Raw genomic sequence first — 61,063 nt, 5'->3', positions numbered from 1 at the left:
TCCTCGCTGCTCTGCTTCTGCCCCTAACTCTGCATACCTGAGCTTTTTCCTTTCATATGCTTCTTCAACTAAGGCCTCCCACGGAACAGTCAGCTCTATGAAATATACTTTCATTCTACTCCTAGACCACAAGACTATATCAGGCCTTAGCTTTGTAATGGCTATTTCCTGGGGAACAACAAGCTTTCCTCCTAAATCTACCTGCATCATACTGTATCGTAATACTATTTTTTATGATCTAGAAAACGTGAACAATACTCTTTTTGCAAAAATACTGCACACCAAAAAGGACACGAATGCATAAAAAACTATACTTTATATTGCAAAGAAACACTAATGTCTGGTTTTGTCATTGTTACTAACGATTATGTTCACATTCTATTTGCAGGTCACCCTTTTGACAGTTAAGTCTTGCCAAAATGTGGAAAAGGGCGAAGAACTCAGGTCCCACTGTGAGACAAAGTACAGTATTGCAATTCCTCCTTCCTCTTCAAAAATATCTTTTATTCTGTGTATTCCTGTTCATTTTTTACCGATTTAAACAATATTTGATTGGCTTTGTGTCCATCAATTGCAGATGTTGGGGCAGAGATTAAGATTACAAGATTTTCTGAATGTTAAAACTGATTCATTTTAAAAGAGCTTGCTATCTTTTCTGTCTTTTTATTTACATTTGTGTTATTTCTTCCAGGGCCTCTATTGGGTTTGAATTGAATGGAAAAGGGTTATACAAACTGCTGTAACCTTATATATTTGCTGCAAGGCTAGAGGTCACGTGTTACCATGATTCAGAGCTTTAATAGTTTAAACCTAAATACCAAAACAAAAAAAGATAATAGTAAGTTATATGCCTTCACTGTGATCCAAAAACACTATAGAAGAAAAAAAATCCTGCAATGACTGAAATTATTACACTTGAAAATAATCATAACAATGAACATTTTGAACTAAAAAACAACACTGACAACATAGTTCACATAGATCACCGAAAGTAGTGGTAAATGAGCTGCCATTACATAATATATTTCTGGAGTCAAAAAACACATTAGAGGGTAGAAAAAGCACTCAATTTTTTAAAGTGCTTTATAGTCACTGTCTTGATGTACGAGTCTTTCAATACAACATGGAGTGTTCTATTGTATCAGCAAACCGAGCAATGCTCAGGGTTCAAAACTACTCCATATATCAACTGGAGAAATATTACCTTCTTTAAAATGGAAAATTCAAATATATATATAAAAAATTAAAAGTTCTGGTCTTTTTCTGTTGATTGTTAATACCTAGTGAATGCCTGACTACTATCTTATAAAGAATACCCTCCCCAAAACTACTGTATTGCCATATAATAGTGCTAAATATGACTGAACTAAAATAAAAAAGGTATTAAAGATTTTCTTCTTTTACTGTTAAAAATGTTAGTTATTTAGTTACTGCAGTTCCCCTCGGCTTCAAATAAATGTTTAGCTGTCCAGCCCACAACTTCACTGTTATGGTTTACTTTCACTGCTCTCACTGTTCTGTTTTTGGACAAAGGAGGCAGCTGTTTTCAGTGAAAAAGCTCTAAAAGCCCACTGTACATTACCTGCTTAGCATCAAAGGGCAGACAAACAGTTAGTGACTAGCTGGTGAACATAGTGGCGCTAAAGAGCAAGATATTTCTAGATTATTAGATATTTCCGGAGTCAGTAGAGATCAAAATTGATATTATGAAAAACATCACATATGGCTGGAAATGCTGTGATATTATCGAATATCAGCCCAAGCCTACTGGGCCCACTTCAGCTTTTTCAACACTCAAGGTACAAACAACATCGATTATGCTACATTAATCCTCCACAAACACACACACACACACCGGCAGACTAGGGACACTGTTCTGCACACAAATACACAGGCACACACTTTAACAACTCAGCGCTGTGTCAGCAAGTAGGCTCTATTTCGTCCAATGGAGAGAGCTGCTCTTTCAGTCTCACACAAACACTTACACACTGGGCATTTCTCTGTCATCTGAATTATAGCTGGAAGGGGACCGAGATGGAGATTGCAGTCTGCAAATTTGAATACTGATATGTGATGGAAATGTGTCTAGGTTAACAAGTTGGGTAACAAGTTCATTATACTTGTTAAGCACTGAATGTGTATTTTTGTAATGTATACTTATTTTTTGAGAGAGAAATGTGTATATTTTGCATTAATTTATTTTAAACATTTTAAAAATTTTAACTCCAGAACTGTTATGCTTTCTAGAAGTTCAACCTTTTGTCACTTTATGGCCATTTTACACTGGAGTGATGGCAGACATGGACGAGTTGCAGTCATTGTATTGTGAAACCATCGTTATTATTCAGACAGTGTAACGTGGTATTAATGTATGAGCTACTCTGTAATCCCACTATTCCCCCTGTTAAAAAGGTATCTTACTGCATTTATTAAAATTGAGGCTCAAAACTTGGTGCTCCTGTGTGCACAAAGCATGAACATAGGAATAAGACTCAAAGCATTTATTTATCTAAAGAAACAAATATAGTACAACAGTTAAAACTGCATCTGTATAAGGCAATGAAACATGAAAAAATTCACTTATGTTTAACTTATAAAATCCATGAGAACTATGCCAGTTCACGTTTGACAACTGACAGGCGCTTCAACAGCCAGTTGACTAAAGGTCTTCTCTCAAGCTTCAGTGATAAACTGAGGATAGGAAGAAAATATCCCTGGATTAAGGTTCCCTGCCTGCTGCCCTTTACTGTGACCCTCTCAGTGCTTCAGTTTATTCAGGCCACTATGAGCTTTCCTTTTCCACATTATGCCTGACTGGGTCTTAACTCCCCGCCTCTCCACCAACTGTTTATTTAAATCTCACTCAATTACTTCTGCGTCTCTCTCTATCCATCAAATACACTTAAAAGTAAAAAGGGAATAAATGCTTCTCCTGGCTTGGATAATTATCAATGTTTCCGTAAATATAAGGAAATGCCTGCAGGACATACCCTGCAATTTCAAAGAGGCAACTAATAATGAATAGTTTCTGTTGGACACGTATTGTATAAAGAAAATATATGCCACTTAATATCCTACAGCCATAGCACAGCATTGACTCATGTATGTCTAATTGATCTATTGCAATCTCTTTTTGCCCAGATTTCTCCCTGGTTCATCAATATATTCAACGTTTTAATGAGGTGTCTGGTAACAAGTCAGGTGAGATGAAAGAGCTGTATTATTTTGTGGTAGACAAACATAAAATGTTTTTGGGGTTTCCATGCTGAACTGTACTATATGAACACAATGCTAAGCTATATCCATTATTATGAATAATGGAATAAATATTGAATAATACATTATGTATTATTGAATACTGAGTCTGCTTGTGACCTGTCCTGTCTTTGTGTTGATAACCTGAATTATCTGCTTACTACCTTGTCAAATCAGTCACCCTCAGTTACACATCTGACAGGGTGGCGGTTTTCCTATATCTGTCCTTGTCATAATAATCATTAATCCCTGGATTAATGTTGTTCTTCATCGACTCCTGTGTGATCCTCTATCTTTCCGTGTCAAATGCCTGATAACAAAATGCTCAGCAGCAAAGCAGGTAAGCAGAGGATGACAGAGATTTCATGCACTGCTGTTTGAAGTGTATTAGTGTATAGTAGTCTATTCATTTGACTTGACATTTGACTTTGGCAGTGTATATGTATTAGAGCTGAAACGATTAGAAGATTAATTGATTGACAGAAAAATCTATTATTTTTAATAATGTATAAAGTCATTGAGGGCCAAGCAGCAAAGCTGCAAAGTTTTAAAGTATTTTTTCGATACTCCTCAAACAAACTGTCCAATATTCACTAAAATTGCCACGATGATCCATAGACTAAGCCTCGCCTCTAGGGGGCGCTGCATTATGAGAATGAGCATTTTGCCTTGTAACTGTTGACGTGTTTGATCTTTACAAAAATTGACAGACGTCCAAGCCTGAAAAAACTTAGTTGTTGGCTTTTTGCTTTGCCAGTCTTTAACCAACTGACATGAAACTTCCTGTGAGTGATACAACCATACCCTTGACATAGTGGCATCATTTTTCATCATTTTCATGGCAACTCTGGCCTGTTTGGCCCCCACGTCACTGCTTGCATCTGTATTTTTGGAATAAATTTGCCAAAAAATCCATACTTCTACAATGTGAACATTTGCGGCTTTTCTCTGTTTTATATTTATTTTGCAGCCCCTAATGTGTACATCTATACATGAGCTACCATATAGTATCAGAACACACCTAATCATCAACTTCTATGTGATGATTAGAGCACTTTTTGAAATTGCTCTCATACTAAATCTCTGCAGTAATAGGTTGTGTAATTAAGACGGTGCATCCTAACATATTTATAAAGGTTGATGAATGGAAAATTGAATTCTCTTTATCACTACATATATACAGTACATGCTCTGCAGTAGTATAAGAAGCACAGAACAACTTCTGCCTCATAACTTTTAGTTCATTTTAGCTGATGTGGGCATTGAATTTTTGGGCATTTCACAGGCGACAATTGCGAAGCAAAAAAACAATTATTTAAGATTCCATTGCTGGGGGCTATATTGGGCTCATTGAAAATAGTTACTTTTTCATATTTTTTCAGTGTATCTGAGATATGTGTGCTGCACTTCCCATTAGCAGTCAAAAAGCAAATGTTTCTGTCAACAGAAACAAAGCATCTCTAGGGAATACTTTGACACTCCTGACATCTGCTGGTAGAAAAAAAGAAATCTGTTTAATTCCAACAAAAGCATCATTCCCCACTTGGTCTGAATATTTATTTCAAATCCTACTGCACTGAAGTGATTTTTGTTTTATTTGTTTTCAAATTTATTAGTTTTCAAATTTGTTTTTTCAAATTGTAAAGTACTTTGCTCATAATTATCTGTTACTTCTTATCATTTTTTGCCGGCTTTCTTTAGCCGTCATCCGTAGGATATCTAAGACGACTGGAGTGATGATCACACAGTATGTGGTAAACCTGCCAGAGGGAAAAACAACCCCAGATTTCCAGTGTATACCAGCTCCAGTAAGCATCCAGGAAGGTGGGATTCCATTTATTATAACACAGCACTAAAACTGACGGATTTAAGCAAGCACCCAAAAGCAATGCATAACGATAAAAGATTCTAATCAATGAAAGTTCAAATTGAATTTAATAGCTCTGTACAATTATGAATTTTGAAAAATAAATATGTAATATTTCCACATATCCCATAGGAAAATTAGCTGTTTTTAAGGCGGTGGTAAAGGGGGATCCAAAACCAGAGGTGTCATGGAGAAGAGCTAAAGGCCATACTTTTGACAAAGACAAATTTCAAAGTAAATATGATGAATCAACTGGGGAGCACATATTAGAGGTGAGTGACTAAATGATTTCACATGCACTAGAGACCCTGTGAGTAGTTGCTGCTCATACTTTGTTTTTAACAGCAAAGTAAAACACATCCTTCATGTATTAGTACATATGTTCTATTTGTTGCATGATTTCAATCTGTTATTTGTATTTCTAGATTCGCAGAGTGTGTGCTGATGACACTGACACATTCAAATGCTATGCTGTGAACGAATATGGTAAAGCTGTCTGCACGACAACATTAACTGTGCATGATGGTAAGAGTTATACATTTCGAAACTGGACACAGAATATTTGTTTTGACTGTGCATGTGAGCAACTCACGTCCTCACCTTTAAGTTGTTTATGTGTTTTTAATTACTTGATAAATGTGTATGCCAATGTGCTAAGTATCTTTGAGAACCTTGAAAAGTGCTATATAGATAAAAGGTTTTATTACTATTATAACAACAACAACAACAACATGTAGATTCCAAATAGTCAAATCTATGGTGTAACTGGAAAACAGAGAAACCTGAACTTAATGTGCCATTTTCAGCTTCAACAAATCCATCAGATTTCAGAAAATTGCTGAGGAAAAGGTAAGAAAAACAGATAAAGACTGTATGATATTAAAATACCTAACCAGACATGTCTTTACGCGTGTGTATTTTGTCATTGAGCCTTTTTTAAAAATATTTGTCTAATGTCTCTAGTAAAGTGGAGAGAGCAGATGGGGAAACTGATGAAAGATTCTGGGAAGCCATGCTGAAAGCTGACAGGAAAGACTATGAGCGCATCTGTAGTGAGTTTGGTGTAGACTTGCATTTGATTCTCAAAAAACTGGACGAGAAGAAGAAGGAGAGAATGCAAAATAAGTGTAAGGTATGAAATCTCTCAGCTCCCACACTAAATACATGATCTCTCGCTAGATCATTAGTATAGTTTTTTTAAAAAGCCATTCCATGACCGATTTGTTATTTCAGTGAAGACAAAGTCATGTTCATTCTGAATAGTGTGTGCTATGATAATAGCCTGATAGTTTGAAGGCAGTTCATCATTTAAAATTAACTGAACTGCATTTGAAATATTGACTCATGAGCAATTAACATCAATTTTTAATGCTCATTTTACATGATTAACTCATCTCTGACTCATCTCAATCAGATGTTTCCATCTCTTGTCACTATCAGACAGGTATAATTGTGTTACAAAAGATGCAAATGCTTCGTCAGAGCTGCAAATTGAGCATAAAGATGCACAATGAGACAGAATAAGTTGTTTCTTTTCATTACATGTACCCTCCACCATTTTATTGGAGTGTCTGAATTCTGAGTGTCAAATTTATGCTCTAAGCAGTGCTCTCAAACAGTCCCACGGTGATATGAAAACACAAGTACACAACAAGTACAGTGCTTTGCACTAGATGCAAAAATTACACATGTACAACTCTCCACCTGACAGTAGTGATGCAAAACGGTGTTAATAAGCATGTCAGTTGACAAGGGGGTAATGTCACACACCACTGTGTATGTCTAAAACTTATTTACTGACTTCAGAAGTGTTTACACATATATATATATATATATATATATATATATATTTTTTTTTTTTTTTTTATAAAATCAGAGCTATTCCTTGACATTTTAAAATCATCCACAATACACAAAATACCATTTTTTACCCATAGTCTGAATATGAACTTTTCATTTTGTCTGTAACTCCTCTGTATACATGGCAGGATGGTGTGATTCCCTATCATGAAGACACAACAGAGAAACACAGTTTTAAAAGTGTTGAGAGGATGAAGGATTTCAGTATTAAGGGCCAGATTCAAAAGGACACAGAGCTGAATCAGATGGATGTCGAAAGGGTCCACCTCCTCCACACAGGGCTGAATGAGACAGATGATGAAGAAGTCAACCTCCTCCCTACAGAGATTAAATGTAGGTTCATTGAAAGAAAATGGGATTTAAAGTAAAAAAAAAAAAAAAAATCTGAATTACCCATCAAGTGTGTCCAATCTCTGACAATACTCATCACAGTTCCTTTACAGTAAATATCAAATGAGAAAGATGTCTGAAGATTGTTTTAAATTGTAGATTTATCTGATCCAAGGTGATACACACACTGTGTGGTGGGTTTAACAATGCACAATATACCTAATATTTAACTTTTTTGTACATGACTTTCTTTGTTTTGTTTTTTTTCTACAGTGTCAAATGTGGACTTTGTTATCAAAATTCAGGAGATTAAAGCACAAGAAAGAGAGGACGCCCTCTTTGAGTGTGTCTTGACACACCCACTACCCAGGATCACATGGATGGGCAAGGGCAGCACTCTGGAGGATGGAGAAAAATACAGCATAACCGTGTCAGACCATAAACTAATCCATAGACTGTTGATCAGAAACTGCAAGCAGTTGGACAAAGGCATCTATTCAGCTGTGGCTGGCATTACATCCTGCAGTGCCTGGTTGGTTGTGGAAGGTACACTTTACAGTTCCACAATTTCCATAATCATTATTTTCACAAATAAATGTATGTAATGAGTCATGCATCTTGTATTTCATAAACTATAAGATGAGGGTGACCCCACATCTGCTGGTAAGAAGAAGCCTCGTAAAACTACTTCGGCCAGTGGAGCACAGATCGAACTTGAGAAAGTGGCCAAACAGCAACAAATAAAATACCGAGAGGAGATGGAGATGATTTTAGCAGTCGTAAAAACAAAGCACGAAGCAGGAGAACTCAAAGGAGAAAAGACATTAACCACTGGTGGAAGAGCTGGTGAAATAACTGCAGTCACCGGACTGGGTGAAAATGCTGGAGCAGTGAAGGATGAGCCTGATGCCAGTGTCCTGTCTAAGCCAACAGAGAGCAAAGAGAAAGCAAAGCTTAAAAACTCAAGAGGAGATGGCACAGTTTCAAAATTAGATGTTTCAGGGTGTGTAACAAAAACAGAAGTGCAAGTGATAGCAGATGACTCCAAGAACAAGAAACACACCAAATCTGGACAAGTGGATTTTGACAAGGTAACAGGTAAAGTCGATCTATGCCTAACAATGCATTTCAACCATCAGCACTTCAGTGAGTAGTCAGTGGTGGTTAAAATATGTGTTTATGATCAAAACATGAGTCAAAACAGACTTGCTGCTTCTTAACATCAGTTAATATTTAGTTATTTCAAAAGAGGAAGAAAGTGGATTGCCTTTCACTTCCCTGGATGTCAGCTATAAAGCACTAAAGTTCTTTGACCTTTAGTGCTTGGATTACATTGTAATCACCTAATGTGACGCCTTTAATGGCTTAAATGTAGAACTTTTAACATTAAAACATAACAACATAATATTGAATATAACCATTAAAATTACAGAGCAATGATGATAATCTAGTGTCACACTTAAATCGTTTCATTTTATTGTGGTGGATATGCAGAGAAAATGTCAGACCCACCAAGTAATGTGGACATAAATATATTATTTACAGAAGTGGTGGAGGTAGATGACATTGGTGTGAGCTGGGGCTGTCACTTTCTAACTTTTTAAGTCAAGACTGAACAAATTTGTACCGGCTTGCAATTTGTTTTAACTAATTTGAATGCTATCCACATAACACATATTCCACAACAAACCTGATCTACATTTCTCAGTGATAATTAACAGTACCGAGTATCTCCAGCCAAAATAAGTCCACCGGTGGATATAATGCAATATATTTCAAGCTGAAGTCTTTTTTTTATTGTAACGGACATACGATAGATGCAAATTCAGGAGGACATTCTGAGGAAAATGAGGACTTGAGTGGATCAGCCAATAATTCCAGATACATAAAGCATGATCAAAAGACAGAGGACGGCGTAATTGGTAAGACACAACATGTAGAAAATGTACTGCTCTTAATATCCATATTGATGTAAATGGTCCATTTCTTTGTGATTGACACCACTTTTTGAAATGTGTTGTTGCTCAGTTAAGATCCATACTTAGTTTCTGAACAGTATTTAATCTTTCTATTGTGTGTCTGTGCAGATTCCGATGGCAAAAGTATTGATGTAGAGTTAAACCACATTCAAATATTTGCCCCAAGTCAAAATGAAGTGACTGATGGTGATGGAAATAAAAATTTCACCGGGTCTGTCAGGCGCTCAAGGCACACAAGGAACGTCCAAAGGAAAGATAATACATCTGGTAAGAAACAACAGGGATTATTAGTGTATTTTCTGCATGGAAGAGATTACAGTAGTAGATTTGACAACTGATTAGTCATGCCTGTATCAGATATCCTGCATAGTACTGACAGAAGAAACAAAAGAAACGTTTTTATTGCTGCAGTGATTTTCCCATTTCTGTGCAATGTACAACAATGACAATTACATACAGTATGTCTGTCTAAAGACAGCATATGTTAAAAAAAAAAAAAAAAACCAATAGGCTATTTTACTGGCTCAAACCAAGAAAATAAGAGAAATAAACTATTTACTTTGCTGGTTCTCAAAAACATTCAAGGTGCAATAGGCTGAGTGACCATCTGGAACACAACTAATGGCACTATTTTCTCTTTCATTAGCATAATATTGTTTTAAAGGCTGGAAAAATTCACCCCACTGGTGAAGAAAGTCTGCTTTGTTTTAATAATAAATGAGTAAAGTACCATGACAAAATAAAAAGAGCTGGCAAAGCTGTATATGAATCTTAGTTTGGGTGAGAACTAAGCTAGACTGAAATAGTGTTTGGAATTTACTGAAACTCCACTGTGTAAATCAAAGTGTGCATTACCTAAATTTCTGTGGCTCTAACACAGATCCAAATGAATCAGCAAGTAACAATGAAGCAAGGGACCGTGAAGCAAGGGACAGTGAAGGAAATGAGGACTCTACTGTCCAGGTCACAAGTTGTTCAAAGCAAAGCCAGCAGCCACAGGAAGCAGTCAATGGTAAGAGACCACAAATTACTGCATGGTGATGTAATATGGATTAATGACCGGAAGGATCCTTTGCTACCACAACTTGTTATTTTATGTGTGGGAAGCAAGGTAGTCAGTTCTAAACTTATTTATTACTCTAAACTATATACTTGCTGTGTATCAGCAGAAATAGTTGTTCGTCTGCTTTCAAGAATGTTTTTATTTCATGTTGGATAAGTGATCTAATTTTAGATTAATTAGTACAACATATTGTATAGCCCTTAATATAAATATGGCTTGTGTTGAAACAAAATTTTAATAACTGTGTGTGTGAAGCTATGGGTTGATATTTTTATTTTTAAAAAAGGTGAAAGCACATGTCCTAAAGACTGCAGTGACTGTAACGAGACTGAAGGTGCCACTGGCTCTGCCACACATACAAGGCATAAAAGGCAAGACCCACCGATAGAAGATTTGGTGGTGATTGGTAAGTAAAGTGTCTCAACTGAATGACAGCAACACACTGGCCAATCCTTTCAGTGCCACTTGAAAAATACTAAATGATGGTGCTATAGTAATCCCAAACTGCTGTGTTGCAGTTGTTTGTAAGCTCCTGTCGATTTCTAAGTAACTGATGTTACTGTTGTCACTAAATATACATTATATGCAAATGTAGCTTCTTATTCCTAACTGATCATTACAATTTTTAACATGCAGTCTTAGAACAGTGACTTCAACTCCATATTCATAGGAACAGTACATTTTTATACAACATATACTTTTATATAATGCAGGGGTGGGTGAAAATAAAAATTCATATTCACTTCCTTACGTCCTACAATAATGAATCGATTCACAAATGGCAAAAATCAATGTGTGTAATAATATTAGGTAATAACATTACAAAACAAACAAAACAAGAAAAGCGGAGCTCAACTGCTAGGGCACAGCACCCAGATGGGGTGCAGTGCAAAAACATTGAAGAAATCTTGTTGTTCATCTTCAAAAAAGGCAAGCATTTGGGTGCATTATGGATCTAATGACCTAATAATTAGCTTTTCAAGACAAAGGTCAAGTATTTTCTCAGCACGCAATACCCCATCATCTACAGACCGATGTAATCAGAGCACTTTACAAAACTCTAACCAACTCTGGTGAGGCCAAGAAAATAACTCGGTCCATAGTCTGTTTCACTTCAAAATCCCTGCGCCCATGGAGCGTTTCGGATAATGATAGCTTTCTCCGGTAACATGGCAGTAGAGAGGCTGTTCCTCACTGCTTGTTTAGCACACAGTCCACTGGAGTCAAATTGTGCCTCTCTTTCTTGTTACTGAATCAAGAATTGTTTTGAATTAAGCATGAATTCTGAATCGAACCATGACACACACCAAGCACCACAACAGAACTGAATCATGCTGCATGTTGAACATAAACTTACTTTGGCAATTTCTATACTTTCCTCGATGAATGAGAAGGAATCTGGGAGAAAGACTGTTCAACATTATTATAATAATTCAAATGATCAAGTTAGCAGCATTACAACAAAGCAATAATGATTCCATTTAGTGATAGGTCACAAAAAACATCCCCTCCACTGCAATCAATTCCACATTTAGTAATGATATTTTTCATCAGTCAACACCTATTTATTCACAACTATCCCTGCATGTTGTTTATCAAGTTGCTCTGCATGCCATGTTGCTATGCTATTTTGTCACGACAGGGAGGTTCTCCGGGAGCTGAACTACACTGAAAGCCAAATTGTTTTGTCATTTTCATTTGCTATTTGAAATGAGTGTTCCTGACAGGTCTGCAATTGGCCAGAGAGGGAGAGTCAATTTTCTGTTAACAAAACAATACACATTGAATAAGAAAACCTTGGAGGTATAAAACCTAATAAAAAGGCAAGGCATCAACATAAAATGTTTGGAAAATATCTCAGCACATGTAAGAGCTGAAGGGAATGGAAAAAAATTCCTTCGAGACAGAAACTATCTGGAAAAAAACCACCAAAAAAAAAAAAAAAAACATGAATTGTGAAGAATTTTAGAAAACACCACAAAAATGATAAGCTCAACCATTAGCTATTTCTATTCTTATCAATCTGTTATAGTGCCTAACAGTTCACTGTTGTCTCTGTTAGATCCAGAAGTCCAATTCATATGTGGATTGTGTGATGTCAATGCTATCATCAATGAGACAGCTGAATTAACATGCAAGCTCAGCAGGGAAGACTGTGAAGGAGCTTGGTTCAGAGACGGCAAAAAGGTTAGTCATACTAGACAAACTCATCATTACTGTGTCAGTATCCATCAAGAAAGCATGGCCTAGGGGTCTAAAGTCACTTTGGTTCATTGCTTTAAATTAAATTGTTTAGTCCACACTAAAGTTTGATTGACAGCTGTCACACCAAACAAAACGAATGAAGTAAAATGCAAAAAACACACTAGTGTTTGTTTGAACTGAACCAAAAAGGTTACATGTGACAGCACCTTAAGACATACCTTTCACCATGTAGTAGCAATGTCCCTGGTTTGAATCCAGAATATCAGTCCCCACTGTCCCTGCTCACATTTCTTGTCCACCTCTCTCCTGTCCACTCTCAGAAATAAAAAAGGCAAATAACCCAAAAAGTTATTTAAAAAAAAAAAAAAAAAAAAAAAAAAAAAAAAATACACAAAGTGCTTCATTTTCTTGAAGAGAAATCTGTTGCCAGGGGAAATAACCACAGGTTTTATACAGAATGTGCTCATCCGTGATGTACCTCAAATATCTGGCAGATGTGTAGATACTCTGGGTCTGTGGGACAACACAGCTGGACACAAAGCCCTTTGGATGATGCAGTGTTTCTGACTTGAATGACTAATTAACTCGCAAATACCATTGCTCGATTTGCTTATTTGCATCTGCCTGCTCCCTTTCCTATCAGATATCGCCAGATGACAATTTCACTATCACTAAAGATGGTGCAATCCATAGATTAGCCATAATAAGGTGCACTGAAGAGCACTCTGGGAAATATCGTTTTGAAGCAGATGGTCGTAAAACAGAGGCGATGATCAACGTCAAAGGTTTGAAAGTTCATGATAAGAATAATATTTGATACAGTATTAAGTGTAAAATGAAATTTCTGTATTATATTCTCTACTATACTTACAGCCACAGGTCAGAAAATGTTAGCATGTAATCAGATAACGGCTAAATACCATTTCAATACCTTTTTTTTTAAGATCCCCCTAGGTTTGACCCTGAAGATCTCAGTGCATTCACTGAACCTGTTACAGTTAAAGTTGGGCACAACGCCATCTTTAAACTGCATTTTGTTGGCCATGAACCCATAAAGATTCAGTGGTACAGAGAGGGAGAAGAACTCCACGATGACAGCAACACACGGATAGAGAAATCTGCAAATCACAGCCGCTTGCTCCTTAGCAGGTGCCAGAGGAAGGACACAGGAGAGATCAAGATCAAGCTCAAGAATGAACACGGATTCACTGAGGCAATTTCACAGCTAATTGTGCTTGGTGAGTGAATGAACGACAATGCAGAATTTAACAGTAAGATATTTCTCGCCCAGAGATTTTTTTTTCCTCAAGCTCTACAGCTACAAAAAATATTACTATATAAACACAGCAATAAAAATGCCAGACCATTTCAAATGAAATCATTTACTCTCCATCCAACTCCTTCAAGAAAATTCTTATCTTTATAGATGCCAAAGGATGTGAATTGTGCAGTAAGCTGCATAGTAATATGTACTTTGGTGTTTTAAGATCTCAAGAAAACACAAGCACACACAGGTCTGCTTCAATGTTTCATAGCTCATCCACAATATGTTATAAATCAGGCCAATCTTTTCTCTATCAGGTAAAAAGGGTGCTATATTTCAGTGAGCCCATCCGTGCTTGGACGTATTTAGGTATGCTCTCCAACTACCATATTACTAACAGGAAAATCAAGATTGTTCTTTTGTTCTACTTGAAGCAGAATCACAAGCTGTGATAACTTGACAGTTTAAAGGTGTGTTTTAGAAATGCAATTCAGAGCTTGGCAAAAAGTAAATAGGTTCAAACTACACCTGCCATCACTACCAGCATTACAAATGTCAAATCTTACTTTAATCATCTCTCAATAAAAATATTGTTTCCCTACAATAAATGCAGAATTTGCTTTCTCAAATATGAGAAGTTTTAAAGCTATTTCAAACTTTAATAACACATTTTATTGATGTTTCAGACAAACCCACTTCACCCCTGGGTCCTGCAGAAGTAACAGAGAGCTCAGCTACATGTATTGAATTTAGGTGGAGGCCTCCAAAGAATGATGGTGGCTCACCAGTGATAAACTACATAATAGAGCGTCAGCAAGTGGGACGAAACACCTGGAAGAAAATAGGTGAAATCCCAGGTGTGCCCAGTTACCGGGATACAGACGTGGACCGTGGCCGGAAATATTGTTACCGTATCCGAGCAGTGACTGTGGAGGGTACAAGTGAAGTGATGGAGACTGATGACATGCAAGCTGGCACCCTAGGTGAGCCAAATTGGTACTTCGTCTGTAATGTCAGTTTGTCTCAGCCACTAATCCATAACCCTATCAGACAGAGATCTAATAGAGGATGAACTATAACCACTGAGCTTTCGCTTTCATGTCAGCTAAATATACATTGCTTTTAAATGTCACAAGAGCATCAAACTGTATAAAATATGACGGTAAAAGAAACCATTTAGAATATTAACCAATAATAAATGTACCCACAATACCAAACTCTGATAGCCATGAACCTGACAATGACAAATCACGATGCAAAAAAAGGCAAACACTATACTGCAGCAAAAACTGCAACCAATGCCACTGTCCCTGGTACCATTTAGAAAACTTGCAAGTCAAAACCCCAAACAAACTGAGATACAACCGAAAAATCTTATTTTCCTCTTCCTCATCTTTATCATCATCATCTCTCAATCTGACACAGAGAGAAAGTCTCACAATTTATGATGGCAAAACAGCCAACTAATAGAAAGCCAGCAGAAAAGTCACAAGTTTAAATGGACATAAGCATAGGTTCAGTAGGGCACGGCAGCCCACAAAACAAATAAAACAACACAAGCACAAAGCAAACAAAAATGAGTTGAACTTACTATTTGAAGGTCTGCTTGAAAAAGAAGTACATGCAGCAGGTCAGGAGTCAGTGTGTTGTAATAGTTTTCCATAAAGGCCTTCAGTCTTTCCAGTCTTTAAGACTCCACAGAAATGTTGGCACCCGTTGAAAGTTGTCCTTTTGATGTCCTTGAAGTCTGAAAAAGTCCCCTCCAAAGTCATGATCCAGTTTTTTCTCCACAAGCTGTTGCTGTTGGAAAACAGAAGCATTATGTTTGGAAAGCATAAATCTATTGCTCCTGGAGAAGCCACACAACCAGTCTTTAATCCTTCACCAGTCTGACTGCAGATTTACTTGCAGAGGTTTGGGCCTCCCCTTCTCCAATGCATTTTTCCCTTTATAATCATGTGCTCAAAACTTCTTCTTATTTATTTTACATTTAACTGCAGAATCTATCTATTTATCATACACCACAGGGATCAATTATGAACAACACCAAAAATTCACACCAGCTGATGGAGTGTGATGCACTGATGTATTAATTAACAATATTCCTATAGTTACTAAAGGTAAGCATTGTAATTACATCGGCTTGCATAACTGCTATCAAATTAGCTGATTTGTCTAAGCTGTCCCTATCAATTCAATTTGCTTACTTTTGTTGGCTTGTGAAGAACTGCAGTAAATGGACTCTAGCATGCTACAAAATACAACATGCTAATATCTTAAATCCAGCTAAGTTACATAATGCAAGCTAACATTTTGTTTGCACAGATAAACATTGCCAACAAAAATTTGCACGCTCATATTTTTTGTCATTTTGGTTATGACTTAACAATTCAGACCCTAACATAAAACATATGCTAACAAACTAGGATAGTAAAGACATGGGTGGAACTAGCTAGCTGTGCCTTTCGTGGCACATTTATATTTGGGACTTTAGTGCTAGCTTTGAGGAAAGGGAAACCTAGCTAATTAATCAAACCAGACCTTGAGAACCGCACACACATTTGACACCTCACCTGTTCTGAAGACATTTCATTTTGACAGGTGCAGAAAACCATCCGTCTGCTGTTCGGTAAAAGAATATATTTTAAGGGGTCCTTCCCCAAGTTGTAACTCTGATCCAAAACCCAACCGGAAGAGTTTGTATCAGACTAGTGTGATCCTAAAATGGAGCACAAAACACAGGTGTGCTAATTAGGGCTTGGCCTGGGTCAAGGACAAGACCCGCCTATTTTTGTTACCTTCATCAAATTCAATTTAATGCTGATTTTACACACACACACACACACACACACACACACACACACACACACACACACACACACACACACACACACGCATAGAAAACATGTTAATATCTTAGAGATAAGATTAAAAATTACAATTAATTGGTTTCTGGGGGATGCGTTATAATCCTTACAGTCTTTTAATGTGTCATGTGTCATGGTAATGTGTAATTATTGCTGATCTTTTTAACCCTCACAAGATTTGTAATAATCGTGACACTGAATGACATTTTAATCTGTGTCTAATGTAGAGGAAATGGACAAAATATGAAGTTGTATTACACTTTTTTATGCTTGAAACCCCCTTCAATAAACAAAATATCAGAATAGAAATATCAGCAGAGACTTTCAGATGAATTTTTGAAACCTTTATTCAATTAGTGAAAAACACATAAAAATTTCAGTGCGTTTTGTCCCATCTAGACCACAGCTGACCATCTGTATGAAACAGACCTATTCGATCATCAGATTTAGTGTCATTGCTGCCCCCTGCTGTGCATTATAAACCTACTCTGAATGCTGCTGGTCTATGCTAAGTTGCATTCAGAAAGTATTCAGACCAATTCAGTTTTTTCACATTTTGTCAAGTTGCAGCCTAATTGTTTTTTCCCTCACCAATCTACACTCGATACCCGATCATGACAAAGTAAAAACTGAATTTTAGATATTATGTATTATGTTTTTAAAAAGGAAACACTGAGACCTCAGACCCTTTGCTATTACACTTGAAATTACTTCAGTTTCCTCCCATTTCTCTTAATCATCTTTGAGATGTTTCAACACTTTGATTGGAGTCCACCTTTGGTAAATTCAACTGACTGGACATGATTTGGAAATGTACACACCTGTCTGTGAGGGCTCATTGGCTCATCAGAGAACTGCCTGCAGAGCTCAGAGACAGGATTGGTCTCTCATTCAACAATACAGCATTGCTTCTGGTCTTAAACTACAGTGCGCAAGAAAAGTTCAGGCTTTCCACCTACAAACTTAACTAGCAGAATGGTCTGTTTTTTCTGCATTCTTCAGCTTTTCCTGGCCCTCCAGCTCCCCCAGAGGTGAGCAGCGCCTATGACGACTGCATTAACCTTTCCTGGGCTCCCCCAAGTAAAACAGGAGGTTCACGTATCCTGGGCTATATTTTGGAGAGACGAAAAAAGGGGAGTAATCTCTGGACTGTTGTCAATGCCATGGATGAGCCAATAAAAGGTCTGCATTTTTATTTTACATTCATTCAGACTGCCAGCATTGTAGACTGCAACAGTGATGTTTTGTTTTTGCTCTTTCTTTAAAATCACCTCCAGAGAAAAAATATGCAGTGAAGGATGTTGTGGCAGGTATGGCATATGAATTCAGAGTTACTGCCATAAACCTCTCAGGAGCTGGTGAATTCAGTGACCCCTCAGAGTTTGTTTTTGCGCGGGATCCCAAGAGTAAGTGTTGCTACTGTTTTTCGTGCTACATTCAAGTAGCTCTTTAGTAGCTTTTATTAATTCTTTACAATGCCTATATATTAATATATATTTCTATTGATTTTAAAACCCCATCTCATATATTGTACACTGTAAATAAAAAATATTTTATATTTGGCCTGGAATGACTTTTAATTTTCATGGCATTTGTGATGTGATGTTTATCCCAGAGCCTCCTGGTAAAGTTACAGGCCTGAAGCTCACAGAAACTTCTTACACCCACTTGGTCCTGACTTGGACGAAACCTGAGGACAAACCAGGGGTACAGGATGAAGCAAAGGGATATTTTGTTGAAATTCGGCAGGCAGATTGTATTGACTGGTCCCGCTGTAACAGCACTCCCATTATTATGACGTCCTTCAGTGTGAAAGGCCTTAAGTCCATGAACATGTACTGGGTGAGAGTGATTGCGACTAATGATGGAGGAGAGAGCGCACCTGAGGAGCTGGCCAACTATGTCCTTGCTATGCCCTCACCTGGTATGTTAAGTCTTTCATAATTTGGGGTTTAAAAATGAACTGTTCACAATCCATTCTACCTTTGTACATTGTACATTTCTCTTTTCCTATGTATTTTTAGCTTACTATGCTTAAACACCTCCTAAAGTTAAATATTGTCCAATGCAATTTGTCTTGTTTTTGTTCGTTATTTCAGTGAGGCCAAAGTTCACAAACCACAGGATAAAGAGTTTTATGGTGGTGAGGGCAGGAAACTCTGTCAGGATCACAGTAAATTTTGAGGTGAGATTTATACTTTCGCTTTACTGTTGGTACAAACCATGCAAAACTTAACAGGGGGGAAAAAGGATCCTATATTCAAGATATTACTCGTGCACTTTTCACCAGGCCTCCCCACGGCCAGATATTATGTGGCTAAAGGACAATGTGCCAGTGACAAAGCAAGCTACAATAAGTAACTCTGATGGCTCATCCCAGCTGCTGATCCCCTCCTCTGAGCGCTCTGATTCTGGCATCTACTCTATTCTGGTGAAAAATCTTGCAGGTCAAGAGACATTCAGTACAGAGGTCAGGGTCACAGGTAATACAATAGATCTTTTTTGTCTTTAGTTACATACATTTCAAAGACATTGGGTAATGAATCTGAAGCTGGTAAAAACTGACTTGTGTTTACAGATGATCCAAAGCCTCCTGGACTGGTAGAACTGGAGGAAAACGTGCCTGGCACAGTGACAGTGATCTGGGAACCTTCTCCTGATGAGAAGCGTGATGACCACCTCCACTACACAGTGTCCAAACTGGACTCTACTAAACGTACATGGACCACAGTGGCTGACAGGCTCTTCAATAATAAGTTCACAGTCTGCAATATCATGCACGGGAGGGAATACCATTTCAGGATCTATGCCAAAAATGACATTGGCATATCTGCACCCTCGGAGTCACCGACCTGGGGGATGGAGAAGAAGAAAGGTGTGTTTGTACATCTCAAACATTCTCAAAGGCCACATATTCACTTCTTAGAAAAACATAATCTTACTGTATCTCCTCTATTGCAGAAAAGTTTGCGGTAAATGTACCGAATGGAAAGGACTGTGATTTGCGATGTGCTCCAACTTTCATTGTACCTCTGAAGCTTCACACTGCACCCAAAGGCTATGAATGCTATATGAGCTGTGCAGTGAAGGGAAATCCCAAACCTCGTATCACGTGGTATCGAAATCACATCAGTCTCAACACTAATACCAACTATTACATCTCCAACACCTTCGGAGTTTGCTCCATGTTAATCCTCCACGTGGGCCCCAAAGACATGGGAGACTACACCATCACTGCAGAGAACGCCCTGGGACGGGCTGAATGCTCCACCGTCCTCAGCGTCAGAGGTGAGAAACAAACACACCTGCATTTTAAGGATGGGTGAGAAAAAAAGCATACAAATGATGTTAAATCATTTTTTCTCTATTCCATATAGAGTGAAGAAATTAAGGACACCACAATATGTGCAGCATTTATTTTAAAGCTTAGATTTCTCATGCAGGATGTTTGAATTGAAGTGGTTGTGCTGCTTGGATGTAATTTGCCATTTGCAATAAGAAAATAAATGATCTGAGACTGCTACTGAAATGAAAAAATAAAATTATATCACAAATAAAACATTGCATTTGTGCATGGTTTGAAAATTGTTCATTCTGTCAAGCAGAATAAAAACAGACAACAGAAATAGAATAGATGTAAGATGGAAAAATAAAATACACATACATACAAACCGAAGAAAATAAAACAAGAGACACTGAAAATGAACTGAGGAATACAGCACCAACAAGAAAGAAAGAAAGACAGAATCATATAGATTAAGGGGAGATTTAACATGAGCGCGAATCTATCTTAACATTCAGCTCCAAATCCCCTAAACTGAGGGAAGATGTTGACATTAAAAGCTGAAGGTGACCTTTAACAGAAATCTGCCCTTTGCTAAAGTCTGTGCATGCCACTGAATATCACAGTCTGATAGCCACATTTTAAAAAGAGGGCTTGCACCATAAAATTAAAGAGGGGGAAACTATCAGGTTCATTAATTCTCTAACAGCCATGGGGTTTTCTTATAGCTCATTCATGTCACGTCACTGGAGTAGCCAGCGAGTGAAGTGTGAAACTGCTGCAAGGCCTCGGCTGCAGTAAAAAATAGCACACGGTAGCCCACCACGGGACGTGTAGTCTTTCCATTAGATGACAGTGGCGCACATGGTGGCGGAGGCTCAGCCACTCCCGGTGTCGGCCCGGCCCCTCTACTCCCCCTTGCTCTTCCTGAATGGACGAGCACTCAACCCACGGCTCACGCCTCCCTCTCTCATCTCCTGCTCTACCTCCTCATCAAGAAACTCGCTGCAGCCTCCCGGTACTATATCGTGCGGTGATTGAAACCAGGCCGATTTGTGCAGCGCCACTTAAAGGAACCATCTGAAGTGAATCAGCGCTGACACTACGGTCCAAGGCTTTGTGACCCACCGGCTCCTTGACTCTCACCTCTCTGCCTTGCTAGAACATTGTGTCCTTTGAGGGGGGAAGAATGACTGCCAAGCATCGGAAAGGGAAAAGCAACCACAAACATGAAGATAACTTTTTCAAAAATGAAGTTATTGAGTCTGAAGTTCGCTCGGGAGGGAATAACTACACTCTTCTGTTGGTTTTATTTCTGATGATTGTGATTGGGGGTGCGACCGGCGCATGGTTCTGTTTCCAGCAGCACCAAACTTTAACCTACTTAACAGACAATCTCATGGGCATGCAGATGAAGATAGTGAAACTACAGTCCTCCCACGAAGAAATGCGGCAGTCAAGTGGCAAGGTAAGGAATTAAGGTGATAAGTAGCCTTTCCTTGTGAGAATACGACACACCTGAGTTTACAGGCATGAGCAGCAGAACACGCCTCTGATCGTCTGCGTCCTGTTATGAATATTTAATAATTCTCATTTCCACGAGCCTATAATTCACAAACAACAATCACTCACAAAATAAAAAGAGGCCTCACCACATGCCAACGGTGCACGTTGCCAGTTACAAGTAAGGAAAGTTAAGAACTGCAGGCCTCTCTGATTTCAAAATGCCAAGAGCCTCTGGAGTGAATACAAAACGCTGCTATTTCTAACATCCTCACAGCTGCTGACGTTTGAAATGAGGATTATTGTTGACCTACTAATGCAGGGACTCGGACTTTATCACTGACTCAAATAAATCAAATCTAGTCAGTATCAAAGTTTCTGTGGAAAATGTGTGTATCCTGATACCAACCATGCAGAGGGTCCTGGTAAAATAATAATAAACAAGACAGTAGTGTGCCAAGGCTAAATTTAGTCAGATTATGATACTGAACACCAGTTCAGAGGTTGTTTACAGGCCATCTGAAAGACTAGGAGAACAGAGAGTGATGATTGTTTCATTTGTGTTCCTGAACTTACCCAATACGCCTAAATACTAGTGCAGGCATCCATAAAATTTGTGTGGTTGATTAAAGAAAAAGTCCCATTTCTAGTTTAATGAATTAGCACGAATTAATTGACCCTGTTATCTTACTGTCAACCGAGATCCATCGCAGCCTGTGGCTGAATTTTGAAGTTCATATTGTTCCAATTATTTTTAAGTTGCTGCAGGCGACTCTAAAGAAGTTTTAAAGAACAGGATTTTTATATAGTTTTTTTTAAATAGTTCTTAACCAAAACAAACCCACTCCTCTCACTTTCATTTGCTCATGCAACTCCACCTTCATTTCAGGCAAGCCACTGTAGCAAAACTTTACATGACAGCAGCTCTGCTAGCTCAGTCTTGTTAGGGAAATATTTCCTCTGAGCAATTAATAGTGTTTTTGTGACTCATAAACTTGCCACTGCAAAAATTTTAACACCTCATCATGAATGGTTTTCTGACCTGAGTTTAGATCCTGATGAACATGGTGGAGGAAAAAATAACTTACTGCCTTATGCAGCTTTACTCCATGGCAGTAGTGTAGTTTGTTCCCCCCCCCCCCCAATTTGAGAGGAGATAAGGTTTTACTGAGCTGTCCATGCATGTGAGGACCTGTCCAGATTGGTTGTTAAGGTTCAGATTTTGGTTTGGTCTGTGACAGAACAGATCTCCCTCCTCTGGGCGTCGGATTTATTGTCAGGAGTTGTGATGTAATGAGAATTTAAACTAATTTACTAATTTAACTAAAAGCAATGTATAGGTCCGGGTGCGTAACACTATTCTGTTTATTTTATGCACATTGACTCTAATGTGGTGGGAGCAATGTAGTATTTGTGAGTTAATTTCCATAAAAAAACAACCAAAAAAAACAGCATAAAACCATCCTTGACATCTTAGAATTTGGGTAAAACTATTTTTATAAATCATTTTCATAGTTTTGGATAGTCTCTCAGTTTGACTCAAAATCACTCCCGTGTGTCTCTGCAGCAGCACATCTCTGAGAGTCTGGAGACCCGCCTGAATGCCCTAGAGGAGTCTTATGCACTGGCCCAGAAAAAGGTGGGCATGGCCTTGGCTACAGCTGAGCAGCTCAAGACGTCTGACCTCCCCGCTCAGGTGCTGTCACTCCACACTGAGATGAAAGCCCGCCTGGCAGAGATGCAGCAAGCCACTGTGTCTCTGGAGCAACTGAGCCAGCTGCAGACCATGCTGAAGGGAAAGAGTGAGGAGTTTGAGGATGTCAGGGTTCAGGTGCACGATCTGGCCACACTGAGCACAGAACTATCTCAGAAGGTCGAAGACCTAACAGGGAACCTGGGAGATGCACAATCACAGCTGGAGGAGAGAGTTGGGCAGGTCGCCACGCTGAGCACCACCCTGGATGGAGAGGTTGCTGAAGTGCTCAGACTGAAGGAGCAACTGAACACCTATCATGCTCAGCTGGAGGCCAGCACACTGGAGATGGCTACTGTCAGGTAGGTTCTGGAAAAAAGCAGCAGCTTTTGGTGTAGTGGAGAAAATAGCTCACCTCCTCTGACCCATAACTTTATGTTGACTTTGTCAAATCCCTGTTGGCTGCGTCTGTCTGTGTCTCGGTGGTACTCCAGGCCAGTGTTGGTAGGCCTCATGTTCACATTGTGAGATTGCCCTGATCTGTATAAACATTTCTATTGTGTTGATGATATCTGGAGTTGAATGGTGTGTGTAAAATATTTTGTATGTAAAATCTACACTCTTTTAAGCTTATCTAAACATCATGGAAATGTGGTTCACAGGCTCTTGTTACACATGTCAGGTTTTAAGAAAGCAATGTTATGAAGTCAGTTGTGCCTTTTAACAATGAGCCTTCAGGAGCTACACAGTTAATACTATATTATCATTAATATCATATGACAAAGTTTATGTCCATACAGTTTAATAATCACAAAAAAATCATAATTTCAAACAGATATTTTGACTTAGAAACCCTCACCCTGAGTGTCCTGTCTTTCAGAGAGTTGCTTGAGAATGAGCAGTCCCAGCGGCTCCAGCAGGCCAATATGGAGGAGCAGCTCAATACGGTACGTCAGAGTCTGCAGGATCAGAACTCAGCAGCCCATAGTCTGCACTCTGAACTCAGGGCTCAGCTGAAGAACATACAGAGGCAGGTTACCCAGGTAACCAACACACAAGTCGATCAGAGTTAGCCTGCTAATCACTTAATTCATTTACTGTTACAGTGTTTTCATGTGAGACAACTGCTACAACTCATACAACTCTGTCAATCTTGTCAATGCTCAACATTTTTCTGTCATTTTTATTTATATTTTTTAATAAATGGAGCAAGGGAGCGAGATATGCAGCAAGGTGACATTTATTGGCTCTGATTGATAATTTCTTTCTCCAACCGGTTGAAATAGTATCAGTGGGCATCAGAGGTCTGTAACCAGACTGAATCAGATTTCTCTGATATAAAATAGACAGTTTAAGAGGCAATTTTGTATCACAAGATTATACATGTAGTGTATGGCAGAACATGCATTAACACACATACTGACAGCACACATGGTCTCTTACTATTTCTGTTCACTGTGTGCCCATAGGGAACCAAAATGAGACTTCCATCTCATTAACTCTAAGGAACTAATTGCCTGACATGAATTCTCTGAGAGACTCACTTCAACGCTTATACTCACATACTATAGATCATTGTTGTGTGATTGTTCTCTCACCTCATCTAGCTAGACACCTGGATAGCCATGTAGCGGAACCAATAAACTGTCCACACTTTGGTCTGTTATGGTCTAATGTATTTCATTGCTTTCCTTGGCTTAGGTGGTGGGTGAAGTGCAACCTCCTGCTGATCCTGTGGAAGAAGCAGTTAAAGAAACAGCTCCCGCAGCTCCAGACGAGGCAGCTGCAACAACTGAAGAAGAAGAACTTGCTATAGATGTGGAAGCAGAGGCAGATGAGCAAGATGAAGTGCCTGTTGAGCAGGAGGAGACAGAAGAGGCCGCTCCCGTAGAGGAGCTGGAGGCAGTAAAGCAGGAGGAGACAGATCAAGATGACTTGGTTACCTTATCGGAAAAGGAGGAAGTGGAGATTACGCAGACAGAAGAGGAGGAACAAAGCGTAGAAGAGCAGATTGTTGAGGAGGAGGACTCAGAAGAAGTTCAGGAGGAGTTATTGGTCGAGGAGGAGAGCCACAAAGAAGAAGAAAGAGAAGAAGAGGAGGTGTCAGAAACAGAGGAGGCAGTAGAGGAGGAAAACAAGGAAGGGGAGATGGCATCTGAAGGCGAGAAGGGACTGGAGGAGATAATGAATGCAGAGGAAGAAGCAGCAGAGAGGGAGGAAGAAGAGCAGGATGTAGCAGCTGAAGAGGAAGCAGATGAGGAAGAGGAGCCATTAGAAAATGATGCTTTTCTAGAGGATGAATGTAAGTGATAAATAATGGCTTGATTAACACCTCTGCGCTTGATAAAATGAAACCAGAAATTGTCATCTCTCCTAATATTTTATGTTTTATGTTTTACAGAGTTCTTTCTTTTTCTTTTTTTTTGCACCGGACATACCCAACCAAGAAGAATGGGAACTTTCTCAGTCACTGTCTACAATAGGACAAATGCTGTAGGAAGGCATTATTGATTGCTGTTGTATAGGTACAGTATTCATTATGTGGTTGCTCTTTGAAAGGCAGACAGAAAAATTCAGTCACTATGCTGGAGCTGAAACATGAACCTCAAAATATGAGATGGCTGTTAAAGTTTGAAAGTGAGTAAATCAGGATTTACCTGCCAATAACAACCTCAAAAGCCTTAATCCATAAACGCATGACTGTCTTTCTACAGAGCATTTTCCACTCTTCATAAATTGCAAGTTTTTCTTTTTTTTCTTTTTTTTTGTTAAGGTTAGATTTTGTGCAAAACTGAAAAACTAAAAGCCAATGAGATAACAAGAAGCCATTGCATAAACTGTTCATCAGTGCACTTGAAGCCATAAGTAATGCCTGTCTTGGTGACATTAAAATATGTTCCTTGTTGTCACTTCCTGAAATTTATCCTGAGACAATATTGTAAAAGATAAAAACAGATGTGGAGAGTAAGTTATTGTATCCCAGTTTTTTATACTGGCAAAACAGCCGACTAAAGAACTAGCGGGAAAAAAAACCATCTTTGATAAGATAAACAAGAACAATTCCTAAATGTATTAAAGTATAGAATAAATAGGATAGGTTTTTTTACTTTATAAAGTACGTCTGTGGTTCAACACTTAAAAACAGAAGGTTCTCACAATATAGTTTGGCTCATTGTCTTTTTTGCACTTTTTAAATTGATCACAATTCCAGCCAGACAGAACACACCTGCAGTATTGTCAGATACAGTGGAGTCTAAAAAGCTTGAGCCCTCTACCAAAAACTGTTTGGTTTCATCAGCATCGTTATATTGCTCTAATATTCTTTATTAAAAAATTCATTATGTCGCTAGTTCAGACCATTTAGTGCTGTTGTGGGTCTTTAACATGCAACCACAGATATTCTATGCATTAACTTTGGGGGGGGGGGCACTTGTTTGTAACAATCAGAAGAGCTTAATGACGCACCTCAGGGACAAATTGTTCTCTAGCTGGATTGAAAACTATCAGTGACTAAATGCAGCTAAATAGTATATTTCTAGAGTTGTGGTAATGCGTACACTGAGGGAGATTTTCACACCAGTCCTCAGGAGACTACACCAACTAAAGCTCAATATAATGTAACAAACTAACATGTTCAGTCAAAAACCAGTTGTAGTAGTTGTAGCATTTGCCTGACCACATCTTGACATCAATGACATCTTTGTTAAAACAGCATCAAAATTGTATTGTTGAAAACCAGACGTCTTGATTAGATGAATCAGAGTTGTAACGTGTTTACATTTGTAAATGGAAAGCTTTTGTGAGGGACAGTTACATGAGAGGTTAGTGTGACAGTTCATAAAACCGGAGTCAGTGGAGGAAAGTGCAGGTGTGGGGGTGTGAACTCACACAGGTTCAGCTGCACATGAGCCAAACAGAAGGACTACTTCACCCTGCAGATCCATGTCAGACTTCATGGCTTGAAGTTCGAAGCAATACCAGGACTTTCTGAAGTTAGAAAGGAGCTGCAGGGCTTCTCTTCCACAGTCCCCTGATCTCAACCCTGCTGAACATTAAAAACATAAAAACATACAGCCACGTCACAAGACTTTCTGTGAGAAGACAACTGGAATAATGTGAATCCTCCTGAAAAAAAGAAGAAAAAAAAAAAAAATCAAATCACTGCTGGAGTGCAAGCTGTGTCAAACATTAGACATATCAAATATTATTTTATAGAATTACCAAATTACCTCTTTAGACACATGACAAAGTTTATCTAGTCACACAAATGTGAAATTAGTTTCTGATAAGGGGTTAAACAGAGTTCTTGGTAGTATAGACTTTTGGACACCACTGTATTTTTTTACAACTGATATTCACTTTTACAAAATGCACTCTTTTGCCAAGGCTTTGGTTACTGTCAGTATGACACTTCCCTCGTTGTCATGTTTTTAAAATAAACCCTCATTCTTTCACTTTTGCATACTGTGATTTTGTGCTGTTGTGTCACATTGAATACGGTTGTCATGCAGAATCTGTATTGGCTATGCTTTCTTAATACTGTGATACTTAAATATTGTAGTGGGATGTACATCTGTGTGGTTTTTAGCATCAAGCCCACATCCTGCTGGAGTCCACATATTGTATGAGCGAGCTTTCAACATTTAAAAGAGTTATTTATACTGTAGCATCCTTAACCTCCCATTGTCACCTAACTCTGGCGATATTCTATATTTCTTCTTATTGTTTTGTTATTATCTACAAAACCCATGGACATAACAAAACCAGCAATTAACTGATCCGATTAACAAGTTTTGTCTGAGTAGCCAAAGCCTGATGCAGCTTATTACTTTGAATCATAGAGCTCGATTGTTGTCCATGAACACGTCAATGAGTCGCACTGTTGCACTGGCTGACATTGTGATTAACATGAACTCCATAGCTGCAAATAGTTCCCAAGACATGCACAGTTTACTATAGTTTGCTGAAATTTTAAAATTATATATGTTCATGACCATTTTTTTTTTAAGATTTACATCTTCAGTGGGAACGGATAGCCTTGAGGTTGAGATCAAACACATTACTGGTTTATTTTTTTTTCCATGGTATTTGTTGACAATAACAAAACAATAATCATCTTTGGGGTCACACCTATGCAATGTTTAAAAATGTTGGATTTGCCCTGTAATAATGCGCTTCACTGGTGGAAAGTAACAAAATACATTTCCTCAAGTAATGTACAGTTTTGAGTTTACTCAGGCCTAATATTTAATTCTATGCTACTTTATACCTAGACTCCAATGAAATTCAGAGGAAAATATTGTTTTGACTCCACTATATTGTATGACGTATGTACTGTAGTCACTAGTTACTTTGCAGATTAAGACGTTAGATGGAAAACATTAAATATGATCCATTGTTATAGTATAAAGTAGAACCCCCACCAAAACCAGCTATAATAGTAAAAATAGTCATACACATTTATATGTCGATAATGACAATAATTATACAATAATTTAATATATAATAATAAAAGATCTCTGACCAAGGCCATTGTAATGCATAATACATTCTTTTACTTTTGTCAATTTAAGTGTATTTTGATGATCATGTCACTATTACATAGTTTGTCCACCAAAGAGGAACAAGTTCATTTTTCAAGTGTAAAATCACCTCCTCAACTCATATCTTGATGATAATGTCACTGGGTCTTTAGCAGCAGTAAAGTTTTGCAGTAGCTGCAGCAGTTAGCAGCACATAGTGTATCATACGAGTCACAATTCTTTCGGCTACGAGCAGCAGTCGGAGTTCAGCAGTATCAATGGCAGTTAGCAACATCAACAGGTTTTGGCAGTACTTAATGTACGTGAGATTTTGAATTCACAGTGGAATGACTACTAAATCATTACTACTGCTGCTACTACTTCTACTATGACCACTGCTATGGATCTGAATAACCTACTTCTTCCACCTTGTTTTATTAAAACAACACACAATCTTAAGATAACGCACCGCTGAATTTTTTGTTTTACTCAACTTGTTGAATTATGTTCACCCATGGCAAAGGCAGACAGCAACACACTCACATTGGGTGTATTCAAACAAATTATGTTGTAAACACTTGATTGCTCTTAGCAGAAATGTGTTAGCAGCTCCAGCTGAACTGAGGTGTGTATAGACTTGCTTGCATCAGACCTTAGCAGACGGAAAGTCTAAATTGACTGTGTGTGCATCATCAGGATGGGCAGGAAGTCTCTCTCTCTCCCTCTCCCTCCCTCTCTCCCTGCACTCTAGCCTGTTACAGAGTCATTTTGTTCAGCCTCTCCCACTCATCACTGCTGCAGTGTCTCAGTCGCTGACCTTCCACAGGGACCATGCAAGCATTTGTTCCTAGGTAAGTTTCAGAGGAACTGAGTCATGCTATTCTATTCCTGGATTCTTAATTCACCAGTTTTATTTTCAGATATTCAGTCTGACAAGCTACAGTTCTGGCAAAGCTCCAGGTCTTTTGTGTTTGTCATCTTAATGTGGAGTAACTAGGCTCAGCACAGGTGCTGCAGGCCTTGTTGAACAGATGTAACTGGGCTTGGAGGTTGTTACTTTGGGGACTGAAATTAAGTTCCTCTCTTTGATCTACTTGATTAGCTTCTTTATGTACATTCGTAATTATTGGCCAGGAGCTATTATTCTTAGAAACTATTTTCGCTTACTAATAATCAGCGTTCTCTTTTTTTAAATCATGTGGCTTAAGAGGAGCAGCCTGTTGTGTGTGGTTTTTGTTGTTCTTTAAATGTGGGTGGATAATTAATGTTTGTATTGTATAAGCATCTGCAGCTGTGGTAGGTCTAACTTGTTTAGTGGTTGATTATTCTACTGTGTCTTTTCTGGTATCAGTCTATAGAACTGTCCACAGTCATGGAGTACAGATTATACAGTATGCTTTGTACATTATATACACTATATGCAGTAGAGTTTGCTGCTAATCAGCCTGCTGACTCTCAGTCAGGATACAGGGTGACTCTACAACTGAGAGATCGATACCAGTAAAAGCGCAGTAGAGGAGGGGCGGGCAACACGAGCCTCTCCTCTGGTGCTTGCTCAGCCCTTTCTGTTGGTGAAGCCACAAGCGGAAATTAAATGAACAATGAAATGCGTTTTCAGTGCATCTTGCTTCCCTAATTCGACGTCTTTCCTGTTGTTGCTGCAGGGAGAAATTATTCAAAACTGTAAATTAGAGGGATGATGCACCTGCTGATGCAGCATGAGGTCATAAATAGAGATACACAGCAGGAAGTAAGGGAAATGTGGCTTTTGTGACATTTATTTCCATACTATTACAGAGACAGTCTTTCTTTCATTAATTTTAATTCAATTTGATTAATTCCTCTTGCTCTGTAAGGATGGATTACCAACTGGGCAAAGTGGGCAACAGAAAAACAGACATATGGTTGGACAGACATAAATGTCCTGTCCTGTCCTTTCTGACTCTCAAAGATCTTCCTCAGTTAGTGATAAGTTGTTTTTTGGTAAGTTAATTAATTGCAAATTTATTAGGGATTTTGCAACACATAAGTACATTTCTTTAATAAAGACAAGGTCAAAACACAACATGCTGAAAAGTGAGTCTGGCTGTTTGAAAGACAAACGATATACCTTTTGCTGCTTCACACCTCTTTGGTAGTGTAATAGTGCAGTGTACACAATATATACTTCTGTACATATAAACTGGATAGCGCAACAGTTACAGAACAGTACCAAATTTTTATGTCTGATTTTATGATTGTTGATATTAATTAGCTTTATGAGGCACATTGTAACATTGGGGTTTGTAAGTGCTCCATAAATAAAAAATACTGTTAGATATTATTATTATAATTACATGTACAGTCTATGTGTTTCTGTCTGCCATACTCGCCCTGATCAGAAATTGTTTGTGAAAATCTTTGTGTTTTGCCGTTTTTGTACTGACCCAGGTTGTATCTGACTCCGGTCAGGGATGAAGAAGCTGAGTCTCAGAGGAAAGCAAAGTCTCGTCATGCCAGACAGACCCGCAGGTCAACACAGGTAAAGAACAAATGGCTCGCAGAAGGTAAAGTCTCATTGTATTGTGTGTGACTTTTGACAGATGTGAGGTTGTATGAATGTCCTGCAGGGTGTGACTCTCACAGACCTGAAAGAGGCTCAGAAGACCAACAGTCTCTCTTTTCAAGACAAGCAGGTGGAGGAAGGAGTCTGCACTCTGAATGACAGGTCCTGTCTGAGGAAAGGCTTGACAGATGAGAGGAGGGTCAAGATCGGCCTGACAGAGTCCACGGAAACAACAGAGATCAGTCCGAGATGGAGCAAACTAGACGAGGTGAGAGAGATATATGCAGAACTTCATTCAGGCCTTCTGCAGCAGAAGTACATGGATGTTTTGTTTTTTTTTTAATCTGTGTTTTTATTTATTTCCTATGCATATACAGCAGGGGAACATTGAACCCAGGTTAGAAACTGTCACTGAGTCTCCGGTAGCAAACATTTCATATTCGTCCATTGATGGATCCTGTGGCCTGTCCTACTGCAACAATTCCTTCAGAGGTCAGAAAAGCATTACGTTTTTTTAAGCCTTGTGTTTATTTGAAATTGGATTTATTCTCTAATCGCTGTTTTATTTTTCATATTTTTTCCATTAAATTATTTTTTTATCATCTGACCTTAATAAAACCCAATATGTAGAGAAGTTGACATGGTAATCCTTCCATTTGCCACAAACTGAGCTGGCACATGTAATACAAAAATGGCACTGTTATTATATATATTTATTTAATATCATTATTATCAATATTACTATTTATATATATTATAGAGTAAAGAATATTTAATGTTTTATATGTTAAATAATCTATATCCCTTGTATTTGCCTTGCTAGACCTCAATGAACCGTTATAAAAGGTCATTAGACTTTTGAAATATTTCAGAGTCAGGTTTATAAACAATTCTCAGAAAAATTAGGAAATTGTTCATTTTCATTTTCAGCAAATGCAATAAAAGTATTTACTTTATACTGTGTGAGCAGTTAGTGAGAGATGGTGGACAGATGAGAATCAGAACCCTGTGGAGGACGCAGCACAGATGAGCTTCGCCACAAAGCAGCAACAGAGACGACGCTGCCATGATGTGGAAGGTTCAGACTTCAACACTGCAGAGGTATGTGGAATATTTTTACGTGCTTTAAGTTGAATACCAGTCACTGATCGCTGCAGAAAAAATGTTTTGTGCTTTTCCTTAATACCACTAGATGGAGCCAAAGGATTTTACAATGTAATCTTTCAAGCTCCTGGTTTGACCAAGGAGAACTGAGCATTTCCAGTTCACTTGACAAAAACTACTGTTTACTACACCAAAAACCCCTTGAGAATATGTTTCTAAATTTAAGTGTGTTCATGACATATTTTAGTTATCCCACACAGGGTAAAGTGATTTCTTTATATTTGTGAAAAATGCTAGATGTCAAATACTTCACAACAAATCTCACGCTGGTGGTGTTTTTTTTGTTGTTTTTTTTTGTTCTGTATGAATCGATATTCATTAGCGCCATTGTTTCATGTTCACGTCCTGTTTCTGCCTCACCCAAAATCTATGCATGCTTCAAAGGCAACACTGCTCTAATCTCTGATGCAACATTTTGAGATGTGCTGCAACAGTAGATGTGAAGCATGTGTTCAGAGATTCTTTTAAGTAGAAGAGCTGGTTAATATCACACAGAGAGACAGTCGAAAACGACCAACCCTCCCCACAACCCCACCCCTCCACCCCCTCAGCTCCCTCTAAGTCGCTTTGCTTCTTCACATCACATGGCTGAGGTGTCTCAGCATTCCATACCTTATTGGGCAAAACTGAGGCTGCTCTCTGTGTAGTCTTAGCCTTGGATTCAGAGGGATTGACTTTCTTTTCTCTTTCACCCTCTGAACTGATATTGTGTTCCTTCCACCTGTGTGCTGCATGTGAAAAACCCTGACCCCTGAACCTCATCACCAGTCCCTCTGACTTGGCACAGCCTGTCAATTCACTTGAGTTTCAGAGAGGCTATTCTATCAAATTGTATTTCTGAAAAGAAGATAAAATAGATGCCATGGTAACATCAATAAAGAGAGGTGACAGAGAGATGATAAGTCAGTGAGGGGTGACTTTTGCAATACTATAGATAATTATGGATGTCCTACGTGTAGTACAATATGAATGGAAAATGGTTTCCCCTGTGCGAGCTGACTCCAGGTCAGCGGTTCAGCTGTCCCTGGAGCTGCTGGTGGAATCTGAAACAGAGATCTGCTGGTAACCTGAGAGTCTCTTAGCGTTACTGAGGGGACTATATCTGTCTGTGATAATCATACCGAGCAGCGAGGTTTCATCAGAAGCATGACAGGCTGCCCATCACCAGAGCCGACCTCTGTGTGACTCCATGATGATCTGAACAGACTTTCCACATTTCTTTCCTGCAACAGAGAGAAAGACAGGTGCAGAGCAAGTCAGCAAAGATATTCTTCTTCTTTTAAGCTTATTGGGGTTGATTATAATACAACGGATAACCAGAGTTAGAGCACGCTAGACTACTTTTACTTTGACCACATTTACTCTAACACTGTGGTTGCCACTTATTTTCTGTTTTCTGAAAATGCAGGAGGATTTTATCTCATATGGAAAGTCCTGAAACTAAGGCTGAGGATCAGTCTGGGGGAACTCCAGCTGGGATCAACGCTTAATAAAAGTCTCCAACACCAGTGCCAGTGTAGTTCACTGCCACCAAGTCATATCCTCTACAGATGGTCTCTGAAGATGAACTGTATTACAAACATATACTATATAGAGTGGAAAATAAATACAATATTCAGTTTCACTTTTTGGAAATTACATGGGTTATATCTCAAACCAGAAACAAAGCCATCACTATCAATCTTTTAAGAGCTCAAGATGCAAGACAAAGGTACTTGAATGTTAGGTGTTCACTAGCACTAAAGCCACATCACATCATCACAGCCTCTTTGTCATATAATCAAGACTTGCGATTTCATTTTCTTTTCCTTTCTCTTTCAAATTCTCTCCATGTTTCTATTCTGAGTCTCTGCTTGTATTTCTTTCAGAACTATCTTTCCTTCAATCTATTTGCCCTGAGCAGGGATGAGGGAGTTTAGGAACAGCGAGGGGCTGTGAACCTCACTATAAAAGGAAGATAGCAATGAGCCGGCTGGTGCAGATTATGTGAAAAAAGATAGGGGAGGTGCAGGGTTCTTGAGAGGAATAGTTTGACATTCGGGAAATATGCTTATTTGCTTTCTTTCGGAGAGTTAAATGAACATTGATACCACTCTGAATGGTAAACATGAAGTTACAGCCAGCAGCCTGTTACAGTAACTTAACTTTGCATAAAGACACAGACAACAGCTAGCCTGACTTTGCTGAAGGTGACAAAATGAGACTGCCAAACAAATTACAGCATCCATCATTTCAGCAAATCCTCAAAAATATTTACATTCAAGTTACAAAGCCCTCTAGCATCTGTTATTTATGACCTTTGTTCACTGGGAGCAACAGAGGAGGTCTTATTGTACAGCAGCCACATCCGTAGAGGGATGAGGTCACAGTGGATGGACAACAGAACATCACACTTTAACACATAAGACTGTTACTTGTTTCTTGTTTCTAACACTAGTTTCTTCAAACTATTGTTCCCCATCCTTGAACACATGGTTAATATTGTAACCATGGTGATGAGGGTCCACTAGCTTTCATGAAATAGTAATTTTAAAACCAAAAATCTGACCTTTACCTAAATCTAACCAAACCTAAACCACAGTGTTTCGCGGTCCTAAAAGAGATTTTTTTTGTAGTGGTTTCAGAAGGCAGAGACAAACAACATTATTGATAGTGACATCAAATCAGAAAATGAAAATTAGAGGCGCTGGGAGGTGGCTTTTGGTTCCTTTGCCTCGGACACAAGCTAACTGTAACTCCCCATGTTTTCAGTTTTTCTGCTAAGCTAACTGGCTGCTTGAAACATACCTTTAATAAGATTGTGAATTTGAAGAAAGATGGAACAGCTACTTAATATTTTTGCAAAGCTTATAAGGCCACAGGATTACCCACAAAAAAAGAAGACAAAATAATCAATATCTTTTTCACCCTGCAGGGATAAAATGTGAAATAGATTAAACTTATTTAGGTAAGATAAGACACATAAAATAAGATAAGACACTGTAGGCATAAAATGAAATAATGTTTGGAGACCAGCAATAGAACAATAGAAAACAAGATAAAGCAAGATAACAAGATAGAGGCTAACTTGGTAATAGTTTACAGTCTGCAGGCCTCAGTGCTCAACAGCTATGAGAGGGTGTGTGTGACTGTTTGTGTGTGGGTGAGAATTTTTCAGGGGTTGTGTGTGTGTGTGTGTGTGTGTGTGTGTGTGTGTGTGTGTGTGTGTGTGTGTGTGGTGGGAAGGGTGATGGAGGCTACAGCAAGCTGTTCTTCAGTCTGTTAGCTCAGGCCTTGATGACTCTGTATCTCTTCCCCGATGGCAAGGGGACAAACAGACTGTGACCTGGGTGATTTGGGTCCTCACTGATGTTGCCAGCCTTCCTCTGTAGATAGTCAGGATAAACTTTGTCCAGGTTTGGGGGAAAAGTTCCCACAATCCTCTGTGCCATTTTTACCACCTGGATCAAGTCCTATTTCTTCGCTAGTGCAGCTGGCACACCACGTCGTGGCACAGCGGCAGGAGGGATGTTTGGTCTTTTCTTAGGAAGAAAAGCCTCTGCTGAGCTTTCTTCCCCAGGTGGGAGGTGTTAAGGGGCCATGAGTGATCTTTTGTTTTATGGATTCCCAGGAATTTGATGTTGTTGACTCTCCTCTTCACCATTTATGTGGAGAGGGGAGAGGGGGGTGGGGTCTGTCTGAATCTCCTTAAATCCAAAATGATCTCCTTGGCTTTTGGGGTACGACTAGGACCAGGACTAGATTGTTGTCCAAACACAACTCAAACAGATGTTTGACTTCCTCTCTTTACTGTGTCTCCTCATTGTCAGATGTAAGTCCCACTGTAGTGATGTCATCAGCAAACTTCACTATAGTGGACTAAGCACAGAGCCCTGTGGTGCACCTGTGGTCAGGATGAGGGTCGAGGATATGTGGTTGCCCATTCTGACATTCTGTGGTCTGTTAGTGAGGAAGTCCATAATCCATGAGCAGAGTCAAGTGGCTAATCCCAGGTTTTTCAGTTTGTCTTCTGGTCTATGGGGGATTATAGTATTGAAAGTGGAACTAAAGTCATATTCTGATATTAATGTTTGGGTGCTCCAGGTGGGACAGGGCTGTATGAAGGGCCAGACTGCATCCTCTGCGGATTTTTTTGCTTGATACGCAAACTGGTGGCCGTCCAGATCAGTGGGGGTGATGGCCTTGATGTGAGATAGTGCAAGTCTGTGAAAGCACTTTAGAATAACTGAGGTTAAGGCAACTGGGTGATGGCGACTACAGCCTGTTGTAGGGAGAGGTTAAAGATGCTGGTGAACACCCCTGCACATGACTCTAGTGTGTGTCCTAACACCCTGTCAGGTCCTGCTGCTTCAGTGATGTATATTTTCATCAGAGTGGTGCTGTGGGACGAGTACATGCTTCCCCTTAGGTGATTTCACTTGAAGCTGCTGTTTTGGTTGCAGAACTGGTTCAGGGCAACATCATGGCTGATCTGTGAGGTGCTGCTTTTGTAGTCTGTTATAATTGTCATGCTACATGGGCTTTTGTTTTCAAAGTGCCCTTCAATGCACTGCTTGTACCTGCACTTAGCTTCTCGACGGAAAAAAGAAGAGACTGGCGACCCCGCCTCCTGCCCAATGTCAGCTGGGATTGACTCCAGCCCCACCCCCTCACCCCCTCACCCCCCGTGACCCTTAAAGGATAAGTGGTACAGCTAATGGACGGATGTAAGAATGGATGGTAAGAGGAAATGTGGCACAAGTGCTCTCTGTTAACACCATGTAACACACACACACACAACATCATCTCCTCTCCATCACACTGCAGGGTGCACAGAATTACTTGACACCTCATGGTTGTTGATGGCTCCTCAGGTAATACTGTCAGTTGACCTTCCAGGACACAAACTGCTGCAGCCACCCCACCCCCTCGCCTCTGTGCTCCACCTCCCTTATCCCCGTCCACATCACTGGACAATTTTAGCCCTCAGTGCCGAGTCCGGCCGTAGCAGAGCTTCTGGCAGGCTGCCACAGAAAGCTGCCAAAGCTGAAGAGAGAAGGGAGAAGCAAGGGAGTTGGGGGGACTGGGAGGGTGACCAAGCAGTGAAAGGAGAAGGAGAGAGAGAGGAAGCAAGAGAGGGAGGGAGATGGAGAGAGAGTGTATAACTTTGGAAAACATAGGAAGAGGCAGCACAGGGAACAAACTTTTCTCTGTTGGCTGCTTTCTCATGGACTTTTTCGCATTTTATGAAAGACCTCAGTGTTGACAGAGCGGAGACAAGGGATGCTAATTTGTTTGCTTTCTAACTAAAGAGTTATTTCTCTGTTTTTGTGATCAGCAGATATTATTTTGTTTTGTTGTTCTTTGCATTTTTATCTGATTATCGCTTCACTGCCTGAGCTTTGAAGAAGGCGTAACCACACATCTGAAATCCTTCCAAATTTAGCCGCAGCTCTCCCCAGCTCATAGAAGAGTCTGAAGCTGGACAGAACACACGCACACACACGCACACACAAGCACACACAAGCACACACACACATACACAGACACACCTGTTGTTGCTGAGGATTCCCCGGGAACACAGTCATGGGCATCTGCGTCACTGTTGCTTGAGGGAATCTGTGCGTCTGTGCAGCTGTTATCTGGTGGTGGCCTCAGTGAATGTTACAGTAGAAGTTGACCTGCCTGTTGAGGGTAGAGGAGGGAGATGTCATCCTACTACCCACGCACCAAGGACCTGACTCGCACCAGAAAGTCACTGACAGATTCACCACCGTCCTCTCCGTCCCCTACAGACAAAAACTACAGAGTAAGACCAGAAGCTTTTCTTCTAGAGAAATACACCTTTTTGATTTTGAACTTTATGATGTCACCAATTTAACAGATGTGTCTAATTTTCATATCTCTGCATGTGTAATATGTTTTCATGAAACTGTTAAAAATGATGAAATGAAACTTGAAGAAAATATTTTATTTCCTGTAGGTGTTAGTGACTGATGCATAAACAAGATTTGTTTTTCTGGATTCAGACTTAATCTTCTAAGTCGGCTAGATACCTGACAGCGCAAACTAAATCGGCAGCTATATCTATAATTTATTAATCATATTTATCATATTTCAAGCAAAAATACCTAACAGCCTTAAATGTGAGGAATGGCTACTTTTCTGTATCATATAAATAAATCATAAAGTCAGATATAAGAAAGAAGTTAAAGACTGGGCATATTTCACCATTTTCATATAAATCTTTTAGGCAAAATTAAATAACCTTCAGAATAACTGATAACAGAAATCATTGTCAGTTTAATAAAGTATTATGTGTTTGGACATGTGCTGCTTGAGTGTATTCAGTAAAATGAGCAATTTCATAATTTCATTAACAGGACAAGAGTTATTTCCTGTTTCTCCTATTTTCTATGATTGTGCATATTAACATGAAGAAGTGCCACTCCTGATTCTCTAAATATTTTGATTAAAAATTAACAAATAACTTGCAAACCACTCATCATGTCAGCTTGTTTGATGACTTGTGAAAGAGAGGCGAGAATTTGCTCTGAAGCGCTGAGAGTCTGACCACACTTTCTGGAAAAGACTTTTGGATTGAAACATTCCTTGTGTAATTTCCTGTTATTTTTTTCTGTCTAAGTGGCTTATTCTCATGGGTGTTGTTTGACTGTTGTGTTTATGTCAGTGCATCAGACTTGAGCTGGACAGTGTGACAGGCACATTTAAAAGGGACAAACAGATGTAAAATTATGAAGCAATGTGATTCTGTCATGTACAGTAATGTCATGCAACATTACAGACGCTCTCATTGTGGTGCAAGTTCCCGGCGGTAAATGGCACCAATGGATGCTGTCATTCTTTTTGCTCTCTTCAAGAAGTGTCAGTCTCTTTGTGCTGTATCCATGGTGAAACTCAGGCATTAATTTTCCATGATGTCAGCCCAATCTGAATTGGCAGCGTTTTCATGGGAGAGAAAATGCAATGCAGAGGGGGTGGAATCAGACTGATTTGGTATTTTTAGCACTTGTCACAATGTTTTGATGAAAACCTGGTCCTGTTTAGTAAAATACAATGCCTGCTCCAGCTGTGAGCAGCAGGAAGAGGTATAAACATTAACACATTACATTACTGGATGACACCCATCATTAGACAGATGTGGGCCGTAGTAGGAAGTGACTAAGTACAAGTACATTTACTCATATACGGTACTTAAGTACAAATGTGAGGTGTAGACCTGTAGTTTACTTGAGTATTTCCATTTTATGCTTCTTATATAGTATCTTTTATAGTTTATAGTTTTACTCTGCTACATTTGTTATGTCAGCTATAGCTACTTTCCACATTAACATTTCACATTTAAAAAAAATGACAAGCTTATAAGACATAACACATCATTAAAGACATTTTGGCTTGCGACAGTGTGTCTATGAGTTCATATGTCTATAAATTATTAGCAGTTCTACCAAACACATATTTCCTCTCTAAACTTATCAGATGGTTTAAATAACTGTCAAGGTACAAAGAGAAACAGTTATGCACTACTTCATAAAATTCTTTTTTTAAAAAGTCAAGAGAATGGTTTGAAAAATGAATATAAATTTGTGTGGCAGAATTTGGCTTTCTCTCTCTTCAGCACCCTATTAATCATCTCACGACCACCAACATTTATGATATATTGGGACCCTTTTGAGGGGCCTGACCCTTAGGTTGGAGACCAATGGACTAAACTAAGTGTTTAAAACTAGCTCCACCTCAATCAGCTACAACAATAAAATGCTTGTTTACACACTGATGCATCATTATTAATAACAATGTCACATACAAGTCAGTGACAGTACTTTTAATTTGATGTTTTAAGCACATTTTGCTGATAATACTTTTACTTAAGTAGGATGAAATGCAGGACTTTTACTTATAATTGAGTATTTTTACATTTTTACAACTACTTTCGCTACTGGATGTGAAGCATTTTGAGTTGGTGCAGAAGAAAAAGAAGAGGAGGATGTTCTCAGTGGCTAGAAGGTCACTTCTGATGTACTGTTCAGAGTTAGTGGAGAATAAGGAGTGGCTGAAGTGAGGGAAGGTGAGTGAATGTGGAAGAAACGTCTTTTATGGTTGTGCGTGCAGTGTCAGCTCCAGCAGTGGGGGTGAAAAGAGAGAGAGAGAGAGAGAGAGAGAGAGAGAGAAAGAGAGAGAGTAGCTCAGATTTTCCTATAGCAGTCATCCAGTCTGCTCTGAGGGGAAGATGCTGTGACAGAGAGAGGGCACGAAGAGAAAGAAGTGAGATGGAGGGTGAAGATTTGTGTAATGATGATTTCATTGGCTTTTGAAAACTGCTGTTCAACAATATCATTCATACTTCTTAGCACTGCGCTAATGCAGGCAGCCTGTGTGTGTGTGTGTGTACCTCTGACCCCCTCCCTGACGGTGTTATAATGTTGGTCCTGGCAAACCATAAAACTGGAGGCAGTTACGTTTACAGAGCACCCGTGGTTCAAGCATGCACCCGTCCGTCAGATACAGTCTGATCCCCTGTTGTTTTCTAACCTTCGACATCTGCTCTGCCTCTCATAGTTTACTGCGCTGCATGTGCCACTAGTGGCTCCCTCTATTTTTCCTAACAAGGAAATCAGGTTGGTGCAGCTGCCATCAGAAGTAGAATTTAAGCTATGATTCAGTTTCTGCCTTTGGTTCCATGTGAGCAAAAAGTTTGATGATGCAGAAATACATGTAACAGCATGCATGCATTACTGTAAGGATTCTCTCTTTTACCCTATAAACCCCACAGGGCTCCCTCAAAATCTCTTGGGATTGTAATTAAGTTAGTAAGAAACTCATTTCACCAATTCCCTAATTGTGTAGTGTGAAATAGGTTTCTGTACAGGAACTAGTCTCTCTCATCTTGAAAGAGTTTGGTTCATATCCCCGAAAGCAGGCTTAATGATAATTTATTCAGAAAGTCCAATCATCCCACTTGATTAATGAATGTATATCGAATCTGATTGAGGGATCTCCTCAGTATTGCACAAAGAGATTGGAGTGAGTGAGAGCTCTTCTCCAGAGCTCCATCCTTGGCACTTTTTCATCTGAGGTCATGGAGGTCTGTTTTTTCCTGGATAGCTCTGCTTAAGCACATGACCACATAAGGACAGGCAGCGCTGGCTCAGTTATGTAAACACTTGCTGGGGAATAGCTCCTTTGACGCTGCGTGAAATATCCCCCTAACTCACCAAATGTGAGCACAGGAATAACTGTTCCTCTAGACATAAATCGTCCTTCTATAATGCACATGCTTTTAACCCCCGTCCACATCTGCTTCTTGTCTCGAACGGCTCGGACCGCCACACAAGATGTTTATTGCAAAGCGTTTTTTCAACAGAGTTGTTTAAAGACTCCAAATCTTTGAGTTTAGGAGTAAAGTTTATGAGTCAGCAGCAGATATTGCAAAGATCACTCTGGCCTGATATTATGGTATTTTCTCTCTCTCGCTCTCTCTCTCTCTCACTCTCTCTCTCACTCTCTCTCTCTCTCTCTCTCTCACTCTCCCTCTCTCCCTCTCTCTGACTGATAAACACTTTCAGTCATCCACCTCTCATGTGCCACGTTTATCAGCTGCTGGCAGTGATTTATCTGTTTGTTCAGAGCAGAAACGGATCTGGATGGAGGTCTGGATAGATAGAAATTTTTATAGTGGCGACTCAGTTCACCAAGAGTATGCAGCATATGACATTTACATCAGCACTCAATCAACTATGGGCCCGTCTTTGAGGGAATATGAACTCTGAAAACACGTATCTGAGTCAAATACAGCTAGAGAAAAAAATATATACAACTTCTGTGAATGTAGCAAAACATCCAGACCTCGTGGTGAAATGAAAACAAATTCACTTTGTGATCACAACGGGCAACTTGGCAGCCATGTGAGCTGGACTGGCCATAGCAAAAACCTGCCAGGACAGTCTGCTATCAGTTTGTTGTCAGAGGTCAGCCGTCCACCCGTCACACAGGAGATACTTAGCTTCCGATGTCATGATGTCATCTTTATACTGCAGGCATTTGTGTGGCAGCCGCCTATTCTAAAAGATTAACCGTGCTCACCGGGGAGGTTTGACCTGTGTGAACCCTGTCAGTGCAGTGATGGGGTGAAATATATCTCACTTCTGCATGCACTTTCTCCCTCTGGGACTTCAGGCCTCTGGACACGCTGTGATAATTCACTTGGAAGTTTTGCTTTTCCTCTCTGTTGTATCAAAATGGAAAACATTTCACCGCCAAGCCTCTGTTTGGTCTTATCAAACAAATAAATCTGGATCTATCCGCGAGAGAACATTTTTTAGACAGTGTTGTTCCCATGCTGTAATGCTGAGTGATGACGCTAACATGGCTTATTCTTTGTTTTTCAGCATGAAAGACTGTCAAGGTAAGGATTAGGCTTTGCTTTTTTCTCCTGTATCATTCAGCTGCATTTCCTGAAATAAAGAAATAAATGCCCTAAATAACTAGAGCTGTGTACTGATCTGATCTGATCTGTGTTGCCTCTAGATATGACTCCAGTGGAGAGAGTGCAACGGACAAACCACTGGGCCGCACCAGCTCGTACACAAGGAGAGAGACGAGACTGGCTGCTCTGAATAGACAAGAACAAGACTCCACTACCAAAGACTATAAGAAGGTAGAAACTATTACCTCAGTTTAAACAAGCACATTCCCTTGTGATTAAAAGCTGCAGTCCTGGATACAGTATGACTATTGGATCACCATGCAGATTTATGGATCTATTTTTTTAAATGCTCCAATAAGGGCAGCAGATGGATATTTAATTGGACTTTCAGATAATTAACAGTATCAGCATCTAGCTTTGTAATCTGTTAATAAAATCAGTATTAAAACATATTTTATGTAATATGAGGCTGCTGGACCACTAAATGTACAATATGACAATACTTCTTTATAGACAGATTAGCTTTCTACTGCCACAGTATGTCTATAAATGCTAACATGAAATAATAGTTATTTTTACTAAACTAATATAAATAAACACCATGTCAAATGACCATTTGGTAACATATTGTGTTTTAACATTATAAATGTATTTTATTGATAGTTCATTTTAATATGTCAAGTCATTTTAATGATGCTGAATAGTCATATCAAGTTATTGTGCACAAAATTAGACATTGTTCTTTACTTGATATACTTGGATCATCATAAAAATAACTAGGAGGGGACATTCTCAGCAGATTTTTCTTACTGTTCAAGATTTTCATGCATGAATGCATTGATTTCTTAATTATTCTATATGTACACCCATAGGTTGGCTTCTATAATATATCACTCCTAGGCCTGGTGTCTCCATAATTGTGTACATAATGTTACAAATCAAGACCATAATTCATCCATTCTCACAGTAGTACAGATGACTCATTGTTAGGGTGGAATTAGAAAAAAACCTACAAAAAAACATGCTAGACTATTGCCCAAGCTGAGGGGGTTTTCAGACTGTGAGGTGAGCCTCCTCATGAGGACACAGAGGGAAAGACGATGCTGAGGTGAGAGGCATTTAAGGTACTTTAAAACCCTTCACGCCCGGTTGCTGCAACATTTGAAAATGATTCTCGTCCTTGGAGTCATAACTCAGTCAAATTTGAACAAGCAGGCATGATACACATATTTATGGTTCAACAACGTCTCACAATTTATCTGTTCATTTACTTTTCCCATAACGTATTCATAATTATTTGTGGTATAATATATTTTTTACTTTAGGGTTTCAAATATTTACCTGTGAACTTTTTATTAATCCTATTCCTTAATCCTAATTTTCTTCTTTCTTCAGATGTATGCAGAAGCTTTGCACGAGAATGAGAGGCTCAAGTCCAGGTTGCAGGACAGCAAACAAGAACTGGTCAAGATACGTTCCCAGCTGGGGAAAGTCACTCAGGTACAGAAACTGTCAGTTCAGTCATCTTTTCACTGCTACACCATCATCCTTCTCCCATGGGTGTGGTGATGAAAGGTCATGACTGATTACTGTATGAAATTATGTTTAACGATAAATACAACCCTTCCAAGATTTCCTCAAATGCTTCACCCTAACGGCACCATTCTAACTTCTAGAGGCACGACAGGATATCAGAGAGGTCTACAGTACTTGAATCGGAGAAAAGGGTAAGTGTCTTGTCATCATTTTGGCATTTATCAAGATGGATGAACATCCACATCTTTCTTGGTATTTTTATTTCTTATTCTCCTGTCTACTTGAAATTATAGTCTAATGGCCTTTCACTCCTCAGGTTTCCAAGGTACCACAGGAGTATATTTATTTCAGTCCTTTCTTCTTTATTTACAGGAAAAACAAGCTCTTGAGAAAAGAGTGTCAGACATGGAGGAGGAGTTAAAGGTCAGTCCATGGAAAACTAAATTGTGCAGACTCAGCCTGGGTTTAAATGGCATCTACTTTGTCTCATATACAAGTTATGCTTCATTGATCTTTATAATATTTTTTATCCCAAAAACAATAACACTAACAGTCCTTGAATGCACACACCTCCAGCTAAGCCCCTCTTACTCATGCTAAATGTAGCACGCCTAAAGTGTTTTTACAAAGTAAAACATGCACATATAACACACTCCAGGGTTGTGTTTAGGCAGGTGGGTTGGGAGTCAAGGAGAGGGAAGGTTAATGCTTTAGGCTCATTACCCACAGTGTTCTGCTGGGCCACTTCCTGCCAGGCTAAGGAGGAGCTTGTGCTGCTGCTCCCCTGCTCCAATTATCCCACTGTTGGGGTGAACATTGTGACCTAGTTCCAGCTGAATACCAAACCCTGTCCAAGAGCAAAAAGACCTGCTTTTGTGAGACATTCCTGCACTGCACTGTGTGTATTCTGCTTCACAAAGAAACACAGGACATAGCAGCAGAGAGATTTCAGGCCTGAGTAGACGCGGTCTGCGTTGGATTCTGTGTAGAAGCAGTCCCAAATTTCACGATAAAGGTTACGATTTGATTGTTACAGCAACATTGTTATATTCCTCAAGAGAAATGAAATCATCGCTCCGGTCTGAGAAAATATAATATGCAGACACTGACGAGAACATTACAAATAGGACACATGCAGCAGTGTGGTACGCCAGCAGCAGATGTTTGACCCCCCCGTGTTGTCGTGGTTCCCTCAGCAGGACGCCCCACTGCGCTTCCGCTGTGGGTACCAGCCCTGAGGGCAGGCTGTCTCAGGGGAGGGGGGATGGTGAGTGGTCGCTATGACACAGCGGAGTGATTGACACCTGCCTGTCACCTCACGTGATTCTGTTCTGTCAGAGACAGGGGCATGTTTACACGCGTGGACACACACACATCACACTGTAACCTCAAATATACAAGTGTTTTATACTGTGAATGCCAGATAGGCACAGGCACATAATCCTCCTCAGGGAGCTGGCTTGTCACTCACTCACAAAGTCACTCGTTCCTTTTTAGCAAGGTTGAGATTCTTCACAAGGGGAACCTCTTTAGTTGTTTAGTCCTACACGTGCCAACCCGCGCCACCTAGTGGAAGGGAAAAATAGCAGCAACACCTTAGACCTACTGATATAGATGTGATTTTGTCTTCTACAGGCAAAGTAACAGCTGCTGTCGTTTGAGCACATTTTTTACACCATTATGAGTGTTACAACTGCTGCTGCTTTTTTGTTTGTGTAGCTATTTAAAACTTCAGTGGTGACACTCATTTTTCACAGTAGACAAAAGCGTGAAAAATTGCAGAGGCTGTTACTCTACTTGGCTGTAGACGGCGCACATCGGCACCTGTTTGCTGCTGTTACTTTTCTTGCCCACAGGGGGTGCAGCTTGGGTTGGGGGTTACCTCCTCAGGTCTGAAACTACTGGCACTGCGGCTCTGTACGTGACTGGGCCTGGTTTTGGATGTTTCACATCAATTGCACTGTTTCCTTGTTTTCCTTTTTAAATTAGTGTCCATGTGTCCAGAGTGTCTTACTTTATCCCTTCTTACATTTCTTACAGAAAAGCTGAATTATTCCTAACAGCTTCTGAAACCTAATTAATAGCAGCTGTGTTGAATTATCGCCAGCACTCGAGAGTGTAGTCAGATCTGATTTGATATCAAAGAGCTCAATATTACAAGAGTGTAATAAAAGATACTGGTCATTATGTATTCTCACCTCACTCTATCCTTTTCTTTCCTCTCGCCAAGGGCACCTCTCCAGAAACTGTGCTGTTTTATTCTAATACCAAGAGAACATTATATGCATGAATTGTTCGGTCTCAAACACAGTCTAGCTTCAAATTGCTTTTACAAATGTGTTTTGGTGTTGTAAGAAGAAGCTGGATGTCTGCCTTAATGTCATCCTCGGCCATATTCGTGTCTTCAAATTTGTTTTTGGACAGCCTGAAACTCTACAAGTGTGTGTATGTGTGTGCGAGTGCGTGTGTGTGCGTGCACACGCACGTGTGTGTGTGTGTGTATTCTGTGGTTTCCCCTCAGGAATGGTGTCAAACCACATTGAGGTTTACCCTTAAAAAGTCGGGCCAGGACGAGGGGGAAATGAATCATTTCCATTCCTTTGACTAATAACTGACTAGGCTGTTGTGCAAAGTCTGAAATTGTAGAGTTTTACGTTATGTGAATTTCTATGAATTTTAATTCCCTCTCCTTCGCAAATCTACGCATATAATGTAACACTTCAGCACCTCACCACTCTCCCAAGGAGAACTATCATCATAATTTGCTTTGCTTGTGGCAGCTTTTTGCTATTTCTCCTCGAATCTCCCTGTTGAGTAAATATTTGTTTATGCAAGTCTTCTGGTAAGTCCATCAGATCTAGTGTTCTTTTCCCCTGTGTGTGTGTAGGTGTATGGGTGCATACCTGTATGAGTGTACACGCATATATATATATATATAAATAAATGTGTATATATATATATATATATATATATATATATATATATTTACAGAGTTTCTGTCTTTTTCTTTGCACATGGCCTGCCTCCCCGCATGCTTTCTCTGTCTGCCCCTCTCTGTATCTCTCTCCTCCTCTGTGCAGGCCTTCCCTGCCTTGACTCAGGTCCAGACCTTACGGAGGGTGAACGAGTGTCTCCTGGCTGAGAATAGAGCCATGCTGCGCGCCCTTGCCCGCCTCTCTGAGACGGCCTCCATGCCGGAGACAGAGGACCTCTGATCCTCTGACATCACCTGTCCTCCTTTCCCCCTTGCTCTCCCCTTCCTTACAGCCACATACCTTCTACACTCCTACTCTCCTTCTGGTGCCTCTACAGCCCCCTCGTCCTCTGCTGTGTTCCTCTCAGGCAGGTCCTCTACCCTCCCAATGCTCACCCCTCCCCCACACTGCAATGCATCCTCCTCTGCACTCTTTTTTTTAACCCATTCTCCTTTACTGCCATCAGAGGGCAACCCTGCTGACCCTTCCTCCAGAAACATCTCTCATAATCCTCCTTTGAAGTGTATTTTTAGCTACATTCATGTAGCATGGGGCTTCACATGAAATAAGCACTACATTAGGGGTCATTTTTTTCTGATTATTATGTAAATTACATCGATAGTAGATCTGCTCCATAAAGAATAAATGCATTTTATAAGTATTGATCTTGAAACAGGGAAAAATATGCAGGTCCTGTGTAATGTAGTGTGTAATCAATACTAAGTTGTTCGCCAAGAAAATAGCCATTCTAGTCAATCTTCCAAAGAAAATGAAACGTGTGAGATCATTAGACTTCAAAATGAACAAGTTCTGTGCCACTGGGTGAGAGACACACACATACTGTGACTGATGTTGTTTCTGTGTGTGCTTTTGTTCATGGACCCTCTCAGGGTAAGAACAGACAAGCACGTTGCTTTAAAGGGATAGTTCAAAATTTGGGGAATACTAGTGCTCACTTTTCAGCCAAGAGTGAAATTACAAGATCAATACCAATGCGTGCACTAAATATGAAGCTAAAGCCAGCAGGTAGTAACCTTAGCTTAGCATAAAGCCTGGGGGAAACAGGTAGTCTGGCTCTGGTCATAGGTTAAAAAAATAGACCTACCTCTAATTTAATTTAAATGTAGCAACCTCACAGTGATGACATGACTCTGGAAAGTACCCACACCCTACCAAGAAATAATTCCAGCATCTAACCTCCCATAAAACCATGATTTGTCATTTTTTCATTTTGGTTTTTGTACAGATCTACATATAACATGTTATTTAGTGGGCTTCAGAGGTACCAGTAGGCAGATTTTGTTAGCGTTGGACACAGCCAGGCTAGCTGTTTCTCCATTGTGTTCAGTCTTTATGCTAAGCTAAGCCAATCAGCTGCTGGCTGATGCCTCATATTTAACATACAGACACAAGCGTGGTACTAATCTTCTTATCTAACTTAGGGCAAGAAAGCGAATGGGCATATTTCCCGTAATGTCAAACTATTCCTTTAACTGCATTTAGAGTACAGCGTTAAAAATTTTTTGTACTGCCTTTGTGGATTATTGTAACAAAGAAAATAAGATGGTCTCCGAAAGGTTATGAACATGTTGATGCGAGGTGCCTTTGCTCATTCACCAGTTTTGGTAATGTGTCACAGCTAGAGCAGAGGGTTACTGTTTGTCTCTAGTAGAGGGGAAATACTTTGACAAAGAGGGTGGTTATTTTTAGCCGTTGCTCCTCATGAGAGACATGACCTAGATTTGGGAAACTGACCCTCTCTCAGTTTCTCTCTCTTTGACTTCATTCTCTTTCACTGTTCACATGCAGAACATACCGTCAAAGTCACTCCTCACTGCATGATCAAGTACTGTAAAGCATGTCCTCATTAACTGGCCTCAAACTTTACTGAGAAACAACTTTTAGCCCACTTGTTGTTAGTGGTGATTCAACATATTTGATCATTAATGGTCCTGGTAATTAGCGTCATTGTACCTGAAGCTATAAATTACAAATTGTCTATCCACAAACCACTTGAACTATACTCCAAAGAGTGTATAGTGTAACTATGATGCTGTGATGATTTTCTAATAGAATTTCTTTCCCTCTACTGTCCCAGATCTTAACAGAGCTCAAGTCAGACAACCAGAGGCTAAAGGATGAGAACGGGGCGCTCATTCGAGTCATCAGCAAACTGTCCAAATGAAAAGATATCTGAACGGTCCTGTTCTGTGTCCATGGATGCTCCAACCCTGAAATGGCAGTTTATTTATCCATGGTACCCCAAGTTGTGACTCCTCTCTGAGTAATGGTGATGGGCCGTTTGAGCTGCATTGCAAAAATAAATTCCCATTGGGACTGGTGAAGATCTAAAGAGAAGTGTTCCGAAGTTTGAGGCAAATTTTCACAGTGTATGACGGAGTTACAGTAATTGTTTCTACTTGATTAGTTATTCTTACTTTGTAATATAGAGTATTTCACATTAACCAAATAGGGACCAGTTGTACTGTTTGACTGACATTTCAAGACCCAGTTCAAACAAACCCAGGGGTTTGCATGAAGATACTGATATAATACCCACACATCACATTGAGACATCACGTTTGTTGCTACATTGTGCACTGCATAAAAGTATTTTAATGTTGTCTTATTTATGAAAGATGAGAGAAGCCAATTATGGTATTGATTTTTTTAAACTACTGAAATAATCATGCCATATCTGGGTTAAACATGGGGAAAGTGGCTGGAGTCTCAAGGCCCCAAAGGCCAGTTTGGAATGACTATACATTTGGAAAATCAATATTTTAATTTGAATATATGATCAAAGGGGTAAAATGAAGCCTTGCAAATTACAAATTAACGAAGGAGCTTTGGTTCCAGAGGAAATTATGTGAGCCTCCCATGAAGTGACAACAACCAGCAGAGAAGCCTTGCAAGATGCAATATTTGCGCAAAACTCAGGCGACATTGAAATGAAGTATAAAAAATGTTCTATCATCTCTGAGAGAAGGCGTTTCAAATACGGTAGCTGCAAACTTTTCATTTCCTCCATAAAAACGATATCAAAGGTTCTGTAAACGATCGTCACTGCCACTAGATAAGGTACTACACCAGCAGCATCTCAGACCAAAACAAAAGAAATGCTTCGTCGACCACAACGCCCCTCACGTTCTCAGTCAGCAAGGTGTTACAGGTGAAAGCGGCTACCAAACTCACAACAACAAGCACAACTGAATAAAGCGTACATGACAGCCAAAAAAAAAAAAAAAAAAATGGAGCTACAACCATTACCCTAGCCATTGGCCGTGATGCTACACAGGCTAGCCATAGCAATCGCTAAACACATTCATTATATCTGTAACAGATAAGTTAGCTCACGTTGTCATGGCTACTGTAGCCGGTCACTAACGAAAACAGACATTTAACATTACGGAGTCATCAAATTACTTACATGTGAAGGAGAAGAAAACACAGTTCTGAGTCAAGCTGGATCCCTGAAGCTTGTAGGGCTCTCCATCTTGGTAAACCCAGACCAGTAGTAGCTAGCCTAGGGGATAAATAAAGTATCTATCTATCATTAAATTCACTCATTAGAAAGCTGATAGGGCTTACTGGCACTGGAAACATGCCTTTGATGGTAAAAAATTAAAAGTTCTGACAGAGGTTCAAATATTAGTAGAGGCTGGTAAGTGATTTTAAGGTTTGAAAGATTGGAAGACTTACCAAAATAAGAGCAAAACAGTAAAAACAGTTGCACAAATCACCTTAAGGTTTCCTTAAAACGCTCACTATTTTAGCTTTTCTCCTTAATTAAACCATTGCACAAACACCTTAAGTTAAGATTTTCCTCACAGGCTACATTTTGTGCTTTACTTCATTTTTCAGAGGAAAATATTGAACTTTTTCTCCACTATATTTTATTGATTTAAAAGAGTTAAAATTTTCTTTGCAGATTAAGATTTAAAATAAGTTGCACTCATACTGTTTGATCAATATTCAACATGGAAAAATATATGTCATGTCATAATATTATACCACCGTGCCACCTTCAGAAGTTTATAATAAGATAATGGCCACGATGGACCACAAGCCACAAATAGCGATGACACTCATGACGGGCCAGAAGTGTTCTCTCCATGCAGATGTCTTTTTATTGTTTGCAGACACAGTCGAGTGCTTTGAGATGTTGGCTTGTAAAGACTTGACAATGACTACTTCTACACGTGGTTGTTCTGACAGGATTACAAACTTAAGTGATCTCTTCCCGCCAAGCTTCTTGGTGAGATCTTTGATGACGGCCCTGCAGATCTGTTTGATGTCTTTGTCATTGGGGCAGTAACTGTCACTCACAGTGAGTCCCTGCAGCGTTTGGTCCACCAGTTGTTTGGCGTAGGCTGCCAATTGCTCCTCCGTGCAGATGTCCAGAACACGGGACTTAGTGAGCAGGGTGACAAACAGCAGGGTCTTGTTGATGGTCTCTGCGATGGCTTCAAAGCCAGAGGAAGGAGAGTCAGCAGGGTCGGTGTTCCTCTCTGGTGTCTTCATGGAGATCTCGTTCTCCTCTTGGGTGAGATCTATGGTCTCTATATCCTCTTCTGGGAGACTTGGCTCTGCTGTGGCTTCACAGCTGGAGGCAAGGGAATCAAATTCTCTGCTTGGTGGCTCCACAATGATTGTAGAGGTGTTTGACTGGACAAGGATCCGTCTTACACCACGGGGAAAAGAAGTGAATCCACTGAGACGAGCAGTTGACATGTTGGGAATGGCGTCCCCCATTCCAGCTCTAATGCTGTCGTCCAAGAACAGGAGCAGCTGAGCCTTGAGGTGAATTGTTCTCCATCACAGAATAATTTGTGTCTTGAAACTGGGAGCTCAGATAGGCGTGTGTATCTCTGGTGAGGTCTTCAGTACAATGATCAACAACCAGGGGAACTGTAAGTTTACTTCACATACATGTGTCTTTGATACACAGCTGATCAAGGCAAAATGAATGAGTAATCTAGAATCTGATGTAGTTACTTCACAGGATCTAAAAGCTGCTGCAACTTGCTCGCGCACACGTGCGTGCATATGCATATTGCAGCAATCCTACACTCGCGCATAGGCACGTACGCGTGCGACTCCCAGCGCTGTTTTTTCTGTTTTCATCAATTATGTAATTTAGTTTGAATGTTAATGTTGGATATATATGTATGATTTTCCATCAGATAGTTACTATAATAATAATGATGTGATTATATCGGGCCGTTACTATTTTAGCATCATATACACGCGCTGGCAACAAGTGGCAGCAAGTCCGCTTAGCGCTTAGTTTTTTGCAATATATTTTTATATATTAGTATATTTTTTGTCGAGTGAAGTTTTTTATTCTACGTCGTTGTTTCGTCTGACGATGGAGAAAATAATGTACACGAAGGAAAAACTTCTAGCTTTAAAGTGAACCAGATATGGCGTTGAGCATCCCATACTGGCTGAGCTGAAGAAGTATCGTGGATGCAGAGCTGGGGCTAAGCTAAAGGCTAGGAGATGGACATATAAGAAGTATGATGAACTGGAGGCACTTGTGAACAACCAGCGAGCGTAGCGTGAGTGTAGTGTATGTGTTTCACGGAGACATGGTTAAACGACAACACTCCCGACCGTTGTGTACATGATGATGAGATAGTATGAGCAGACAGAGATGCCAGAGCAAGCGGGAAGAATAAAGGTGGAGGACTGGTTCTGCTTGTGAACAATAGATGGTTCAATCCCGGTCACATCACAGCTCAGGAGAGGATCTGCTGTCGGGATATTGGACTGTTGGCAGTCGGTCTTAGACCATACTATGAACCGAGGGAGTTCTGTCACATCGTCGCCATTGTTGTTTACATTGAACCACGAGCGGAGCCTGTAGTCGCGTTTGACGTCATTCACGAGACTGTGCGAGAGTACAACAATGAACTAATGGACACATGAATTTCCCCTAGGGCAGGGGTCTGCAACCTTTACTATTAAAAGAGCCATTTCTGGCCCCTCCCACAAATAAATAACATCTGAAGCCGCAAAACCTATTCGACCCTTAAAATGAAGATAACACAGCGTTAAAGTTTTAATATAGTCATACTATATATAAAAGAACCATAGTTTATTGCATTTATGAAATTATAGAACTACAAAAAACTGTTGACATTTTATTGCTGTTTTTACCCGTTATAACAAAAGAAAACACCAAACTCTTATGAATATGAGAAAAAAACACTGGCATGTGTATGCCTACTTTTAAATAAAACACAGAAATATGCAGGCCTATTAGAGTCCTTCTCTTATTTGTGAATGATTAAAAAAATAAAAAAGTAACCCACTTTGAAATAAATAAAACATTAAAACACACATAAAACATTTTTTTTGGATTTATCCATGGTTAGCTTACCGGGGATCTGAAATTCTAAATTAGCCACCTATCGGCAGCAGGAAGAGGCGATAGGCTGTAAACGTTGCTATGGAGACGTTGTAAGATGTGACGTATATTTTAATCGATGAAATATTATCAGTATTAAAAGAAAAGAAAAGAAATTCATCCTTTGGATTCATCTGCTGGCCATGAAAATGACACTGACAGAGCTGTAATATCACCGATGAAGCTGGTAAAAACTTTAAAAGCTTTATGCATATTTTATGGGGTCAGCGGCCAACCGGATTTGACCACAGTACTCCACATGGCCAGTTTGCCTGTGCTCTGGTGTCTTATCTCTTTCTTCCTCACAGGCCATTTTAGACAAAACCATAGTTTCTTCCATTGAGGAGATTGTGGAAGGTCACCAGAAGGCTGCACACCATGCACCATGCCATCTCACCTGTGAGCAGTGCCTGTGTTTATAAATGTGGGAAGGACCAACAGTTTAACAAAGAGGGACACATGCACTTACATGTACATATACATATGCATGCACTAACATAAGCGCTGTCAGACCAGATACCAAAACAGAGAAAACAAAGAAGAGAGAAACTCTAACTACAACACACACAGAGGAGGTGTGACTTCATTCTCTGCTCAGGACGCCATTACTCCATTATATCTTTATAGAAGATAGAAATAGTTCTTTGCTGCTATATTATTGTTTAAAATCTCGTTTACAGAACCTTAAAGGTGTATGTTCTAGGGTGGACTTGCTTAGACTGAGTTGTGAACCCATGACTTCGCTGTAGAAATCTGTCGCTAACATCAGACAAACATCATCTGCATTTTTCTACAGTTCTCTAATGCAGCTTATGGTCCAGTGCATCATGTTGCATTACAACATCAACCCTGCAAACCATTTCCAATTGCTTCGATCATTTTTATGACATTCAGTCAAGTCTGTATCATTTTAAAAATGAATTTATGCTTGTTTTGAATAAATTTCATTTTTGTGATGATAAGGTCCCCACTGTACTTGGTAATTGGAGGGGGCTGTACATTAGCCTGAAAAGCACAATACTTGGTATATGCACTTTGTACAGAAAGGATGGTGTTGGTCTTTACTTACTTGGGCATCACTAGCAGCACTGTATTATCTTACAGTACATTTTCCATAATGTAATTGAATGTTTTCCAGATTCTGTTGTGCAGTTTTTCATGTGCTCGCATTTTTTGTTTTGCACGTCCTTCATATCACATCCTTAAAACAGCAGAATGGCTACACAGAAGAGACAGACTGAGTGTGTGGGAAAGACAATGTACTATATAATGTTTTGTAATAGAGATATATTTATTTATTTATGTGTTTCTTAGTTTTAATCTTTATACATTGTTTACTTGGTTTTCTTTCAAAGGATTGCAGCAGTTATTTTGCTTGTCCTGTGGGGCATCTTTGTGTTGGGTGATGAAAACACAAATGCCAAAATCATCCAATGGTAGATGTGCTGTAAATCACTGCTGACCTTTTAGCATCCACAATATTGTCTAATCTTAAACATCAAGCACAATCCAAAGTTTTAGGAATAAACCTTTCATTTGTGTGGTGTACTTACATTTTAACATTCTGTTAACTCATTGGCTGATTGAACGATACACTGAGTTGCCAGTTTATTAGGTAAACCTTGGTACTGATGCAATCGAATACAACAGCCCTGCTTTAATCATAACAGTTATGAAGCTTAACAGCTTCTGTACAGTCATTACGGAGGCCACATTTACAGGAGCTACTGCATTGTAATGCATTATATCGAAGTGTTCTTCAATATCTGGGGTCCACAACACATCTGAAACATTAAAATGCTCATCAATGAGCATATTTTAAATCTGAAATTAAGATAAAACCAAGAAGGAGAAAGCCACTGTTTTGGAGTTGCACTATCACTTTCACTTCATTGTAAGGGTTTAGAGGAAAGGCAGATAAAGTCATAGGTTGAAACAGTGTGTTATCTATGTATCATATAACATATCCAATGCATAAAACTGCTAGACTAAGCTTCACATTTAAAAGTCCTTTAGCTGTAGAATCGCTATAAGTGGTGCGCTGGAGACATGAATGATTTTGGTGTATGTCTTTTTCTTCACTTAGTGGGTGAGTTGACCGAGGTCCCCAGTGCTTGATGTATTCTTTTAACAATGTGATGGTTTTTGAATCCAACCAGGGCAGCATGCTGTAACACCATTATTATCTTTGGTCACATCTAGTAAAATGATTTACTCAAAATGATAAATAAGGAACAGTATGTGTCAGCTTTTCCTACATGTGCTGTAGATATATTGAACTATGCAGAGTATTGTATTGGAAAGTTTGAAATGTGTTGATGATAGCTTAATATGCTCACATTGGTTTACTCACTTGCCTTAATAAACTGTACAGGGATGGAAATGTTCCTCTGTGTGACATTATTACAGTGCACATCAGAAGCAGAGAGTTTAATATTATTAGCAGCCAGCTGAGCTGAACACACTTTATATTAAGCACAAACAAGTCATGGTAATTAAAAGGCCTTTATTTCCTATTTGTTTTTTACAGAACTGGTAACACATATGATAAATTTGTAATAAGTTATTTGGTTCCCTTGATAACTTTATAAGGATCCCCAACGTTTGTCCACATAAGGGTCAAGAGGAGTTTGTGAGCAACGTTTGTGTCCAGTCAAGGGCTAAAGCATGCGATCCACAGTAGGCACAAGTACTGACATGAACACGCGCACCACGACACTAGACACGAAGAAACACAGCTAGAGGACACAACCTGGCTGTCCTCCGATGCTTTAAAAGATGATGAAGAAGAGAAAGAGGTGGAAAAATAAAAAGAGTCTTCAGAATACAGTTGCACCAAGGTGGAGGACTAAGCGCTCAAGAGGGGAGTTTGGTACGGTCCTGCATGTTTGGCAGTATACAGTATGTCCATGTTGTAAACATGAAGGCCGGCATTCTTTATGCTCAGCAAAAGCAGATTCAGTGGAGAACTCAATGAGCCTGCTTCCTATTCAGCATAATGATACTGATGGTACATATCTGGTAACATATAAACAGGACAAGGACACAAACAAAAAGCAAGAGAGAGTATGGCGACATGTTTCTGGCATTGATTCAAATACAGTCCTACATTGTACAATAGAAGTATACATCACGAAAACAAAAAAGACAGAAGGAGTGATTGCACATATGTACAAGAATACAAAGAAGAAATACAGCGAGTAATAGAGGAGACAAGACAACATGTTTCAAAGTGGTGTCTTTACCTGCTGAGAGGCTTCTCAACACATTTTGACAAGGTGGCAAATGATCTTACTGAACTTTGGATGTTTTCCCTTTTTAAATCCCAGCGTTTGTTTTTTTAAAACAAACAAACAAGAAAGAAAAAAATAAAACACAACAAGCTGTGTGAACGGTGCTCTAAAACTGTCTCTGCACAGCTGGAGCAGCACAGTTTTAGATGCAATTGTGCATAAGGTATTGGACATCTACACAGCTATCAACAGAACAGATTAACCCCCCCATATTTAAAACATAACTAAGATTGTTTGAATATTACAGTCATACACACAAAGATGTACATTTAAGAATGAGTCATGTGTCCGGTGCATGCAGACCTGTACTGTATATTGTAATTCTATATCCCAGTGCTTTGTTTTTGCACCATCTCTGCTAAAGGGCCTACACTTCATTGATTTAAGCTCCCCCATAGAACTTAGATGTCCGGTGGTCACGTGACTGTGGTGAGTCGAGCAGTGAAAAGAAAGAAAAACAAAAAATAAATCTCTTAAGTGTGCTATAAATTTACCTGTAACCACATTTGCCTCATCATTTGATGTGTTCTGTTTGCATGGAGTCAAACAGTGGTGAGTAATGCAGGCAACTGTAATCAGGTACTGGCAGTATTTTTGAAACGCACTGAAATCTTGTATTTGAATTACTGTCAGTGCATCATTTGGTCACAGTCAGTAGCATTAATGGGACGCTGAAGAAATATAATATTGCATTAGATAATGTGCGGCATCACACAACACATTGAATGTTGTTGCCGGGACAGGTAGATGGCAGTTTCATGTTTATTTCAGAGAAAATTCAGAGACTGAGGTGAACTCAAATATATAGTTTGAAAAGTTGGGAAATGCGCTAATTGACTTTCTTGCTGAGTTAGAAGACTGACATCACTTATCAGTCATGTAAGTATGAAGCTAGGGCCAGGACACAGTGAGTTTAGCTTTGCACATAGATTAGAAAGAGGATGAAACAGCTAGTCTGGCTCCGTAGAAGTGAAAAAATCTGCCTACCAGCACCTCTAAAGCTCATTAATTAACACGTTAAATCTCATTTGGTTAATCGGTAAACAATCTAAAATGTAAGAATGACAAGCTGCAGTTGTAAAGGGGATTATTTCCATCTGAAAGCAATGACTTCCTGGAGTCTTTTTGTCACTGTGAGGTTACAAGGCAACCATCGGAGACTGGTTTGAGCTCTATAGATGCTGATAGTTGGATTTTTGGACAGAGGCAAGCTAGCTGTTTCCCCTTGTTTCTCCCTTGTTCCAGTGTTCCAGTCCAATGCTAAGCTAAGCTAATTATCTCCTGGCTCCAGCTACATATTTACCGTACGAGAGTGGTATTGATCTTCTCATCTAACTCTTTGCAAGGGAGCAAATTTCTCAAAATTTTGAACTATTCCTTATAATTTCATATCATGTGCATGACATAATATGTATTACTATATTCTTAAATACTTTTTTGTCATGTCCTTGTGAAAATCATAACTTTATGCATAGTTCTATGGGAGGGATTCAGACCTAAAACTTGGGTGCCACTGTTTTAAGTTTCTCTCTTGTCGCTTTAATATTGTTGGAGCTCTAACTATTCTGTTTTGCTGCTTCAGAAGTTTTCCAAAGGAACCAACAAAAACCATCAATTTTAGCTTTAGGTTGCCAGCAGTGTGTTATTGATTGTACATGTAGTTACTAGTACATGCTCCTGCTAAAACTGGAAGAAGAGAAACTTGAAGAGAGACCCGGTTTGGTTCATAAATTGCACTCAGCCCAAGAATAGAACACACTCTCATATATATATCTATATATATATATCAATATATAATTTTAGCAGTATTAGTGAGAACTTATTGTGATATTATATCTATTATTTATACTATCAAAACAAGGCATATACGTTACTAACCACAATACTGTAAAATCAACAACCTCTATTGAACAAGGACATCAACAGCTCTGAAAGTAGAAAAAGACACACTCACTCTACTAAACTCACAACTGTTCTCAATGCTCACATATACAGTTAAATGGATTTTGCCCTCTTGATGAACAAAGACCTCTGAACGGAATGTAAAAGAGAAACACTGGCCAAGGAAAATGAAGACGTCAGATTTTTTTTTTTCTTCATAAATAAACTCTAGCTACTCAGCTGAGCTCTAAAGAGTTAGTGCTTGAGTTTTATGGCTTTAGTTTTATCTTATTCATTTATCTTCTTTACACGTACACGTAATTGTATAATAAACACAGTAAAAGAGACACAGCCGTGAAGGGTTTCAGGTCATTTAAATAGAAGTGAAAAATAAAAACTTCCAAGTGAAGAAAGAGAGAAGGGATTCCAAGTCATTTGTGTTCACTGGAATGGGATTATTCTTCTTTTGGCCCCTGGAAATGGATTTTGTGTAAAGATATGATCCGATAGACTTTATTCTGGGTCAGTACTGGCACTAATAATGGCTCCCACTCCCACCTACAGATTGCAGAATTATTCAATCTTCAAAGTTATTTCAGAAAAACACTGTGCCAAAATCTGCTGTTAGAAAATAGTCATCTTATAGACTTGGAGACCCCATCCCCATTCCAAACATTAAAATCAAAATCATATATCTATATATTTATCTATATATATTTTTATATGTATATATATAGATATATATATATATAAAAAGAAACAAATGGCAATAAAATTCTGAATTAAGTCAAACATTGGCCTTCAGATAAGTGCTGAAACAAATGTATGGCAGATAAATGGCAACAAATAAAAATTTTGACCACAAGGAGTTAGATAGCAAGCATGCGGCTACATTTTCATCCTACATGAACTCACACACAGTACTGGACGACACACTTGCTTAAGAATTTTTCAGGCGTGGAAAGGTTCTTATTAGTAATAGTACTGTAATATTTGTATGACATTCTCTCCAATGACCCTCATGGAAAATAAATACGCATTTGTTTCATTTAGAAAATATACAGTGCATCTTTTTTTTTTCTCCCTTCATTGTGTTATTAAAATGACAAATGACACCCATTTACGTACACGAGATATTTTTGCTTCGTCTCTAAAACATGCTCTTATGTACAGTATTTTGTATAAACATGCAGTATCAACATGTATGAACTATGTATATAGGCAAAACTACACACCAATGGGTTGCTCGATTGCTTCCATGTTGCCTTTTCTTTAGTGTTGCTTCATCAAAAAAAGAAAAATGGTGATGTGAGGTGAAAAACAATGTGAGCATGGTCTAGGTTGGTTATAAAAACATAAAGAGTTACAATTTCCAACAGAGAGAAAAATACAAGAGCCAGCATTCATTAAATTCCAAAATAAAGAAATAAATTGTCATCCTGTTTAAAATGTTGACTGCATTTCTTTCTTCTTTTTTTTTGCACACAGTCAACAGGTAGTTTTTGCTGCTGGTGCTCACACAGCGCTGATTTGAATTAACTAGACTTACAACCAGGTATTCTGGAGTCGAGGCACCTGGCTAATATCAACATATTAATCAACAATTAATATTTCACCAATTTATTCAAGGCCTGATGAGTTTGGATTTTGTCAAAAGATAAAAGTTCATCCTGAAATTTTCTCTCCGACAGAATATTAATTCACAAATACACTGAAGCGTGAACTGATTACATTCTGTGAAGGAGCCAGGGAGCAACATTAAGTTGAACTGTGTCTCTTTTCCTATCAGAGGAGTTCATTTATATGAGGAGACCTGTCTGGTGTGCCACATGTGCCACAGAAAAATTCAATCTCACAACATTTTATCACAAAAAAATAAAAAATAAAAAATAAAAAATACACAGACCACAGAACAGAATAATACCCAGTAGTGCAATTAAATTCAACAGTTTGGTAAGCTGTGTATAAAATACACATGGATCAGTGCCTTCTTCCAGACCATATCCTTGCAATCAAGTGAGAAACGTAATGTCCAAACAATCTAAAAACTTACACAAAAAGGCAAAAGAAAACCTAATATAATGCACTCCCTTGCTCTTTTTTTTTTTTTAAACCAGCTATTCTTAACATAAAT

At 39.2% G+C, this 61,063-nt stretch overlaps 4 protein-coding genes across 12 annotated transcripts in view; 3 read left to right on the top strand and 1 right to left on the bottom strand.

Moving 5' to 3' along the window:
• The first annotated feature begins 419 nt into the window (after positions 1-419).
• LOC111654986 (immunoglobulin-like and fibronectin type III domain-containing protein 1) lies at positions 420-20,222 on the top strand. The gene is made up of 26 exons (XM_087173982.1): positions 420-462; positions 3,145-3,204; positions 4,960-5,082; positions 5,258-5,397; positions 5,551-5,650; positions 5,932-5,974; positions 6,089-6,257; positions 7,114-7,318; positions 7,589-7,861; positions 7,955-8,413; positions 9,133-9,273; positions 9,361-9,561; positions 10,175-10,306; positions 10,644-10,763; positions 12,420-12,544; positions 13,206-13,347; positions 13,507-13,800; positions 14,513-14,809; positions 17,696-17,875; positions 17,971-18,099; positions 18,309-18,617; positions 18,793-18,878; positions 18,984-19,176; positions 19,272-19,568; positions 19,655-19,981; positions 20,071-20,222. Exons 1-26 carry the CDS (start codon positions 420-422, stop codon positions 20,073-20,075), a joined length of 4,593 nt encoding a protein of 1,530 aa, XP_087030108.1. The 3' UTR covers positions 20,076-20,222.
• Positions 20,223-20,883: 661 nt separating this feature from the next.
• On the top strand, positions 20,884-27,626 carry LOC111655000 (uncharacterized). 3 transcript variants are annotated; one of them, XM_023406217.2, is made up of 5 exons: positions 20,884-21,444; positions 23,050-23,534; positions 24,053-24,215; positions 24,874-25,474; positions 25,574-27,626. In XM_023406217.2, coding segments are annotated over exons 1-5 (1,530 nt in total). In that variant the 5' UTR covers positions 20,884-21,165; the 3' UTR covers positions 25,576-27,626. The 3 variants fall into 3 exon arrangements, with proteins under 3 accessions (XP_023261985.1, XP_023261984.1, XP_023261986.1); XM_023406216.2 differs by having other exon boundaries at positions 20,886-21,444; positions 23,047-23,534; XM_023406218.2 differs by having other exon boundaries at positions 20,888-21,444; positions 23,047-23,534; positions 24,053-24,119.
• A 9,859-nt stretch (positions 27,627-37,485) lies between these two features.
• On the top strand, positions 37,486-56,138 carry ppp1r12b (protein phosphatase 1, regulatory subunit 12B). 4 transcript variants are annotated; one of them, XM_087173988.1, is made up of 8 exons: positions 37,486-38,191; positions 42,792-42,808; positions 42,931-43,060; positions 44,225-44,329; positions 44,506-44,556; positions 44,738-44,788; positions 47,446-47,707; positions 49,439-49,513. In XM_087173988.1, exons 1-7 carry the CDS (start codon positions 38,090-38,092, stop codon positions 47,578-47,580), a joined length of 591 nt encoding a protein of 196 aa, XP_087030114.1. In that variant the 5' UTR covers positions 37,486-38,089; the 3' UTR covers positions 47,581-47,707; positions 49,439-49,513. The 4 variants fall into 4 exon arrangements, with proteins under 4 accessions (XP_087030114.1, XP_087030115.1, XP_023261969.1 ...); XM_087173989.1 differs by lacking the exon at positions 47,446-47,707 and adding an exon at positions 45,565-45,632 and having other exon boundaries at positions 37,491-38,191; positions 49,439-56,138; XM_023406201.2 differs by lacking the exon at positions 47,446-47,707 and adding an exon at positions 45,562-45,632 and having other exon boundaries at positions 37,492-38,191; positions 49,439-56,138.
• Positions 56,139-56,246: 108 nt separating this feature from the next.
• Positions 56,247-61,063, bottom strand: part of LOC111654988 (synaptotagmin-2-like) — a 59,633-nt gene continuing 54,816 nt past the window's right edge. For all 4 annotated transcript variants that reach the window (XM_023406195.2, XM_023406194.2, XM_023406197.2 and 1 more), the window contains one exon: positions 56,247-61,063. This exon is cut by the window's right edge and continues 1,630 nt beyond it. The gene's annotated coding sequence lies outside the window, so the exon portion shown is untranslated.

This window comes from Seriola lalandi, unplaced genomic scaffold (genome assembly GCF_002814215.2).
Source record: "Seriola lalandi dorsalis isolate HSWRI2012SDOR001 ecotype SW California unplaced genomic scaffold, Sedor1 jcf7180002054297, whole genome shotgun sequence".
Lineage (NCBI taxonomy): Eukaryota > Metazoa > Chordata > Actinopteri > Carangiformes > Carangidae > Seriola > Seriola lalandi.
This window is presented reverse-complemented; position numbering and strand designations above follow the sequence as displayed.

Coding starts and splice junctions, on each gene's coding strand:
- LOC111654986 (XM_087173982.1), top strand. CDS start 420: ATGTGGAAAAGGGCGAAGAACTCAGGTCCCACTGTGAGACAAA. Junction 9,274..9,360: donor AGAAAATGTACTGCTCTTAA/TATCCATATTGA, acceptor ATCCATACTTAG/TTTCTGAACAGTATTTAATC. Junction 18,100..18,308: donor TTTTGCGCGGGATCCCAAGA/GTAAGTGTTGCT, acceptor TGTTTATCCCAG/AGCCTCCTGGTAAAGTTACA.
- LOC111655000 (XM_023406216.2), top strand. CDS start 21,166: ATGACTGCCAAGCATCGGAAAGGGAAAAGCAACCACAAACATGAAGAT. Junction 21,445..23,046: donor TGCGGCAGTCAAGTGGCAAG/GTAAGGAATTAA, acceptor GTGTCTCTGCAG/CAGCACATCTCTGAGAGTCT. Junction 23,535..24,052: donor CTGGAGATGGCTACTGTCAG/GTAGGTTCTGGA, acceptor CCTGTCTTTCAG/AGAGTTGCTTGAGAATGAGC.
- ppp1r12b (XM_087173988.1), top strand. CDS start 38,090: ATGTCATCCTACTACCCACGCACCAAGGACCTGACTCGCACCAGAAAG. Junction 43,061..44,224: donor CTACCAAAGACTATAAGAAG/GTAGAAACTATT, acceptor TTCTTTCTTCAG/ATGTATGCAGAAGCTTTGCA. Junction 44,330..44,505: donor AGCTGGGGAAAGTCACTCAG/GTACAGAAACTG, acceptor TCTAACTTCTAG/AGGCACGACAGGATATCAGA.